A 56,291-nucleotide genomic window follows, 5' to 3' on the forward strand; every position below is an offset into this window, starting at 1 on the left:
AGTGATAATTCTCTCAAAGAGCTTTCCCATTACATTCAGTAAACAGATGGGTCTGAAGGGACCCCGATAGCGCTAGGTCTTTTCCTTTTTTTGGTATGAGTATAACCTTTGCTTCCTTCCAACACTTGGAAAGATTCTTTCCTCGATCAGCTTGTTGAACATGTCTAGTAGCTGTTCCGGCACTATTTCACACACTATTTTCAGGTTTTCTGCTGTCATACCATCGGGACCTGGTGCCCTACCTGCCTTCATGGATTCAACTGCGGTCTTCAGTTCCTCCATCTGGAGGGGTTCAAAGAACGTTCGAGGGCCACCTGTGCGTTTTATTGGTTTTCCCCCTAATGGGAACAGGTCGCGTAGTATTTGCCTTCTTCTCGAGGCCGAAAGTTTGTAGGGAAGGCTTCGAAACTTCATATGGTTTGTTGTGATTTTATACGCGTCGCCCCATATGTCCAAGTCAAGTTTCCTAAGGAGATCTTTCCATTTTTCTCTCTTCTCTCTGTTAATTATCTTTTTTAGTTCATTACCGAGTTTTCTCATTTCTTCACATTCTGAGTTCCTGTTTCCATGATTTCTTCTTCCCATTCTCGTATAGTTCCTGCGTGCTCTCAGATAATTTCCTCTAGCGACTTCCACATCTCTACTCCACCAGTATGGGTGCGTGGTTTGTTTTTCTTTTTCCGTCCTTTTGGACCGTTGCAAAGCTTGTAGCGCCTTTTTGTACATATCAGTACCACTGCCTGTTGAGCTGGCATTTATATTATCTGTAAGGTCCTTTATGAACCGTTCTTTATCGAAGATGGACACCCTTCCAGTGTCTCCTCTATTGTTGGCATCTTAGTGCTGACTCTGAAATATATGTGACCATGCAACGTATATGGATTTTCATGTTTTATATTCCAATCTGTTATCTTCTTCGCGAATGTATTCGGGACAAGGGTGACATCAATGTGCGTTTTTGACGATCCTCTCACGAAGGTTGGTTTTCCGTTGTTCATTGCTGTCCATGCTAATTGTGATAGCCATTCTTCCACATATTCGCCTCTTCTGTCTGCCGAGGGGCACCCCACATGGGGGATTTACTGTTAATATCTCCGACTATGATTTTTCCACCTTTTTGTATCGACGCATCTCCGAACACTGAGTCTATCTTTTCTTTGAAATTTTCCAGGGACACGTTCGGTGACACATATATTGCGTAAACGTGATAGCCAGGTAATACCAGGTGGATGAAATTTTTTCCCTCTTTACTTTCTCTAAAACCAGTTTTCTATTAGTTATTTTCACCGCTATATCTCTTGCATCGTTCACGAACCAGCCTTCCTTTGCGGTAATTTTTTTATTTGGTTCTGAAACTACTAGTATATCTATCTTTTCAGACATTGCTGCTGCCTGTGCCATATCATGAGCAGCTTTACACCTGCCTAGATTGGTCTGTAGTATGGTAGCCATTTGAGACAGGTAGTTTCCTTTGTCCTAACTCATCACTCGGACTTTCGGCCTCAAGATTTATCTCCTTATGTCCTTCCTTCTTTAAAGTGGTATAAATAAAAAAATAAATTAGTGTATAAATAAAACCATCAACTCTTTTATAAATAAAATTTCCCTTTGTATAGATAAAACAATAAATTATTTGTGCATAAATGAGGTAGATTTGTGTATATATAGCGCTCTTTAGTGTATTTTTCTTTGTGATTGCATCAGTTTCTTTCCTCCCCTTTGTGGGAGTCATTACTGCCTTGATTTTCTCTTGCAGTTTCTTGATTCCGTCCTATGGCCTGTTTCCAAACAGACCATACAATAGGGCTCTTCTATACAATCTCGGACCAGGTGTCCATCCTTTCCACAGTTCCTGCATTTAGTACTCCTATCTTCGCCCTTACATTCCTTTGCCATGTGTCCTATCTCCCAACATCTATTGCATTTATTGGTTATTTTCCTTTCTTTCACGTCTGCTATTGAGAATCCAATTTTAATTTTTCTTATTTCAATAAGCTTGGATATGATTTCTTCTTTTCCCACAATGGTGGCTGCTTGTCTGCCACCTCTCAGTGGTCTTAGGGCTTTAATTTCCACCCCGTCTTTATTTTGTGCTATGCCCAGCACTTCGTGTATCCTCTCCTCTATTTGATTTTCCCTTACATCAATATCAATTCCATATATATTTGCAGATATCCTTTGTCTGCCTCCCGTATACTTCTTCACCGTTGCGTCTTTCATGTTCTCTTTTATTCGCTTGTATATTTTGTCTGTCTCTTTGCTACCCTTTTTCATCTCGAGTAGTAGATGTCCGTCCCTAGTTTCCCTAACTCCATTTATTTCGCTTGTAATTTCATTATCATGTCCGATTTGTCCTTTCAGGTTGGTTACCATTTGAGCATATGTGAGGTGTTCGTTTCTTTCTATAACGACGGCTTCATTTTCATATTCTTTTTTTGTAATTTTATTTTTCGTTGCTGGTTTAGTTTCATGCAGTACTACTTCCCCGTCGAAATCGTAATATACGCACTCGAGTATTTTCCTTTTCGTTTCCGTTTCCATCTCGTTCATAACGGCTATATGAAGTGTATTTGTTTCTCCTGCGAGTATTTTATACTTGATTTTGTTTCCCAATTGGTACAGAGAAAAGCAGTCCTCCTCTCGTTCGGACAGTCCAGCAAAATGTATATTTTTTCTGTCTCTGATCACTTTACCGTTGATCTCGGCGTAACCTTCTGTTCTGTGGGAAATAATTTCCCCTTCCTTTATTTTACCCCCCTTCACGTATTCCAGCATCTGTCTGGAATTACCGATAAGTGGTTTCGTTATTTTTAAATCAACCATTTTATTATATGGGGCCAGAATGGCTATTTCCTCCTCTTTATTTTCGGTAATTCTGGTGTTATCCATTCTTACTCTATAGGCTTCTTCTGGCCAGGTCATTTTCAGTAACTCTTCCAACTCTGTTAGTGTCATATCTTCCTTCATCAGATTTCTTATTTCGGCCACGGATATGTCCTGTCTAATGTCCTCTTCCTCTGCTTGGCATCCAAAATCGCATCTTTCCATTGCCATCACAGCTCTATGTGTTTCCACAATTTCTTTGTCAACCGCATCCCTCATCATCATCAGCTCCTTCTTTGTCTCATCATTGACTCCCTCTGCAGAATTCACTATTTTGTTCAGTCCCTACTTAAACCTTCTCCAGCACCGTCATTACGCTCGCATATCTATTACTGTCCATGCTCACGTTCATAGGGCTATCAATTCTTTTTCTCTTCCCTGAGTTAGATGTAACAAGCCAGCTTATGAAATCTTCATCTTCTTCAGGAGAAAATGGGTCTCCTTGAGACTCTGGAGTTCCCAGGGGTCGAAGTGACTCTGGTTCAGTCGTTGGTAAAACTATCTTGCCATCCTCTGTTTGATTTTTCTTCACACCCTCTGGTGGTGTGCGCATCATCTTCCTTGATCTTACGAAAACATTTTCTACGCTATCATAAGTCTCGTCTCCCATTTCAGTCTTCCCCGCTACATCTCCCTTCTCGGGTTTCTTTCCAGTAACCATGGAAGCCGTCTCTCCCTGGAATAAAAGAGGGGCTACGCAGTAGCTGGATGACGGTTGAGGTTGGCCTGCGCGAACACCTTCCACAACCGGTACTGGGGTATCCCTCCCCTGCACCGTAGACGTTTTCTTCTTTTTCCTGTCCATATCCGAATATTAGTTTTCAGAGCAGTGCTACGCACACATCTCTGTCCTACGACGCGCTTTGTCGTTCCGTGATATCTGTCCCAGGTTTTCTGTTAGGGTTTTCCTTCCCTTAGCCACACCCTCTGTCATACCAGGCCCGGCAAAGCCGTATACTGGCAGGCAGAGAGTTCAGACATGGTTTTAAGAGTTTCCTTCTCTGTTGCAGATGCCGCCTGATCCAGGACATACGCATCTGCCACCTCCAGGATAAGCCGCTCGATCCGAGACAGACGCATCTCCTGTAGGAATTGCCATAGGGAAAAAGGAAGGGTAAGTATTTGAGGCCCCGGACTCGCTTTCCCAACGTACTAGCGGCCGGAACCTCCACAGGAATGTGTCAGGATTGGACAAGGTTGGATTAAGTATATGGGGTTTGGGGAACATGGGAATTTTAGGGTATGAGGAATGCGACAAAGGCTGGGATTGGCCGTGCCACATTTGGTCAGTCTTTGTTTTCACCGCTCTCCTTAAGCCTGTTCGACATGGGTGGCCCTGCTGGAACCGAGGTTCCGTCGACATAGCCTCAAGGATCCTTGCGGGTACTTAAGCCCTTCCACCACGACAAGGTGCTGACCTTCGGAAGAGAACCTAACCTAACCTTTTTTTTTTTTTTTTTTTTTTTTTTTTTGCCCTGAGGTAGGGGGAAAGCTAATGCCTTCTCCAGCGGCGGGCTAGAAGATGTTACGTTGCCGCTGGATTCGTGTGGGACTTTCACCTCACTAAAACCCCCTCCTCTTTCCCCGGGTATCATCGCACCTGGTAAGAGGCTATAGAAACCCGCTCTTTCAGGTGCGTAACCCGGTATGATTTGTCTTTCTCATCTTCCTCATCACTGATCATTTCAGGAACTTGTTTTCCCACATCATCAGACCCTTCTCATCTTTCCTCCTGCTGTCTGCGCCTATCTTCTTCTTCCTTTCTCCTCATAATACTTGTAATGTACTCGTACATAATATTCCACTTGTCCTTGTTTGCTGTCATTGTTTCTACGAGTTCCATCACGTCCGGAAGCCTCCCCATATCCAACTTCACTTTATGTCTTTCCGATTTAAATCTCAGGCACACGGCGTATACGTGTTCCGGACTGTCCGGGACCTGGCACAGTTCGCACAAATCGCTTTCAGTTTTCCCTATACGTTTCGTATAGGTACCGAATGAGCCGTGTCCAGTGAGGAATTGTGTGAAGAAATATCCGCTTTTTCTATGCCCGCATTCGATCCATCCACTAAGATTTTTAATAAGATCACGCGTCCAAACTGCCGTATTCGTACCCTCCTCCCATCTCTTCTGCCACATTCTCAAGGTTCTTTTCCGTGCCATATTCCTGTTTCCTGGCAATCTAGTGCCAATCTTAAATAAAAAACACGCTTCTGCGACCATCAGGTCGATTGGCGGAAAAGCGGCAATGACCTGAGCCGCCTCCGAAGACACCGTTCGGTAAGCTGACGCCACCCGTAGCAGTCCCCTCCTCTGTACGCTGATAAGTTGTGTCCTCTGTTTTTCCCTTTTCATTGCCTCCCTCCAAATAGGTGCTGCGTAAAGTAGCACAGAGTGCAGGATCGTGCACAAAACTCTTCTTTGCAAATAGTCAGGTCCACCGATATTTGGAAGTAATCGTCTCATTGATTCGACTTTATCGTTGGCTTTACTGACGATGTCTGTAATGTGCGCCGAGAATGTCATCCTTTGGTCGAAGGTCACACCAAGATACTTCACGGAAGGCGCCGGGCTAATGACCGCGTTTTTGAAATCGATCCTAAGATCGTCTCGTTTCCTAGGCCCTTTGAGGACAAGCATTTCTGTCTTGTGCACAGCAATTTCTAGATTTTTTGAGTCCATCCACTGCGAGACCGTAGACATGGTCCGTTTTGCCTTTTCCATCAGTTGCTGTCTGTCTGCCGCCTCTATCAGCAGAAGGAGGTCATCGGCGTAGGCAATGGCCTCGACTCCGGGGTCATATGGTAGCCTCAACACGTCATCGTAGACGACGTCCCAGAGCCTTGGCCCCTTGATGGAGCCCTGTGGCACCCCCATCGTACATCTCCACCTCACGGAGCCTACCCTCACCCACCTATCTCGGAAGTAGTCTTCTATCGTCTCCACTAGGTATTCCGAGCATCCAATCTCTTTCAGTTTATCAACAATGTGATGCCATCGGACTGTGTTGAATGCATTCTTGACATCTATTGTGACAGCGACCATCCACTTACTGTTTGTTTTCCTCACTATGTCCTGAACTCTAAGCATTGCAGTCAACGTAGATCGTTTCTTCACAAAGCCGTGTTGATTCGGTGAGATCGCTCTGTTTTCCATCAGTTCTATATCCAGTCTGTTAGTGATAATTCTCTCAAAGAGCTTTCCCATTACATTCAGTAAACAGATGGGTCTGAAGGACCCCGATAGCGCTAGGTCTTTTCCTTTTTTTGGTATGAGTATAACCTTTGCTTCCTTCCAACACTTGGGAAAGATTCTTTCCTCGATCAGCTTGTTGAACATGTCTAGTAGCTGTTCCGGCACTATTTCACACACTATTTTCAGGTTTTCTGCTGTCATACCATCGGGACCTGGTGCCCTACCTGCCTTCATGGATTCAACTGCGGTCTTCAGTTCCTCCATCTGGAGGGGTTCAAAGAACGTTCGAGGGCCACCTGTGCGTTTTATTGGTTTTCCCCCTAATGGGAACAGGTCGCGTAGTATTTGCCTTCTTCTCGAGGCCGAAAGTTTGTAGGGAAGGCTTCGAAACTTCATATGGTTTGTTGTGATTTTATACGCGTCGCCCCATATGTCCAAGTCAAGTTTCCTAAGGAGATCTTTCCATTTTTCTCTCTTCTCTCTGTTAATTATCTTTTTTAGTTCCTTACCGAGTTTTCTCATTTCTTCACATTCTGAGTTCCTGTTTCCATGATTTCTTCTTCCCATTCTCGTATAGTTCCTGCGTGCTCTCAGATAATTTCCTCTAGCGACTTCCACATCTCTACTCCACCAGTATGGGTGCGTGGTTTGTTTTTCTTTTTCCGTCCTTTTGGACCGTTGCAAAGCTTGTAGCGCCTTTTTGTACATATCAGTACCACTGCCTGTTGAGCTGGCATTTATATTATCTGTAAGGTCCTTTATGAACCGTTCTTTATCGAAGATGGACACCCTTCCAGTGTCTCCTCTATTTGTTGGCATCTTAGTGTTGACTCTGAAATATATGTGACCATGCAACGTATATGGATTTTCATGTTTTATATTCCAATCTGTTATCTTCTTCGCGAATGTATTCGGGACAAGGGTGACATCAATGTGCGTTTTTGACGATCCTCTCACGAAGGTTGGTTTTCCGTTGTTCATTGCTGTCCATGCTAATTGTGATAGCCATTCTTCCACATATTCGCCTCTTCTGTCTGCCGAGGGGGCACCCCACATGGGGGATTTACTGTTAATATCTCCGACTATGATTTTTCCACCTTTTTGTATCGACGCATCTCCGAACACTGAGTCTATCTTTTCTTTGAAATTTTCCAGGGACACGTTCGGTGACACATATATTGCGTAAACGTGATAGCCAGGTAATACCAGGTGGATGAAATTTTTTTCCCTCTTTACTTTCTCTAAAACCAGTTTTCTATTAGTTATTTTCACCGCTATATCTCTTGCATCGTTCACGAACCAGCCTTCCTTTGCGGTAATTTTTTTATTTGGTTCTGAAACTACTAGTATATCTATCTTTTCAGACATTGCTGCTGCCTGTGCCATATCATGAGCAGCTTTACACCTGCCTAGATTGGTCTGTAGTATGGTAGCCATTTTGAGACAGGTAGTTTCCTTTGTCCTAACTCATCACTCGGACTTTCGGCCTCAAGATTTATCTCCTTATGTCCTTCCTTCTTTAAAGTGGTATAAATAAAAAAATAAATTAGTGTATAAATAAAACCATCAAATCTTTTATAAATAAAATTTCCCTTTGTATAGATAAAACAATAAATTATTTGTGCATAAATGAGGTAGATTTGTGTATATATAGCGCTCTTTAGTGTATTTTTCTTTGTGATTGCATCAGTTTCTTTCCTCCCCTTTGTGGGAGTCATTACTGCCTTGATTTTCTCTTGCAGTTTCTTGATTCCGTCCTATGGCCTGTTTCCAAACAGACCATACAATAGGGCTCTTCTATACAATCTCGGACCAGGTGTCCATCCTTTCCACAGTTCCTGCATTTAGTACTCCTATCTTCGCCCTTACATTCCTTTGCCATGTGCCCTATCTCCCAACATCTATTGCATTTATTGGTTATTTTCCTTTCTTTCACGTCTGCTATTGAGAATCCAATTTTAATTTTTCTTGTTTCAATAAGCTTGGATATGATTTCTTCTTTTCCCACAATGGTGGCTGCTTGTCTGCCACCTCTCAGTGGTCTTAGGGCTTTAATTTCCACCCCGTCTTTATTTTGTGCTATGCCCAGCACTTCGTGTATCCTCTCCTCTATTTGATTTTCCCTTACATCAATATCAATTCCGTATATATTTGCAGATATTTTTTGTCTGCCTCCCGTATACTTCTTCACCGTTGCGTCTTTCATGTTCTCTTTTATTCGCTTGTATATTTTGTCTGTCTCTTTGCTACCCTTTTTCATCTCGAGTAGTAGATGTCCGTCCCTAGTTTCCCTAACTCCATTTATTTCGCTTGTAATTTCATTATCATGTCCGATTTGTCCTTTCAGGTTGGTTACCATTTGAGCATATGTGAGGTGTTCGTTTCTTTCTATAACGACGGCTTCATTTTCATATTCTTTTTTTGTAATTTTATTTTTCGTTGCTGGTTTAGTTTCATGCAGTACTACTTCCCCGTCGAAATCGTAATATACGCACTCGAGTATTTTCCTTTTCGTTTCCGTTTCCATCTCGTTCATAACGGCTATATGAAGTGTATTTGTTTCTCCTGCGAGTATTTTATACTTGATTTTGTTTCCCAATTGGTACAGAGAAAAGCAGTCCTCCTCTCGTTCGGACAGTCCAGCAAAATGTATATTTTTTCTGTCTCTGATTACTTTACCGTTGATCTCGGCGTAACCTTCTGTTCTGTGGGAAATAATTTCCCCTTCCTTTATTTTACCCCCCTTCACGTATTCCAGCATCTGTCTGGAATTACCGATAAGTGGTTTCGTTATTTTTAAATCAACCATTTTATTATATGGGGCCAGAATGGCTATTTCCTCCTCTTTATTTTCGGTAATTCTGGTGTTATCCATTCTTACTCTATAGGCTTCTTCTGGCCAGGTCATTTTCAGTAACTCTTCCAACTCTGTTAGTGTCATATCTTCCTTCATCAGATTTCTCATTTCGGCCACGGATATGTCCTGTCTAATGTCCTCTTCCTCTACTTGGCATCCAAAATCGCATCTTTCCATTGCCATCACAGCTCTATGTGTTTCCACAATTTCTTTGTCAATCGCGTCCCTCATCATCATCAGCTCCTTCTTTGTCTCATCATTGACTCCCTCTGCAGAATTCACTATTTTGTTCAGTCCCTCTTTGACCTTCTCCAGCACCGTCATTACGCTCGCATATCTATTACTGTCCATGCTCACGTTCATAGGGCTATCAATTCTTTTTCTCTTCCCTGAGTTAGATGTAACAAGCCAGCTTATGAAATCTTCATCTTCTTCAGGAGAAAATGGGTCTCCTTGAGACTCTGGAGTTCCCAGGGGTCGAAGTGACTCTGGTTCAGTCGTTGGTAAAACTATCTTGCCATCCTCTGTTTGATTTTTCTTCACACCCTCTGGTGGTGTGCGCATCATCTTCCTTGATCTTACGAAAACATTTTCTTCGCTATCATAAGTCTCGTCTCCCATTTCAGTCTTTCCCGCTACATCTCCCTTCTCGGGTTTCTTTCCAGTAACCATAGAAGCCGTCTCTCCCTGGAATAAAAGAGGGGCTACGCAGTAGCTGGATGACGGTTGAGGTTGGCCTGCGCGAACACCTTCCACAACCGGTACTGGGGTATCCCTCCCCTGCACCGTAGACGTTTTCTTCTTTTTCCTGTCCATATCCGAATATTAGTTTTCAGAGCAGTGCAAACGCACACATCCCTGGGTCCTGTTTCATGCCAAGGTCGGTAGCCGTGAGTTCCATCCATAGGGAAAAAGGAAAGGTAAGTATTTGAGGCCCCGGACTCGCTTTCCCAACGTACTAGCGGCCGGAACCTCCACAGGAATATGTGAGGAATGGACAAGGTTGGGGTAAGTATATGGGGTTTGGGGAACATGGGAATTTTAGGGTATGAGGAATGCGGCAAAGGCTGGGATTGGCCGTGCCACATTTGGTCAGTCTTTGTTTTCGCCGCTCTCCTTAAGCCTGTTCGACATGGGTGGCCCTGCTGGAACCGAGGTTCCGTCGACATAGCCTCAAGGATCCTTGCGGTTACTTAAGCCCTTCCACCACGACAAGGTGCTGACCTTCGGAAGAGAACCTAACCTAACCTTAATTGAACCAAAGTTAATTGCAATCACTCTAACCTAAGTAAAACTCAAGTACCCTAACCTAAGTTAAGCAGAACTAACCTAACCATAGTAGGTTAGTTTAAACCTAACATAGTTAGTTAGGGTAAACCCTAAGTAACTTAAAAAATCGACATTTTCATAAAATGTCGATTTTTTACCGAGGTTCCGTCGACATAGCCTCAAGGATCCTTGCGGTTACTTAAGCCCTTCCACCACGACAAGGTGCTGACCTTCGGAAGAGAACCTAACCTAACCTTAATTGAACCAAAGTTAATTGCAATCACTCTAACCTAAGTAAAACTCAAGTACCCTAACCTAAGTTAAGCAGAACTAACCTAACCATAGTAGGTTAGTTTAAACCTAACATAGTTAGTTAGGGTAAACCCTAAGTAACTTAAAAAATCGACATTTTCATAAAAATGAAATGTTATAAATCTTCAAATTTGGTGTCAAGTGAAAGGTCTAGAATTATCGATCTCAAATAAGTAAAAAGTTGTTCGATAAGACCAGCGGTTTTCGAGTTATAACGATTTTAAAATATGTAAATAAACCCAAAAATTGTCGAGTAGGATATCAAATGAAAGGTCTAAAATTATGGTTCTCAAAAAGGTAAAAAATTGTTGGGTAGGATGGACGGTTCTCGAGTTATTAACAATTCAAGAAATGTAAACAAACCGAAAAAGTATTGACTTTAGTATCAAATGAAAGGTCTGAAATTATCGATCTCAAATATGTCCAAATTTATTCTCTAGGATCAACACTTTTCGAGTTATTAAGAATTGAAAAATTCCAAAAAATAATTGTTGCATTTGGTATCAAACGAAGGGTCTAAAAAAATTATCGATCTCAAATATGTTACAATTTATTGGATAGCATCAACGGTTTCCGAGTTATTACGATTTTAAAAATTGTAAACAAACCCAAAAATTGTCGAGTAGGATATCAAATGAAAGGTCTTCAATTATCGAGCTCAAAAATGTCAACATTTGTTGGGTAGGATTGACTGTTCAGGAGTTATTAAGAATTTAAGAAATGTAAACAAACCGAAAAAAGTATTGACTTTAGTATCAAATGAAAGATCTGAAATTATCGTTCTCAAATATGTCAAAAATTGTTGGATAGCATCAACAGTTTCCGAGTTATTAAGAATTGAAAAGGACCCCGCACGTTTAGTACGGGAAATGGCTTTCCGTGAATTTGGCTGAATTTTTGATATGTTGTAGTTCTTGATGAACTGATCAGAAAAGTCCGTAGCCACAAAGCTCAAAAATGAACAGTTTTCGAGATATGGAGCTTTGAAAATGGATTTTTTGTAATTTTTGGGGTTTTTGCTCATCAATCGGGGAGCTCTCATTTATGGTTTTGATGGAATTTGGATGTTCGGCGGCCAGAACCCGACTGAGAAATGATCTACCTTGGTTATATTAGGCACCGCCATCGATAATTTTTTATACACTGCTCCACATTGGCTATGAAATGAGATACAAAATCCAAGATCTTCCATACATCTTTTCATGCCACACAGAATAATTCACATGACCGAGAAACGACATATTGTGAGATTTTTTTAAGAGAGACCATAATAACTGAATCCTCATATATCTGATGTCCAATAATATCAAATATGTTAGCCAAAATGTTCATAACCAGGCACCGCTAGCTGTAATGGGGGAAAATGGGAAAATCATAATCATATATCCTCAGGGATAACAATTGTGATCACTATTGATGTCATTTACATATGATAAGTGATTTGTTTCTCACAAATCTCGATAATCAGACAATGGGGTGCCAAGACATTTTCCTCAGAATGTCTCGAAATTGATGATAGCGTCTCACAGACAAACGAATCCGTGAAAATGTCTGCAGTTTTGATACAATACAGTACTATCTGGGTAGAATATAGAAGTCCAAGTGTTGGAAGCTAACTATGAATGGAACTTCCGATATTAACCCACGAATTCTTGAAAATAATTTTTTTTTTCTATGAACTTTCTAAACTTCACACATACGAATGAATATTATCTAATAATATGATCGTTGGCAAAATGAATGAGTATATCAATCAAAAACAATATAATAATGAGAATAACATTCATAATAATAATAACAATAATGATAATTTTGCCCTCGATTCGATTCATAATATTCTAAATGATTTCTTGCGATTGCTAATATAATTTCAAATTGTTTTTTGTTTATTATCATTATTGTTATTATTATTATGAAAGTCAGTCTCATTATTATATTGTTTTTGATTGATCTACTCATTCATTTAGCCAACGATCATATTATTAGATAGTATTCATTCGTATGTGTGAAGTTCAAAAAGTTCATAGTATCAAATGAAAGGTTTAAAATTATCGATCTAAAATATATCGAAAATTCTTGGGTAGGACCAACGGTTTTCAAGTTATTAACATTTTAAATAATGTAAACAAACCCAAAAAATTGACTAATTTGATATCAAACGAAAGGTCTTAAATTATGGATCTCAGTAATGTAACACATTTTTGACTAGCATCAACGGTTTCCGAGTTATAACGATTTTAATAAAAGTAAACAAACCCTTCATTTTCCATGTTTGGTATCAAATGAAAGGTACGGCCGAGAGGATCTCAAAAATGTCATAGAATATTCGGTAGGACCTACGGTTCTCCCGAAATAACGTTACTCAGTAACTATAAGACATCTTGAAGAATTATGTTAGCTCATTAGGTCAGTTCTCCTTAGGTTAGAGCAATTTCTGGCACTTTTACTAAACGTGTCATTATCTCTAACCCTGTCCCATACCTAAAGAATTTTTTTGTTGAAATGTAATCGATGAGCGAAGGGGAATCCAACGGTACCATCCGCACCTCCGCAGCACCTCCCGTTACGGAAATACGGCCATTATAAGATAGCCCCGATCACTTTTCCAAACCACGCTCACTTCCTCAAATTATAAATTACTCGGTTCTCATAAAGCATTATAGGTATATAAAATATTATTATTTGTAAGGGGTTCAGTATTTAACTTTTTATGACAGATCTATATTGTCGTTAAATATTATATTCAACATTTTAGAAAATTTCCCAAATTGGGGAAAAGGTGCTCCCGGACCTGTAGAGTACAATGATACAATCGGCACCTCTCTACGATCAGTAGTTCTCCAGATATAACGTAACTCAGTAACTATAGGAGATTTTGAAAAATTATGTGAGCTCATTAGGAGACTTCTCCTTAGGTTAGAGCGATTTCTGGCACTTTTACTAAACGTGTCAGTATCTCAACCCCCCTCCCATACCTAGAGAATTTTTTTGTTGAAATGTAATCGATGAGCGAAGGGGAATCCAACGGTACCATCCGCACCTCCGTAGCACCTCCCGTTACGGAGATACGGCCGTTATAACATAGCCTCGCCTACTTTTCCAAACCACTCCCACTTTCTCAATTTAAACGTCACTCGGATATCTTGAAATATTATAGGTATATACAATATATTAATTTATAAGGGGTTCAGTATTAAACTTCTAATGACAGATCAATATTCTCGTTATATATTACCCACCCAGGGCCCCTATTCCCCCCCGGTCCCGTAAAATTGTTGGCTGATTGAAAAAAAAAAGTATTCTCTACTAGAAATAGGTATATTCTTCTCGAATTTCCTATTTTCAGAGAAGCCACACCCACTTTTCATCAAACCACGCCTTCTTTTCCTTGAATTTTCATCAATTTTCACACTTCAGTTTTAATGACAGATCAATATTCTCGTTATATATTACCCACCCAGGGCCCCTATTCCCCCCCGGCCCCGTAAAATTGTTGGCTGATAGATGATACAATGAAATAGTAATGGAATTGTTGTGTAGGATCAACGGTTCTGGAGTTATTAACGTTTTAAGAAATGTAAACAAATCCAAAAAGTTATGAATTTGGTATCAAATGAAAGGTGTCATTTCAGGGACCTCAAAAATGTCTAAAATTGTTGAGTTGAACTAACGGTTTTCGAGTTATTACGATTTTAAAAAAATCAACGATTTTTCATGTTTGGTATCAAATGAAAGGTACGGTCGAGAGGATCTCAAAAATGTCGAAAATTGTTCTGTAGGAGGTACGGTTCTCGAAATATTCAACATTTTTCAAAATTTCAAAAATTGCTAAAAAGGTGCTCCCGGGCCTGGAGAGTACAAAAATACTATCGACACCTCTCTAGGATCAACGGTTCTCCATATATAACGTAACTCCGTAAATATGAGAGATCTTGAAGAATTATGTTAACAAGGTTAGGCGAGATCTCCTTAGGTTAGAGCGATTTCTGGAACTTTTTTTTCACATGTCATTATCTCCACCCCTGTCCAGTATTCAAGAGATGTAAAGACTGAAATGTAATCTAGGATCGACGATGAATCCAACGGTACCATCCGCACCTCCGTAGCACCCTCCGTTGAGGAGATACAGCCGTTATAAGATGGCCACGCCCACTTTTAAAAACCACACCCACTATAATTGGACACGCCCACTTAATTAGAAATCGTCCCAATACTATTCTTCCTCATCGAAAGAACACGGACCCTACCAGATCGACATAAAACTTTAAGAATCAATGGCGCACGACGCGAAATTTTGAAAATTCCGAAACATGTCGAGTTTGGTATCAAATGAAAGGTACGATCGAGGGGATGTCGAAAATGGCAAAAATCGTTCGCTAAGACCTACGGTTCTCGAAATTTTCGAAAATTTCAAAAATTACGAAAAAGTTGCTCCCGGTCCTGGAGAACTCGAAAATACAATCGGCACCTCTCTACGATCAGTAGTTCTCCAGATATAACGTAACTCAGTAAATATAAGAGATCTCGAAGAATTATGTTAACAAGGTTAGGCGAGATCTCCTTAGGTTAGAGCGATTTCTGGAACTTTTTTTTCACATGTCATTATCTCCACCCCTGTACCGTACTTCAGGGATTTTTTTCTCGGAATGTAATCTAGGATCGACGTGGAATCCAACGGTACCATCCGCACCTCTCGTCACGAAGATACGGCCATTACTATAGCCCCGCACACCTTTTTAAACCCCGCCCACTTCAATTGACCACGCTCTAATTTTCAAAATCTAACCTAATATTCGAAATTTAATGTTCAAAATCTAACCTAATTTTCAAAATCTAACCTAATTTTCAAAATCTAACCTAATTTTCAAAATCTAACCTAATTTTCACAATCTAACCTAATTTTCAAAAATAATCCAAACTAATTTTCAAAATCCAATATAATTTTTCAAAATCTAACCCAATTCTCAAAATCTAATTTTCAAATAATTTTCGACAAGTTCAATATTTTTTTAACTGATTCAAAGAATTAGATGTAATTCTTCTCGATGAAATTTATATTTTACTTTATAATGAATGCTACATCCAATTTTCAATTAATTCTGTATTCAATTTTCAATTCTATATTTAATTTTCAATTATTTCTATATTTCGTTTACCTAATCTATATTTGGTTTTCTAATAATTCTATATTTAGTTTTCTGATGATTCCATATTTAGTTTTCTAATAATTCTATATTTAGTTTCCTAATAATTCTATATTTAGTTTCCTAATAATTCTATATTTCATTTTTCAATAATTCTATATTTCGTTTTCCAATAATTCTATATTTCGTTTTCTAATAATTACATATTTAGTTTTCTAAAAATTCTTTATTTGGTTTTCTAATAATTCTATATTTCGTTCCTAATAATTCTATATTTTGTTTTCTAATAATTCTATATTTCGTTTTCTAATAATTTAATATTTCGTTCAGTTTTTCAATAATTCTATATTTAGTTTTCTAATGATTCTATATTTAGTTTTCCAATTATTCTATTTTGTTTTCTTATAGTTCTATATTTAGTTTTCTTATAGTTTTATATTTAGTTTTCTAATAGTTTTATATTTAGTTTTCTTATAGTTCTATATTTAGTTTTCTTATAGTTCTATATTTAGTTTTCTTATAGTTCTATATTTCGTTTTCTAATAATTCCATATTTAGTTTTCTAATGATTCTATATTTAGTTTTTCAATAATTCTATATTTAGTTTTTCAATAATTCTATATTTAGTTTTTCAATAATTCTATATTTAGTTTTTCAATAATTCTATATTTAGTTTTTCAATAATTCTATATTTAGTTTTCTTATTATTCCATATTTAGTTTTCTTATTATTCTATATTTAGTTTTTTTATTATTCTATATTTAGTTTTCAAATAATTCTATATTTAGTTTTCAAATAATTCTATATTTAGTTTTCAAATAATTCTATATTTAGTTTTCAAATAATTCTATATTTAGTTTTCAAATAATTCTATATTTAGTTTTCTAATAATTCTATATTTCGTTTTCTAATAATTCCATATTTAGTTTTCCAATTCTATGTTCAGTTTTCTGAAAATTCTTCATTTGGTTTTCTAATAATTTTATATTTCTTTTTTTAATAATTCTCTATTTAGTTTTCTAATAATTCTATATTTCCTTTTCTGATAATTGTAAATTTCATTTTCTAATAATTGTAAATTTCATTTTTTAATAATTGTAAATTTCATTTTCCAATAATTTGATATTTCATTTTCAATTAATTGTTAATTCAATTTCCATTTAATAATTGATTTTTATTTTCGATTCTTTCTCAATCTATTTTGTTTCAATTTTTCTTGTGTTAGATTAAAATTCTATACCAATTTTAAATCGATATATTTATTGAGGTCGGGTAAATAAAACAAAACCTAAGACAGGAAGATTGCAAAGGATCGAAAAGTGTAGTGATAAGGAGTCGACAACGTTGAAAGACGTTCCAAATCGACTCTTATAGGTTAGGTTATAGGTTGGGAACATTTCTTTATTTTATTATATTTTACGTATAATGCAATTTGAAATATTATGTCGGTATACAAACTTGAAGTATTGTTCAGAAAACAGAGATTTCATCTGAAAGTCTTTTCACATAATAACAAAAAAAGCAATATTAGTTTCCTACCTACGGCAATTTTACAAGTGTGATTTGAGTTTATTTAACAACTTCTATATTCCATCGAATCAAATAGGCACTATAAATTGTAAGAAATATTCTTGGATATCTTAAGATATTTTTTTATTAACATATTTTTGTATTTTATGTTTTAGAATAAAAATTTGTGGACTACTCTTTTAATTTGGGGTATGTGACAATACTTTCAGTTTCATACAAATGTCTGTTATTTTTCTAATATTCGAAAATCAAAGTTTCTCTTATTGTAATAAAGACTTGAAAGAAACCATTCATAACCTTCAACTTTCTTTCAAGATGATAAAATAAGCAAGTTCTTATGAAGGTGGTTTATTCCCAAGGAACTACCAATAATTGATCTCTCATAGCAGTTCAGAATCTGTTTAAAACTGTGACAACATAATTTTTCAATCCACAGCTCACTGAGCTAGTTTCCAAGTTGTCGACAACATTGAAATTTGAATAGAACAAAAAAGTGAGTGAACTAAATGTTAAAACTGATAACATCTATATTTCTGATTTCTGTGGTTTGGTGAGATAGCAAAATAATAAGTCATCCTGATACTGATCTTGGAAGAAAGAAAAATATGTGCCACCAGTGAGTAGAACCATACTAGTAAATTCAATTGCATGTACTTTGAAATGAACTACATCTACTTGCAGTAACTTCCAGCAGCTAGATTCAGACTGCGGACGAGAATGGGTACAAGGAAAATAAAATTTGTTTCTGTTGCTTGCATAACAATCATCGGATCAGATATTGTAGAAAGAAAAAAGTTGCAACAAAGATGGTTGTAATAAATTCCATTGAGACTTACTAAATCAGAATATTCCCGGCAGCACCAATTTCTGACACAGAAAAAATGAGATATGCAAAAAAAAGAGAAAAGAAAGTTTTATTGCGCATAGATCCTATAATTTTTAAAAACCTTAAAAACGAAGTTCCCACATCTGCTTTATTATGAAAGGTCCATTATAAACATATAAAAATATAAAGAGTTAACCTAATTTTTGGGAACTACAGGTTCAACTGATCCTCTGTTAATGAAGAGAATGATTCACACCACTATCAAAGGACAAAATGATAATCATGAATTTCTTGTGACAGCAAAGGTAATTATGGAACAATATTATATGGATCACTATTTAGACAGTGATCGTTCTGTGGATTGGGTATTAGATTTGATAACTAGTTTCCAAGAGGTTCACAAGAGAGATGGTTTCCATATAATATATGGGACCATAAAAAAAGAAGATTGTTATTGAGCAAAGTCCATCCAAGGAAATTGAGGAAATTTTAGAAGAGAAAGCAACAACTACTAAAGAAAAATGTTGATAATCAATTGATAGTCAATTTGTTACCCTCTTGGGTTTCTTTGCCACTATGCTATCAGAGCAAGATTTTTTTTAAGACATTTGGAAAATGAGTTTTGAATTAAAGGATGAATTAGAACTTTTAGTAAATGAAGAATGACTCAAATGGTTGCAAGACTTGAGAAATACTAACAGTGAGAAAATTCCTGTTCCAGAGCCTACTAATTCAACTAATAAAAAATTGCTACACTCTGTTTCTATTTGATAAATTATTTCACCTGTATGAATGTGACCTTTAATTTCTTCGGATTCTTCGCAGTAATGTAGGAAAGCTTTCCACAATTTTTCGCAGCCATTTCCATCTCACATTTTGCTATTGTATCCTTTTCTTCATTGTGAATTATTCCAAGCTTGACTATAATTTTCACATATTTACCTGAAGACAAAAGTTGAATCAATTATTTGCTATGTACCCTCATATGAATAAATAGTATCTTGAGATATAAGTATAGATAAGTTTCTATATTTCGAATAAATCACACAAATACCCTTAATTTAAATGAATTAGGGTTTTATGTAATATTGACTACCCTCAATGTGTTGCGTCAATGGCCATATTTTGAGTATTCTTGCCAAACTTAATCATGACACAAATCATGAGTGAGATGTCATATTTTATTTAATCTAGTTTTAAACTATCGACATTTGTATCGATTTATAAGTCTCGAATTCGGGGACTTATAATTAGGGGCTATCTTCGGAGATGATATCCAAATTCAAACAAACATGTATCGATGTAGTTTTAATAACTGTAACGGAAGAAGTATTTACAATATTGAACAATTAATTACTATAACAAAAACTACAAACCTGAATCGATACAAATGTCGATATTTTGAAACTATATTAAATAAAATATGACATCTCACTCATGACTTGTGTTATGATTATGTTTGGCAAGAATACTCAAACTTACATTCATTATTTTCCTTGAAAATTAATTCATACTTGAGATTGCCTCAGAAGAACTTGTCTAAGAAAAATCACCAAATGGAGACATTCCAACAATCCTTCTAATCAACTCCTATACCAGACTACAGAAGTAGAGCCAATTTCTCTACCACTATGAATGGTAGAGACTATGCAGAATAGTTTTTTTCATGATGTTTTCAATTCTGTTCCTGTGGAAATAACATGCAGTGGAAATATTGAAAAAATGAGACATGACCTCAAGGAATTTCTTGAACTTAATTAATTTCTTTATATATGGGGAATTAATGTCTTTTTTTACAAGACTGATTTGAATTATATTTAAGAAATATTGTTGTTTATGAGAGATATCATGTAAATGTAGGCTGTGATACCAGCTTTTTGCTGTTTAAGAGTCAGGAATAAATATATAAAATAACATCATTCATCAAACAAAAATTAGCAAATTAGTATTGTAATATGAAAATGTCCACAACTAGCTGATTGATATTATCAATAAAGTAAGCTTCTGTTTCACTCTCTAAATAGACAGAGAACAATTGTGAAATGACTAACAAAAAAATATTTGGTTTTTCATAGTAAGGACTTTTATTATTTTGTATCATGTAGAAGGTTTCATCAGATATACATTGGTCTCTATAAAACTAAATTCAACTATATTTCATTCTGTTCTTGAAACAACCTCTTTACAATTCAAGAACAAATTTATGTCTAATCTGAAATCTGTGAAAAATGAAATCTACTACTTGATACAAAATAATACAAGTCTTTACTATGGAAACACCTCAAATAATTAGAAATGATAAGAGTGAAAAAAGAAGTTTGTTGAAAAATTTTGTTGTGAATGTAATTACCAGATATCACACCCTACTTTAAATTTGGATATAAAATTGTTAACTGTAATGGCTTTTTGCTCAAGGGAAATCAAACATGTATTCCTTCCATAATGAGATCAGAGGTTGTGAGTTAACTAGGTAGTGATGACTTAGAGTTATAGAGGTAATTTTTGAGTGTCTTCGCTTATAAAAGTAAAAATGGTAAAACATATCCGTAAAATCATTTCCAGTTATGCATGGATATTTTTCAGCTCAAACAGGTTTTTCCAAGGGGATTGAAAATAATTCCAGTTATCGAGGATTTCGAGTTAACGAGAGTCCACTGTATATGTAAACAAATAGTGAATAGAGTTCTTTATTGTAGAATTTTCCCCAAGTATTGAGTTTCCAATAAAAAAGAAATTATACCATCCAGCAATCCAATGGAATATGTCAAGGAATCTTAGATATTCTTCCTCATTACGATAGTAGATTGAAACCTTCAGTAGTTGTTTATAAAAATTATAATACACCAATGATAAGGTCTAGTCAAAAACAAAAATGTTAAGGGTTGTCCATTAATCATGTGATCTTTTTTTAGCATTTTTTAACCCCCCCTCCCCCATTGGTGATACGTAGTGAGGTTTAAGACCACCCCCCCTCCCCCTTCTCAACATCACGTGTATTTTTAGTACTTACAACGAATCTTAAAATTTTCTGAATATTATCTTAATTTAAATACAGGTATAAACTATAATCTTTCTTCTGAAATTAATTCTGAATATATTTAATGTAGTCAAGGTCACTACACGCCGCGCCGTGCCGCTTAATATTTGTTTAAAAATCGCGCGTTTGACGAAAAAATAACTACACGTGATATCTTACTACACCCCCCCTCCCCCTTGTGATATTTTCGTGATTTTTATCAAACCCCTCCCCCCCCCCTTTCAAGCCTCACGTGATTAATGGACAGCCCCTTATATGATGAAAAAAGTTCCTGGCTTATAGCAATACCTTCAGATAGTCGGGTGAGAATTCAGAAAAAGAGAGGGGATCGTTCATATTTATAACATTGAAACGAAATATGGTTCACATCTATTGAGAAATCTATAGATTCATCGAAATTCTACCAGACGAGGATGGGAATTCAGACTTATATAACACTTATATTGAATAGAGTTTCAATACTCACCAAATGATCAGAAAATGAATATTTGTGCAGTAGCCTTCTTTTGATCTGATTGCATCCAGACTTATCTTCTGTATAGTGCAAGACCATCGTATGTTTTTTTTGTTTTTATAATATCCCATATCAGATTCCTATGACAATTACTACACCAGATGGTAACATCCAACGAAAATCAGATCCATAAAGTTCATGGTTACCTGAGGAAAAATATATAATTAAAACCAGTTGCGAGTTCGGTTGACGTAAGTAAAGACATGATGGAACATGTCCAGTTAGGTTAAAGTGAATGGTTCTACAACTACAAAAATTTGATCTCAAACTTTTTACAAACTGACAAGGGCCTGTTTATCTTGTGCTGTATGTCATAATGTTGATGAGTATAATTTAAAAATGAATAAGATGTATGTGTAATAACAATTGTGAAATTACTGTCGAAAAATACTTATTAAAAGAAAAAGATGCTGACCTTAAATTGTTGAAAAATTTTGTTGCGAAGAACTGTTATTGCATGAAATTCCAAAAAAAACAAACAAAACTGACTTTGAAATTATTACTTAATAATGATGAAAAGAGAATTGAATTAGTTTTACTGATGGATACAAATACATAGTTAGAAAATGGTTTTTACCAACCCAGTTGATGGAATCAGAGATTATTATGATAGACAACTAAAACCATTAGTAGTTGAATCTAAAAATTATAATACACAAATGAAAAGGTATAGACAAAAACGTTATTATGATGAAAAAGTCACTTGTTGAAAACAGTACCTGCAGATAGTCAAGTACGATTTCTAGAAAAAATTTTAAGATCTTAATTCAGAGATCAAAAGATCATGTAAAATTATAACGAAAGATGGTTCAACTCAATCAATTAAGATATCATTGTTTCATAGAAATTCTACCAGATCAGAATGGAAATTCAGACATAATGTAACACTAAGGGTCAGTTGCACCATTTGCCTAAACATTGATTACTCTATGATTTCTCAAGAGAAATCAGAAATTAATCAATGTTTAAATTTTAATCAATGTTTAGGCAAATGGTGCAACAGGCCCTAACATTGAATAAAGAGTTTTAGTACTCACCACATGGGTGTAAAGTAAATAATTGTTGGTATTTAACAGCTACCTCCCCAGGTTCGACCAGACTTATTCTTTGTATATTCCAAGACCTATCTAGATGTTTTTTTTGTATTATCCCACCACATTCCTTCCTCCAATTATAACACCCGATAATAACATCCATTGAAGTATGTTCAGTTACCTAAGGAAAAATATGTAAAGAAAACCACATTTTATTAGGGTTTCCTTTAGTTTTCTAGTTACCTGGAATGTCAATAACTGACATTTCAGAATTGTCAAAAAGATAATCTGTTTTATTTCATAATTGTGATAGAGGCTTTAAATGTAGTTTCCCTCATTTATTGCAGGTTTGTTTTTATATTGTTGATGTAATTGTTGCTAATAAAAACCCTCATTTATTGCAGAGAAACACAATTAAGTCGATATCCAAATAAATAGGACTTATTATAAAACTACATTTAAAGCCTCTATCACAATTATGAAATAAAACAGATTATCTTTTTGACAATTCTGAAATGTCAGTTATTGACATTCCAGGTAACTAGAAAACTAAAGGAAACCCTAATAAAATGTGGTTTTCTTTACAAATATATAATTAAATTCTACTCAAATTATGCAAGAATAGGTAGAGCCTTTTCATGCTTTTCTTCAGATAATGCAACTACATCTCATGAAAATTATATGAGGAAAGTAGATCAATTTGAACAGAACATCGACTTAAATCATAATTCACTGGATATAGAAATGTCAGTCTCCTTGAGTTTAAATAAATGCGTAGGGTTAAGAACAAATGGTAAATTTGGTCGTAGCTTCCGAAAGGCTAACAGCCATAACGATCCAGATTCAATAATAACGAATAAATATCTGGAGACCCCAGAAATGTAAAAAGATATATGAGTAATGTTATTTACAATGATGACATTAGTGGTTTATCTTATAGCGTATTCGACTGGCTGCACCAGTGCGAATTAATTCGAGCTGATTATGTCATTTAGCACTACAAAAATTCGAATTAATTCGCATTGGAGCAACCAGTCGAATACGCTATAAATCCTTTTAAAATTTGACATGAGCATTCAATTATTCATAAACTTAGAAACCAAAATCAAGACTAGTCCGACATTAGAAAATGGACGCCATTATATTATGTCACATGATATGAATTCCCCAATAAAATTGTTTCAAGACAGGGTTGTCTTGTTGCTTTATTAAAAACGCCCTAGATTAATAAAAAACTGCTTATAATAATCATAATTGAATGATCCGATCCAACTTTGGAGTTGATTTTATTTCCAATACAGTAATGAAATCAAAATCAACTCAGAAGTTGGAAAGGATCTTATAATTATTGTCCGTATTGTATTATGAATTATTACAACCTATTACGCAGCACTTACTACGCGAATTTCACGCAAAAAATGGTACGTCAAATTTATAAATCCATATTTACAATATTTAAAATGAATTCTGAAAATACAGACGGACCAGTCACTGCATGAAATTCGCGAACTAAATACTGTGTATAACAAAACAGAATACTATCAAATTCATTTCGTACATACCTTCCATAATATCGTTTCTGATGGTCAACAATAGACTTTTCCACTATTTGCTCTCCATTTTCATATTTAAAACAAGTATAATCTACAAAACCATGGTACATAACTAGTCACGCCGACGCCATTGTTATGTCAACGTCACATGAAATGAATTCCCCCAATGAAATCGTTCCAAGACATAGTGACCACATGACATTGTAGCTTTGTTGAAAATCCCCTAGATGTTACCAAATATTCCCCTAAAATCGATATTTCTCATAAACATGTTTTTATTAGAAACACGCTGATTAAAATTGTAATTAAATTCAACTCTTGAGTTGATTTTGATTTCAATACAGTTATTGAAAACAAAATCAACTCAGAAGTTGAAAAGGATCATAAAATTATTGTCTCTATTGTAATATGAATTGTTGCAACTCACTACTCAGCATATAATTCGCGAATTTCGTACAGTAAATCGTACGTCAATATTGTAAATCAGTATTCACAATATTGTAAATGAATTATAAAAGTACGGACGTACCATTTACAACATGAAACTCGCGAACTAAATGCTGTGTAGTTCATTTCATATTATAATACAGAATAACCTATAAAATTTTTATGTACATACCTTCCACTATCGTTTCCACTGGTCATCAATAGTCTTCTTCGCTATTTGCTCTCTATTTTTATAGGAAAACTAAACCACACAACACAAAATAGAAAATAGACCTAATATGCTATGATGGAAATAGTCACGCCGACGCCATTTTTGTATCTATGTCTTCTTGTCAGTTGTCATATCCCAATATCCCCCAATGAAATCGTTCCTTTTAATAAGACAGTGTTGCTTATAGTCTAAGATCCCGATATAAAACGACCTTCGCCGAGATGCTTATTTGATAAAACGTATTTTATATTCAATTTAACATGTCAACAAATATATCACATATGGGTTGCCTAACAAATTTTAGTCCAGAGTAGGTTTAATAAATAATTAAAAAAAAATTGTTTTAAAACATTTCACCGGTTTGATTAGATAAATTCAAATTACAATCGAAAGTATGAAGCCCATAGAATGTGCAAACGTTAGGTTGCCTATTTTTTCCGGTCACAACTCTCGGGTAGCCAGTTATAAACAGGTAAATCTATACTAGCATTTCGCAACGGTCTGATTATTGAATCAAAATCAATAAAATTAAAGATTATTTTATTATGAACACGGTGATATCGGGTTTCCTGCGAATAATCAGTCCCGAATCCCGGTTGTCGAATTTCAAAAAGTTAAATATTGCAGTTAAGTTGGAAAATGTAGATAATGAAACCCATACACCGAAAGGTATCAAATGGGATACAGATTATATATATATATATATATAAATATTGCAGCGAGTGAATGTGTGTGACTGAGAGGTCCCAATCAATCATCTCATGCGATAGAAGAGGACACAGCATAGCAGCTGTTTGAAGTCCGTCCAGTGAAAGAAAGAGAGTGCGCATGCTATTTGTTCTTGGAAATGAAAAGGATAGCGATAGACTCGAATATGCGTGCATCATTGTGGAGTAGATAATTATTAAAATAGAGGAATAGTTATTTAATTTTTTTTTAATCAATTAATTTTTTATGTGACACTAAAGTATATATACATCTTTACTAAAAAAGAAGGTAATAGTCATACATATACATATAATACTAATCTTGCAAATTTTATCTTTATTATTAGACGACAAAATAAAAAACAATTAAAAAAATACTTTTGTTTATTATAAAAAATTATAAATACAAAATTTTTTTTAAATTATTGAGGTTCCGAGTCATCGGACATATAACTATGATCTCCAACTTCTGAATCTTCTTCGTCATCATCACTCTCCGTTTCAGTTCTTTCGACAATGTCTTCTATCTCTATCTTTAAAGGTGTATAATCCCCAATGCAGGCAACCCGATACCACCCTGTTCATAATAAAATAATCTTTAATTTTATTGATTTTGATTCAATAATCAGACCGTTACAAAATGCTAGTATAGATTTACCTGTTTATACCTGGCTACCCGAGAGTTGTGACCGGAAAAAAAATAGGCAACCTAACGTTTGCACATTCTATGGGCTTCATACTTTCGATTGGTATAGAATTTATCTAATAATCAAACCGGTGAAATGTAAAAAAAAAAAGTTTTTTTAATTATTTATTAAACCTACTCTGGACTAAAATTTGTTAGGCAACCCATATGTGATATATTTATTGACATGTTAAATTAAATATAAAATACGTTTTATCCAATAAGCATCTCGGTGAAGGTCGTTTTATATCGGGATCCTATACTATTAATTGAATATTCACATTTAATTCCATAAGTTTATACAAAAATAAATATATGGTAAAAAAATCGCCTAAGCTGTAACTAGCTTTTAAGTTACCTTGATGCTACCATATATTTCACTCAAATCGACATTTCTCAAAAACATGTATTTCTTATTAGAAACATGATAATGATAATTATTATTACACGGACTACAATCAGGGGGTCCACTTTAAAAATTCCAGAACTTCAAGGCGAGATTCCACGTGTGATTTTCAACAAAAAATATCATATAACACATGGTCGAAATATTGACGGTAATTCTTCAATTCAACATTTTATGTTTTTACGAAATATCTCAAATTAAAAAAAAAAATCAATCACACTCCAGTTATCCTTGTAGCCTCATCAAATTTGATTACATATCTCAAAAGAGAATAGAATTGGCTATAACACAAGAATTTTTTGTGACAGAAAAATCCCTACTGCGGTCGTTGTAAGCAGATAAACATGACTATTCTCAGGTGAACAATATCAATCATATATTTCCAATAGATTTATTATTAAATAAGACATCCTGTATATGATCCATTTCAAGTTTTGAGTTAATTTTGTTTTCAATAACTGATTCACAATGATGAAAATTAATTCTGAAGGTACAGACTAGGTAGGTACCATTTGCTGCATGAAAGTCCCGAATTAAGAGCTGTGTAGTTGGTTGCAACAATTCATATTACAAATGTATCCATATACATTAGTTACAAGATGCATAGAAAACCTGGCGAGTCTAATTATACCGGTAAAACTTTCAGACAAAACGGTAGATTTTTCAGGTTTATATCTACTTGATTTCGAGAGATCGCGTCTCTTTCGCATGGCGAATACAGCGTTTATATTTGACATTTCTCGCCATTCTCGACTCTCGTGACCTAATATTGAATAGTTCAGAAAAATTGCTAATCAGCAATTCTCGAAAGCGGAATCGACACTTAACTAAAAATACGTCCTTGGTAGTTGGTGAAATGCAGTCAACGATTTAAGTTACACTTAGTCTAAGCCATATGATTTAAGGGTAAACTGTGGAATCGGCCCTTAGTTTAAGATGTCTAAAAACCAGGTGTATGGACTGATTAGCTTTTGTTTTGCCAATTTTGAGAATATTACTTAAGCTTCGTTATGTCAACTGTAGGTAGCGCTATCAACAAATTAAGATTCTTGTTATTTATGAGTTTTGTGCCATTATGTACCTACAATATATATGTATATCTATCATTATAGTTATGATCTATGGAAGCAATTCTTGTGATTGAAAAACCAATAAACTCTCTCTCTATTTCAAATATTTGAATTCATTCCAGTAAACGTTTCGTTGTTTTGTTTCACGACTTTGCACGATCATACTCGGTTACACATTGCTTTTGATTGGTCAGTATCGGGTTTTAATTAATGTATCCAATCAAAATTAACGGAAAAAGATCGAAATGACAAGTATGACATTGCGGCGCCGCCACGAACTAAAACTAATATTTTCAATTTGGTCGAAGTCATAGGATACGCTAAAACCTTAGAATATCGATATTAATATTATTATATAATAATAATATTAATGTTCTAAGGCTAAAACGGACCAAATATTTGGACCCGAAGCTCATGAGTTACAGGTACTCCCAAAGATCCTAAATGAAAAGTAACTGTCATGCGCGAGAATTCCCTTCAAATACGATGTTGATGTTCGAAACAACAACAAAATTTACATTTTCTGTTGTTTCCCATTTTAATTGCAGAGTGGAATGAAACAGATAGGTATATATGTAGAATTTTCCAAAATTCGTCTTTAATTGAGCTTTCTTTGTAGATAAAATTTGATATTATATCAATTATCAACAGCTACAAAAATATACAAAATCTTCTGCAGACCAATTTTTGAATATAAACATACTATACAGAACTGAACTAGTGCCAATAAGGGAAAGACTGCAAAAATTTCCAAAGAAAGTCTTCTAAAGGCTACACAACGTAGAACTAAAGTGACCATTGATGCGAATATGATAGAAGTTGTTTATTATCATTATATTTATTTGTAGATTGATCAATTAATGTGATTTCATGATATGAAAGAGAATTTTGTATGATGAGATTGAATTGAAAGTGCCCTTTTGTTACTATGAATAAGTATTCAAATTAAAGCTTCTTAATTATTTTATGCGAATTAAGAAATTTATTGTTGGTAATAATGGATAGAACTTCAAGAAATTACATTAAAACATCTAGAAAGGGATTTTTAAAAGTTCTACTAGCTTGTTCCATATTAGGATTAGTTCGACATTTCATCTTGATAATAATTTCAAAATTTAAATCAATGTTAATGTGAAGGATCAGGGCAAGAAAAAGATTATTTCAGATTGTAGCATCCCTTATATTATTATAGATAGATTATTCAGAAACCTCTCATGAATCTCAAAAAAGATTTCTCTTGGGTTTTCAATACAGAACAGGGTAATATCATTCAGTGATTATGGTAAAGTAAACACTCGGGACAATAATAAGTATGATTAATAAAAAAAATGGAAGACCAATTTTGTCACTTGTATCATAATAAATATGAATTTAATATTCCTATTTTTTTTTTAATAAGAAATCCAAATTGTTAATTTTTAGGTTTTCTTGCACTCTATAATAATATACTGAATAGTTTAACGATATTACTGGGCAGATGCTCCATTACTAAAAATGCTAATGAGGTAATTTTATTTTCAGATTAGGATATAATGGAAATGTAATAAAGTCTGTATCAAATTTTTTACAGCATAGAGAATTTTGGCTGTTCAATACAGTTAAGAATACACTTTCATTGAGTTATTCTCAATCTACATTATTCAGACTTTGATATAATTATGGGAAATGAAATCGTATAATCAATACAGGAAGTAGTTTATTGTAAGAAAACTTACAGTTGTTCAAAATTATATTATATTATTATATATAATATATTAATTATAATTGATTTCATTAATTTATGTGAAGGATATTTATCATATTTTATTTTGATATTGACTGGTTCTTCTATCCACATTTGAACATTGTACGTCTCATATGTGTAACATGCTGGTTCAGTTAGAATTTATTACCTCGATTTTTTGTCAATCTCATTTCAATGTTCTAAATTATTTGCTATGAAGTTCTGGTAGTCTCTGCTAAAATTGAAAAAAGAATATGAATTTCTTCTTCTTCTTATATCCTTTACTATGTGCTAGGACTCAGCCATTCGCACATCGAACAAATAACCTTCTCATAAAAGTCATTTTCATAGAAAATGCATACTATTCATTTTTTTTTCTTGGGAAATAGATTTGCTTCTCAATTTTCACTTATTAGATGTTAGTTCTTCTTGGCATTGACCTTATAGTTGCAAATAATATCCTCTTTCCTTATGGATTGAGAGTCTTCAATTGTTTTACACATTTCAGCAAATCCTAAAACAGTTGAAATAATGAATTATTCAAAAACTTGAATTGAGCTTCCTTTAACTTACATTTTCTGTGTCATTGCTTATAGATGTGAAATTTTGTGAACTAGAAATGGTTTAATCTATAAAATGTCCCACATCTTCATTATTGTTAACTTGTTGATGGCTCATTAATTTCTAAATTGTTGTTGTCATCTGAAACAGAGTTGATTCTTTGTCCGAACATAGTAACAGCATGTAAATGCTTGCACAATATAACTTTGATGCTATTAGAGGAACACTCCCATTTATATTTGTGCAAGCATATTCAACATTGACTACAATATCCTAATTGACAATCTGGATCACATGATGATATAAATTGTGTATTATAATATTTATCATCATATACAGACCTCCTCTATTAAGTCTTTTATTGTTTCTGCTTTTTTATGAGATTCTACAGAAATTTTTTGTTGATAGGTCTTTCATTTCTCATAATTTTCATCCACATCTTCTCATCAACTATTTCTTCCAACAAATCTGATAGCTTTTCAACTCTAAAACGATGAATACTCGTAAATTGATAATTGCAAGAATAGAATTATGTATAATACCTTATTTTCTTTTCCTTCTATTTTATTAGATTTCAGATATTTATTCAAGCTCTCTATCGCATTATTTGTATGAATACCTGCTCCTATTCTTCAACAATAGGCCACATCATTATTCTCTGTTGGTTTTGAAAGTAATGACTTAAAAATATCCATGATTAGTTTCGTTAGAAACAATCTGCCAAATTCTGCTTACTTTTTCAGATAATTTAGGAATTTGGTTAAAATTTGTTCTTCCGATAGACCTAATAACCATTATATTAGGTCTATGGTTCTTCCTCATCAACCAATATATTTGTTTTGTATGAATTAAGCAATACAAATTGCTCTTTAACACTTTTTCACTTGAAAAATTCGAATATACCATAGACCTAATATCTTGACTCAAATAGAGACCTAATATCCATGAATATTAGGTCTATGTCTATGATAGAGGCAAATGTATTGTCAGTGTCACTGTGTCTATTCATGACAATTGACAAGTGTCAAGTAATGATTTTAGTTGCGGATTTTACAGAGCTCGGGAGTCGGGAACTCGAGGATGTACGACGCAACCGATTCACGAAGATACCCGAATCATCGATCGGGTCCAAATATTTGGTCCGTTTTAGCCTTAGAACATTAATAATGGTCGGCAACTAATAAATGGGATTTCCATGATTAATTTTTGACCTTTACCTGCTAATTTCATTCAATCGTACAGTCATTATCAACCAACAATATTATAAATTATGTACTGTATTTCTGTTTGTTCCATGTAGTGTGTCCATTGAAATATTAGATAGAAGTCAAATAATATAGAGTGAAATCAATTTTTGCTCTTTTTACTAGTAGAATTAAAGGCCGCTTACATTTCAAACTTTCCTGCGGTAATTTCAAATTTTGATGCACGAGTGTAATTCGGGGGAATATTTCCCGAATAAACTGTTACATTAGTTGTCAAACTGATTTAGAATTGAATGAGGCGAATCAAGATAAGCGCTACGCCACCTGGTGACAATCAGAGTAACTATAAATGTTGCCATGGTTTGCTATGGCTCTTACCTGAGAGGTAGTCAGTCCTTTTTATTCCTCTGAGGTTCTAGTATTTTGCTTTGTTTTTGTGTGATATTCTACAAATATTTATATATTTTTTAAATCATTTCAATAGTTCCGAGTAGTTCAAATCGCTATTGTTCAGTTCCTTAGTGTTCTTCCTGGGAAAAAAAAGGTCAAATATCAAGTTCCATGCTTTCCCTCAAACTGGTAATATATATCGTGTTTGGATGGAAGGGAAATTGGGGAGTAAAGTGCTGATGGATCGACAAAAAGCTACCAGCTTGGCAACTGAAACTAAAAATCGATAAACCAGTGACAAGAAATATGAAAGTATGTTCCCTGCATTTTATCGATGATGATTAGTTTATCGAGGTAAGCACTGACAGCACGTGGAATTTTAGATTATATTTATGGGGATAATAATAATAATAATCGTTTACAGATTCCAGTTCTACACAGAAAGAATGTTTGAAAAAGACTGCTGTACCTTCCAGAAATCTTTCTGTTGGATCCACTACCACAAAGGAAGAACCTGAATGTTCTAGTAGTAGATCTGAAAGATTGAATCAAAGAAATATCAACAAAGAAAAACTTATTGCTGAAGAATGCTCTAGTAAAGAAATCGAACCTGCTCTACAATCTACTTCCCAAGATGAAATCGAAGCTGCACAAGGTCTATTACAGCTTCTTCAGGATCAGCCTGATTATAATGGGCCTAAAACTTTGAAGGATTTCGAAGTGCAAGTGAATACTCCTGAAGTATCTTCTTTGTGTGATATGATAACAACAGATAGTGCTCTGAACAGTTTTTTTTACTGGTCTCAATAATATGAAACTATAAGATACAATAGTAAAAGCAGTACAATCTATTTACTGTGATCAAAGATCAGATCATTTAACGATCAAGCAGTGTATTGTTTTAGTTTTAACAAAATTGAAATGTGATCTTTCATATGTGACATTATCTGTTTTATTTGGCATTTCACAAGAATTGTGCCAAAGATACATTGTCTTCAAATCTAAGGTACCTTTACACTATATTGGAAAAATTCCTCAGAAATATTTGGACATGTATTCTGAAATTCTATATATTTTTTTTCAGGGCACACTGATGATACTTCTCTATCACATTTTAATTATTTTAAAATAGTCGTATAATATGCCGAATATATTTTCAAAATAAATACATTTCATAAGTGAAATATTTTCAATTGAATTCTCATTATTTTTTGATGATTCATTAGTCAAGCAATAATTTAATTCGATAAATAGGTATCGATATGAGTAGTTTTAAGTAACCTAGTTATTTAAATTTATTTTTAGAAACATTTTATGTAAATTGAGTTATCTCTTAATAAATAAAAAAAATGGATATGCGACTTTCTGTAGTATTCCTAAAAATATTCAATACATTAGCATTTGTAATATTTTGTTGGGACTGTATAATTGAAGGGTAATGTGAAATGATCAATTCTGATAAGTAAAAAAACCTTTCAACTAAAGTTTATTAGTCATGCAAATAACATGTAACATTTTTATTATGTGACCAGCATTTAAAACTTCTTCACCTTCATAAAGACTTCTAGAAGTGTTTGTACCTTTAAGATACCCCAAGTATTCTACTCAGTCTTGCCATTTGGACCTAAAAAAGGTACTATTAGAATCCTGTAGTATAATAATGTTGATTGAACCGTTCACATATTATATGCACACGATTGTTATTCGTCATTTTTCGAAGTCTTCCATCCTTGCATAACTTTCAATATCACTAGACTGAACTGAAACAAATGATGATATCTACCGCCTTTACCTAAAATTAAAATAAAATATACACAGTAACACACTTGTTCACTATAGAAGTCTAAAAAGTTTTTATATTTATTGTAAAATCAAATTTTAATAACGCAAATACACACACAACTAATACAACCAAACACTCCAATGGCAACATTTATAGTTCTACGTTTGCTCACCTTGTCGCTGCAATCTTAATCTCAGATGCCTTCGAACTATGTGAGATGCATAGAAACTATGCATCTATGAACAGAACAATTATCGCAGTGCAGTTTCGCTTCCTACAATGCAATTATCGCTGTAATTTTCGATAATTGTTCTCCATATACATAGAATTTTTGACAGGAGGGAAATATTCACTACAAGTATCGCAATCATTATCGAAGTTAATTTTTATAACTGCAATCTTCATTGTGGAAAATCATGGACACTTCTAAGATAATTTGAATGCACATAAGTGCCTTTATAGAATTAGTTATCAGCTATATGTACAGGTAAGCTATTAGCTGAATTGAACTTAAATTATTATATATTATATTACCTTAATTCGTTTTTAGTCTACCAATTCGTAATATGGGAGGAGCTGTACCAAACTACTGGGGTTTTATCGATGTAACTATCAGAGAAATTTGTTGATGAAGTATCATCACTATGTAAAATATCAGTCTACTTTATGTACCTGTTTGAATGGAAGTCAATCAAGTATTTCTTTTTATGTGAAACCACCAGTATTGGAAGATTATTTTGTTTAACAGAATTATGTTATGTATTTTTGTACTTTTTCCTACAATAATTTTGAAAAAAAGTGTACTTAACGTATAATTTTATAATAACATTACTGATAATTAATTTGGTTCTGCATTGTGATTTGCTTTTTTTATGTTGATCCAATATATAAAAAAGTACTTAGGTATAACAAGTTCATTATTTTTCTTTCAAAACAATCCCATTGGTGTGTCCATATTACAGAATGAATTATTTATATTCAATATAAAAAAAATAATATTCAGTATGCAGTAGCATTCTATAACAATACTACATTATACATATAGGTAAATTCTTATTTCTAATAAAATTCAGGATTTATCAGTATTATTTTTAATTCTTTTAGTAGGTTCAAATTAAATGTTTCGTTGAGAATCGTATAAGTTCTTGAAAAATTCGTTATTGAGAGCACATTTTTTTTCTCAAATGAAATGGTTCCCCCAGATGCCCAAAATCAAGAAATAAAATGCAAATTTCTCAAAAAGTTTACTTCATTACTTGGTTTACCTAAACAGCTACAAATATTTATAGGTTAGTTCTTGCTGAATAACGACGGCAAATATTCGGCATAAACAGATATCATTCAAAATAAAAGATCCTTAAATAAAAGTTGGTCGCCTGTATTTAAATAAAGTAAGGGAGGCCTGTATTTTAGATTTAGACAATCCTTAATATCTGACTCAATGCGCATGCGTACATGTCAAAATAAGAGATCCTGTAATAAAAGATCGCTTATTTGTGTGTTGCAATAACTCTCTAATATCCTATATTCTAAGGTTTTAGCGTATCCTGAATGTCATTCCATTCAAAAATTGACAAGTGCATTCACCATGTTTTTAGACATCTCAATTGTAAGTAAGGGCAAGATGTCTAAAAACATGGTGAATGCACTTGTCAATTTTTGAATGGAATGACATTCGACCAAATTGAAAACAAAGATTAATTAATCTTTGATTGAAAATATTAGTTTCAGTTCGTGGCGGCGCCGCAATGTCATACTTATACTTGTCATTTCGATCTTTTCCGTTGATTTTGATTGGATACATTAATTAAAACCCGATACTGACCAATCAAAAGTGATGTGTAACCGAGTATGATCGTGCAAAGTCGTGAAACAAAACACGAAACGTTTACTACTGGAATGAATTCAAATATTTGAAATAGAGAGAGAGTTTATTGGTATTTCAATTACAAGAATTGCTTCCATAGATCATAACTATAATGAAAGATATGCATATATAGGTCCATAATGGCACAAAACTCATAAATAATAAATAACAAGAATCTTAATTTGTTGATAGCGCTACCTATAGTTGACATAACGAAGCTTAACTAATATTCTCAAAATTGGCAAAACAGAAGCTAATCAGTCCATACACCTGGTTTTTAGACATATTAGCAAATGCTGATGGTTATAAATTAAAATACAAAATAATTAAAACAAGGAATAATGAAGATTTAGCCAACTGAGGTGGTCGTGGTCCATAGATAAACTAGTTCTCTTAGTTTGTCTATGAGGTGGTCTAAAGCCGGAACAAAATGACAGAATTCCCGAATGCACGTTGCCACATCGACAATTTATCTGAATTGTCGGAAAAATTTTGATCTTCTCCTTCGTTCATTGAAGTTGCTGACCGAAGCAATGAATGGTATTGTATTATTATAAAAAATAAATGAAAACACGTCAGAGATACAATAATAATAGGCGAAAGAATCATAATAGGCGAAAGAATCATAATAGGCGAAATACCGTCAATCTTTGGGCTTTCTTCACAGAAGTTGATGTAAATTATGCTACTTGTAATTTAAGCAAGTTGAAATTATCTTTCACAACCACCTCTTCAAATTTGAGGAAACATTTGAAAAATCGACATCTTTCTTTTACGTTCCTAACTGAAGCTGAAACAAGGAAAACAGTTGAAAATGTATGAAAAATGGATGCGTTTTCATAAAAACTGCATGAGCCCTCCACCTTCGGTGTCGAGCTCTTTCTCCAAAAATGAAAATGACCGAACGCAGTTTTTCAAAGAAAACACGCTGGAATGCGAAATTATCCGGTCATTTTGATGCACGAGTGTAATTCGGGGGAATATTTCCCGAATAAACTGTTAACTTGTCAAAGTGACATAGATTCCATAGGCCATAGATTCGAACTATGTAAGATTCATAGAAACTATGCATCTATGAACAGAATAATTATCGCAGTACTATTTCGCTTCATACAATGCAATTATCGCTGTAATTTTCGATATTTGCATTCCATTTACATAGAATTTTTGACAGGAGGGAAATATTCACTGAAAATACGCTCTATTAGTGATGACGTCAGACACCGCCATTTTAGTTCTCCTGTCAGTGTTCGGAATCCAAACAAACAAATTGTCATTCAAATCAGTACGTTGTCGTTGAAGAAATTGGCTTATTTTGATAAATAAATTATTTGAGCAACGATTTTACTATTAATTGATAGACAGAAGGCACGAGATGAATGCCAGTAAGTTCGAACTTGAAGTTCAACTAATAAACACGGCTTTATACAAAATCTGGGGAATGATACAGGATTCAAACTTACTGGTATTAACCTTGTTTCTTCTGTCTATCAATTAATATTGAAATCGTTCCTCAAATACTCTTATTTATGAAAATCAGCCAATTCCTTCAACGACACCGTACCTATTTGAATGACAATTTATTTGTTTGGATTCCGAACACTGACAGGAGAACCAAAAATGGCGGTGTGTGACGTCACACTAATAGAGTGTATAAAGATGGGGTGCCATTTAAAAATAAAAAGTTAGAGGTAGCTACCGCAGGGCTGTCAAATGGAGGAACCTTTTTCATAAAATTAAACATCATTGGGAAGGTACTTTGATGTTATTCAAAGCAATTGTTCTATTATCTTGTCAGATAAGTTAGATATTGCCTGTATACGATAACTTGGGACATCCGGTATACATATTTTGGTAATTGAATAATTAGATCAAATATATTTTTCATGTTTCAAATAGATCTAGGTTATTGAAATATATGCAATGGAGTTAATCATCAACATAAAGAATGATGGATGCAAGAACTTAGTTTCTATACCTATTACAAGTTTACGCATACCTAAGTATTTTCTGAATAGGAGTTAAACTTTTTTATGACCTTGATATTGACTGGAATAATGTTTTTGGGGATAATCATTTTGATTGAGTGCCTTTATTCTGAACGCATCAGAGTAAGTATAACTCGTCCGATGAACTAAATAATATTTTCTCTCAAAATAGCTAAGATGGAATAAATACTTAAATTTTAGAGGTATATATATACAGGGTGTTTCATCATAAACTGGACAAACATATATATTCGTGTAGAGGACATCGGGAGAATCATTTTTGCCTTATACAATATATCCCGTTTTCTACGCATAAGCGAGATACAGGGTGTTAAACGTCAATTTTGAGCAAGATTCTTATGGGTGTGGTCAGTTTTGTATAACACTCAAAGAAACGGTTTTTGGTCAAAACTCAGTATTTTTGGGTCCTCTATTCAGAAAAGTTGATGAAATCCGAAAAAAGAATTACAAAATGGCGGAAAACCTGCAACGTTCCTAATTTTTTTTCCGGTGGTCAAATTGAATTTTAGTTTCTGAATGAACACAATTTTCTAAGAATTTCTGTCCAAAAATTTTTTCAAAAATCGAACACAATTTTTTTTTTACATGTCTACAGCGATAAAAAAATTTCACCCGAAATGGATGAAATTTTGTACAATTGTACTCCTTCAATTATCAATCACGAATATGAAAACAGAATTGCAAAATATCAAACGGTTTCGTTACTACAGCCATTCAAATGTTTCGTTCAAACCTCCAAAAAAAAAATAGAATGGCTTCTTAGAGTCAAAATTATTAAATTATTGCTATTTCCAAAAATTCCGGATGCTAAAATGTATTTATACAAAAAAAATTCGGTGAAACTTAGTTGGGAGTCGAACCCTCGATTCCAACGTAAGTATTAATGAAGAAATTAAGACAGTTCTAAGGATATTAATATTCGTTGCTAAGCAACGGAAGTTCGTAGCTCATAGAATTCTACTGGTTTTTGAATTTCACTAAATATAATTTCGCAAGTATCGTGACACGGATTTGTTTGGAAACGAAAATGAAATATTCTCTTTTGGAAAAAAATGATATTGTGCAGGCTTATTATGAAGCGAATTGCTCAGGCAGAAAAGCAAGGGAAATTTACTCCCGCAGATTTCCAAGCAGAAATTTGCCAAACTTCAAAACTTTTTATGAGACAGTACGCAAATTACGTGAAGAAGGAAGTTTGAACCGGAAAAAGAAGGAAACAATAAGAACAAACGATGATCGCATCCTTAATTTAGTAGGAGATAACCCAATGATTTCAACAAGAACTCTTTCGAACCACCCTTCAATGAATAAAAGTAAAACTACTGTTTGGAGAGTACTCAAAAGGAACAGCTTCCATTCCTTCCATTTCCAACTCTGCCAAACTTTAGAAGACGGTGATTTTCATAGAAGAAAAGAATTCTGTCAGTTTATTTTGAGAAGAGTACGTGGAAATAGAGATTTTCTCCATCGAATTTTATTTACGGATGAAGCTACTTTTCATAGAGATGGTTTCTTCAACAGAAAAAATAATATTTTATGGCATAGAGAAAATCCGCATGCCACGGTATCAAAAAATAGCCAGAAGAGGTTTTCAGTTAATGTTTGGGCGGGAATAAAAGATAAATTCATTATCGGACCATACATTCTTCCTCGAACATTGACTGGAAACGGCTATTATCACTTCCTGACGGAGATTCTGCCAGATCTTGAAGATATTCCGCTGAGTCAGATTCAGGGCATTTGGTACCAGCATGATGGTTGCCCTGCGCACACAACTCGAGATGTAAGAGGGTATCTAGATGAAGAATACCCACGCCGATGGATTGGCCGATTAGGACCTATCGCATGGCCTCCTCGTTCGCCGGATCTCACACCACTTGATTATTATTTCTGGGGACATCTCAAAAGTCTTGTTTATGATAAGAGAGCTCCATTAAACTCAAAGGAAGAACTTATTCAACGAATTGAATCAGCTGCCGAGGAGATCCGGCAAAACCCCGAAATGATACGTTCAGCGGTCGATAGTGTGAAAAGGGCGAGAATGTGTATTCTTAAAAATGGAAACATCTTCGAAAACGATTTGTAAATTGATTTTTCCACTAATCTGTTTTTTTTGTGTTTATAAAATGTAGAATTATTAGTAAAAAATTCAGGTTTATTCCTTGAATAATTCGTTTAATAATAAGCATGAACCATGACATTTTTTCCAAAAGAGAATATTTCATTTTCGTTTCCAAACAAATTCGTGTCACGATACTTGCGAAATTATATTTAGTGAAACTCGCTCTGCTCGCCGAAGGGGCTCCGCCCCTTGGACCCCGTCACTATGCCGGTAGATCCTTCACTGGGTATCCCTCTAGAAAATGAAAGATTTTTTTCGGAAACCTTGTATCGTTAGCTGATTTTAGACGATTCACTCGGTATCCTATGCTGATTCTAGGGTAGAATTCTATATGACTTCTTTCCTAGAACACACCATTTCGCCCTTGCTCACATGAAAATATTTGATTTCTATTTTCAATTACTGTCTGCTAAAATTATTGCGTTAGTTCTCATAGTTTTCAAAATATTAAGAAAAAACCGTAAAAAAGAGAGAATTTCCATAGTCACTATCACGTGAATTATTTTCACTGTGAATATCCTATGCGTATACTCAATTCACTTTCACAAACTAGAATGATGTTGGAATATCGTGCATATCTTGAATTTGAAAAATATCATCACAGGGTGTTTCAAATATTGTGCCAAAAATTGTGAACAAAATTTGATCATAACTTTCGATTTTCAAATCAGAACCCTATTTTTTTGTGATTTCGTTGAATTCTACGGTAAAAATAAGGGTAGTGTTCAAACATGATTATGCTCTCAAATTCAATAATTCAAGAGTTATTCCAGATTTTATGAATTTATGTTATACGTAGGGTCAATTTCATTCAATCTGTTTCTAGAGTGCGTTTCAAATATTCAATTATTTCAAAGTGCAGGTGTACTCATTATTGAATCTAGTAGATTATAATTTGATGATATGAATCCCCGTTATTCAAATAATGAAATTCTGGATCTATTCCATATCCACGGTGAATGCAACAGAATTGTTTCGAGAACTTGTCGAGCATTCAATCAGAAATATCCTCATTTATCACCAATTGACGAGAAGACAATTCGGAAGGATGTTTCAAACTTTCTGTTACTCCCTTTTCATCACCACGCTGATTTTTTCCTGAATTCATAAAATGTATTCTACCGCTTTTTCATATCAATAGAATTGGCACACAGGAGTCCTGCATGATTTTATTTCATTTGGTAGGTAGAGGTTTTTTTCTTCTAGGTAGGTACTCCATCCAGTATAATGGATATTCATGAAGTATGCAACATCCTTTCAAGAAGATGAGGAAATTTCTGATTTAAAATTTGATGAGTTCTACCAATAATTCTAATGCATTCATCGTGAATATGGAATAAGATATTTATAATACAAGTGCAGAACTTATTGATATTCTTCCAAGAGTTCAAAATGACCGAGTGGTAGAATGAGCCTTCTGTACGAGTTTTAAACATTATGTTCCCGAATTCACTGCCTTTTTTTGAAATTGACGGAAATTTCCATAAATATCTATTAGTGATTTTTGCATTGAAAAATGTTGGTTGGTAGAACAGTTTTCTGTATCACAAATTTGACAAATAATAGATAAATCCGTTCCCGTCTATTTTGTTCCACAAAATGTGCCGGAAAGAACTGATTTGCCACATAATTAGAGAAAAGTATATCCAGAATTTTGTCATTTGAATATCGGAAATTCAATTCGTGAAATCAAATTAGTGAAGCTTTGATAATGAAAATACCTGTCACATGTAAAGTAATTAGATATTTAAATTTCTATGGTCATAGAGTATTATTGCTAGTCTGTCTGGAAACAGATCGAATAAAATTGACCCTACGTATAACATAAATTCATAAAATCTCAAATAACTCTTGAATTATTGAATTTGAGAACATAATCACGTTTGGACACTACCCTTATTTTTTACCGTAGAATCCAGCGAAATCACAAAAAAAATAGGGTTCTGATTTGAAAATCGAAAGTTATGATTAAATTTTGTTCACAATTTTTGGTACCCTGTGATGATATTTCTCAAATTCAAGATATGCACGATGTTCCAACATCATTTTAGTTTGAGAAAGTGAATTGAAATAGGCATAGGATATTCACAGTAAAAATAATTCAGGTAATTGTGACTAAGGAAATTCTCTCTTTTTCACGGTTTTTCCTTGATATTTTGAAAACTATGAGGACTAACACAATAATTTTAGCAGAGAGTAATTGAGAATGGAAATCTCGATAATATCTGAGACATAAAATGAAAAAAAGTTTGTTTTGAAAAAAATTTTTTTAATTCTTATATAACCGGAAGCGCCTGAACTTCGAAAATATTTTAGCTGAACAATGTCATATTCCGAAATATTAGATTTAGGCGTACAACTTTGCTCCTGCCGTTGTGCAATAGCTGGCTGTAACGGTAAGTGATAGTCGAAATAAATATATCGTAGATGTCATACAATAAGTTTAGTTATTTGTGAACATAACGCCATCGACATGTTAGTCGATTTGTGTCTGCATCATAAAGTTATTCACGATTATCCATGTCAGCTTACGAGTCAAATTCTCGTCATTTGAGGGAGGTTTTAATTTTCTACTGAAATATGAATAAATCTGCGGCTGAGGCTCATCGAATGCTCTCAAATACCTATGGTGAGGCCGCTATTAGTGAAAGAACGTGCCGAGAGTGGTTTCAACGCTTCAAGAATGGTGATTTTGATGTCGAAGACCAGCATCGCGGTGGAAGAGAGAAGGTTTTTGAAGATGCAGAATTGGAGGCAATACTTGATCAAGACTCATTTCAAACGCAACAATAATTGACAGGATCATTAGGACTACAAGCCATTTCAAAACGCCTGAAAGTTATAGGAATGATTCAGAAACAAGAAAAGTGGGTGCCGTACGAGTTGAAGCCGGGAGGTGTTTGAACGGAGTTTGTTTGTGTGTGAACAGCTGCTTTCGAGGCAAAGACGGAAGAAATTTCTGCATCGGATTGGGACTGGAGACGAAAAACGGGTGCATTACGATAATCCCAAGCACATAAAATCATGTGGATATCCCGGCCATGCTTCCACGTCGACGGCTAGACCGAATATTCTCGGTTCTAAGGTCATGCTCAGTATTTGGTGGGGCCAGCTCGGTGTAGTGTATTATGAGTTGTTAAAACCGACTGAAACGATCACAGGCGATCGTTATCGAACGCAATCAATGCGTTTGTGTCGAGCATTGAGAGACAAACCGCCGCAATACGACGAGAGAGTAGATGAATGGATTTTACTGCATGACAATGCTCGACTCCATGTTGCGAAAGTCAAGATATACTTGAAAAAGTTGAAATGGGAATTCCTACCCCACCTGACGTATTCTCCAGACGTTGCTCCCTCGGATTATCACTTGTTTCGATCAATAGCACACAGCCTGGCTGACCAGCACTTCCTATCTTATGAAGAATTAAAAACTTGGATCGATTCGTGGATCGCTTCAAAAGATGACCAGTTTTTTCAATTCGTACGCTGCCCGAAAGATGTGAGAAAGTATAGTGACCAGCGATGGGCAATATTTCGAATCATAAATGTATAACCAGTGTTTTACAATAAAGCCTCAAATTTCGGTAAAAAAATGTGTACGCTTATGTATTTGTTATATTATAATATATTTATTTACTTATCACGGTTTTAGCCATTCAGGTAGAAATTAAAAAAAAAATAGTAAATCTATTGTTTCATATGAAAAAAAAAGAAGACAATTGGCAAGTATAACACAAAATCTAATTTGGTCTGTGAACCCCTTGAAAACCTTGTAATCACAGCGTCCTCGTCATCATCAATGTCCCTGTATATGTTCAGGAGGACTAAACTGAATCCGATGTCAATATCGAAAAAACCAGAATAACACCATATGAACTACCATTTATTCATTTCGAAAATAAACTTGCCGAATTTTCTGCTCGAATAGCTGTGCGAAAATTATGAGTTTCCATACAGTTTTATAATACGTCATAATCTCAAACAATCTATTAATATGAATTTCCACCAAGTAAAAAACCGATCCCATCAAGAAGATCTGGCATACAGGCAACCGTTGCAGATTATTTCGCATCTGACCAGCGTTGCCGTTCGTACGATAATTATCGTTTTGTACGATAATTTGCTGATCGGTACTATGTACGATACCGCATGTACGATAATAGCGTTTTGTACGATAATTTCAGTGTACCTATCATTTGAGTTGAAATTTCCATAGATACTAAAAATATAATGAAACTGAGTATGGCCAGATTTAGTAGAAATTTTCTTTTTCAGTAGATTTTTCGCATTTTCATGAAGTTTTTAGTAGGAAGAAATCATTTGGTAGATTTCAGTAGTTTTAAAAAATCTAACCGAAACGGTTGGGAATGTCTAGACTTTAGAATGTTCCGATGAATCAATTCATAGTTCATTGGGGTTCTACGTTCTACGTGGATCTAGAAGAACGAACCTACTTAAACATAATAAAATCATAAAACTTCTTTTCTGGCTGTCGGTTGAAAATAAATACAAAGAATCATGGAATATCCGAAGGGTAGGTGCCTCATTAAAAACAGATGGTGTTCAAACTTCAGTTGAAAATATACCATTATCTCATATTTGGTATTCTATTAAGTGAAAAAAAATTGTTGTAACAGGTATTTCATTGACATATTTGAGTGGCTGAATATTTCAGATTTGAATATATTCATTTCACACAACAAAATCGTTTTTTTGATGACCCTTATTTTATAGAGAATTTTTACGAAGATATTTCTTCGTATTTCCAATCAATTCAAGTATTTAGATTCATATTATTTTATAATATGTGGATATGGGAGCAAATGTTGAATTGTTGAAAGCACATAACAAAGACCATCAAAAATATACTGCTATTTCAATTGAAAAGGGCGTATCTGCAAAAAAGCACACTAGAGATATTTAATTGAATTAATATGAAAAAGAAATACATGACAATGCATGTTAAATAAATTCATTAATTTTAATTCAGAAAGACTATTGATGTCAAATATAATTATCAAAATAAATTTGTTACTTATAATAATAATAATAATAATAAGTTTATTCACCAAAAAAATGTTTTACATAGATAACAAAAGAATAGTTGAGATGTAAATAAACATTGAAATCGTACTTACAACCTTCAACCCTAAATATATGTATAGGTATCATTAAATAATAGGATCCTTGAATTATTTCCGAAAAACGTATTTCTCATTAGTATTTCAGATTCAATTTCGAAACGTATCTAGTACCTCGAACACCCATATTCAAAGAATTTTGTATTTGGGTATTTTTTATTCGGTTCCTTTACATCTTTGTCGACGATTGCATGTTTTTTGCAATATTCTAAGTTATTTGGGAAAAGAACTTGTATGAAAATGAGTAATTTTTGAAAAAAAAAAAAAACAAAAATAACAGAAACAATTTTCACGATGTTATAAGTAAAATTCGATCCATTCTTTCATGATTTCCTTAAAAAATTTCTTGTTTTATTTTCGAATCTGTACGCATCTCTACTATCTATCCTTTTCATGAAGTAAAATTTAACCATAAGAGACATTAGAATAAGGTGTATTCTGAATAAAGTGAAAATACCGACAATCTGTGAATAGGAAAATACAGGTTCTCTGATCTTGTCTGATAATTAATTAATTATTCATTAACCGTTTTGTCTAAATAAAAAATATATTACTTAATCGATACATTGCTTGTTTTTCCATCCTTTTCCACAAATTGTCATATTCTCGCAAAAATTTCCTTTATTTCGAATGTGTACGATAAAAATCAGTGGGATACGATAATATGTCGATAAAATACGATGATTTTAAACACGCGGTACGATATTTTAGGCTTGTCGACCTGGCAACGCTGCATCTGACAGACTTTACGTATTAAACATGATGGCCGCCGCCATATATAAACAATCGATAAAACCATCGATTTTGACGAAAAAAAGGCATTTTTATTTCAGGGAAAGCTTGAAATGTGATTAATTAATCATTTCTAACGAGAATCAGTTAATAAAATACAAGAAAACTAGCTATTAATGTGGATAACCTCACCTTCATCAGGCCAATTTCACAATTAAAAAAAAAAACTAGCTGGATCAAGGAATTTATGAAAGGGGATTCGTGATCTAAGATCCAAAATAAGTAAGTCTGCATAATTTCATCACTTTTGAATCATTATTAAAATTAATTCTATATAGTAAACATTGTTTTTCTTTTCAGAAGATGGATTATTTTCGTTTGGATGAATAATTATACAGGATGTTTATTTGTCGAATATCAATTAGAAGTATCTAGAGATGTTGGACCAATTCAAGTCTGAAAATTGAGATTAAAGCTTCAAATTATTAACTAATTTGTAAAGAAATACACAATATTTGATCAACAATTATATAGGGTGTATATATATTTGAAGTAGTAATTAGACATTTTGAAATCTGAAATTCTCATTTCTCTAGAAATGGCAATTCCTTTCTTCTTTGAAAAATTTGGGAAAAATGCATAATCAAAATGTGAGAGTTATTATCAGTCAATAGAAATACTACCTGAAAAAGAAACTGCATTCAATGTTTATTTTCAGTTTTGACAAATATTGAATTTACATAATCATTCGATAAGATCTATGAAAAGACCTACAGTGAAATTTTGTTTTAGGAATATTCAGTATAGCTATAATAAACTAAAAAGGGGCAGAATGAATAGATCTACCTTTCAAAAACCCATGGCTAATGTTGCCTTACAAGCAATCGTAATAATATCAGTAACATCTTTGAGAAATCAGGTTATAAGAAGTCCCTCATTTCCGAGGTTCATCAATACTTTTTTCAGTTGAGCAACAAATTATTCTTCTATTTCATAATTTATTAAGAAATACAAGGAAGGACACCTTTTGAAATCTAAAAATTTGGTTAATAGTAGGTTATTTTCCATAATTTATAATATTGAAAGACCAATTGGACATTCCTGAAGAACTAAGGCGTTTTTAGAATCTGAAAATTGTATCGATGAATTTTGCATACTTTTCTGTTCCATATTTCTTGAAGGTATATGGACAAAAATGATTTTTGTGGGTTCTGGTGAATGATCAAAGGGATACAGGTAACAATTTCATTAATACCAGTCGAGATGTAGTTATCATAGATAAGAGATGATATAGAAATTTCACTAGATAATTCTGATTCAGTGGAGGACAGCTGAATTAAAGCTTAATCGTGATGGTTCATTACGTTATAGAGCAAGCTTGTAGCTCTGGGTTTTACTCAGAAGTAAATTGAACAGGGCAATATATATAGTAAATGAAATTTTGACAGATATTAGTTAAAAAAGATCAACAATTGAGCATTGTATTTACATAAAATCAAAAAATAACTTGCTAACTGTTGTTGCATTGTACGTGGATGACTTTTTTGTTTTAACAAATGTTAATTCTGAATGAATATATCTGATAGAAAATTTAAGTGATAATTTCATCATAAAGAATTCAGGGAAAGCTAAAAATGTTTAGGGATGAATATCACTAGAAATTATGAAAAAGGTAGTATAGTAATTGTTTATATTCTTCAAGTATGTTAATTCAGCATGTCTAATTGTAAACATATGAAAACTCCTTTGAAAACTTAATTGAAATTTGATTCGACAAAAGAGAGTTGTAATGATGAACCATATAAGAAATTAATAGGTTTATTAACGTCTTTAGCAGTATTAACTAATCCTGATGAAGCATACTCTGTTAATCTCTTGAGTCAATTTAATAATTATCTCATTATTGAACACTGAAAAAGTGCAAAATTCATTTCAAGATGCAAGTATAAAGTATTTTATACCTACATTGAATTGCTGGAAAATTTATACCAATTTCGAAAGTAACTGCCATGTCAAAATTCTTCATATACTGAATGATCCTTCAAATTTTATTTCTGTTGTAACATTTTGACTAGTAATTCAAGTGAAAAATTTGAACTGATTTTATATATGTATATAGTATAGCTATAAATGAACAACCTGAAAAGAGACAGAATGAATAGACTTGCCTTTCGAATACCCATGGCTTATGTTACCTCATAAGCAAATTTAATATCTAGGTAGAACCTTTTTGAGAAATCAGGTTATAAGTTTGAGAGTCTCTTAATTTCCAAGGTTTCAGTTGAACGACAAATAATATTATGATAATATAACAGGGTATATATGGTTGAAATTATTCGTATGAAAGATTTCACAACAATTTGATTTCTTCATTATAAATTCAACAGCACTGCACTCAGATTCTTCAAAAACTGATAGGTCACTTATATTTTTGCACTCTTCAGTCGTAAAAGTGTATATTTTAGATATTTCAAAAACACATGGAAATTTTTGAATGTCATCTGACTAACTTGGCTCTTTTTCCAGTAATAAAGCCAATTGTGAATTATCTATAAGGAGTTTTTCTATCTGTTTAATACATGATCAGATGAAGCTTCTGTTCTCTTTTGTAGTTCCATCTTCTGTCGCAATAGATTCAAATTCTCACGAAAGAGAATGTAGTTTTATAGTTTGTGGAAAATAAACGAAAAATTCCTGAAAAAAAGTAACATTCATATCCAATTGAATGATACAAACATTTAAAACAAACCTGAATTGAGGAAAATGCATTCGATGATATCAATGTTCATTTCCAAATTTTGACAAATATCTATCGAATTTTCGATTCGCCGAAGACTTTGCATTTTATCTGTCGGCATTTATTTAAATATTGAATAACGATTTTGGAAACTGCAAACTTTTTCAAGAACTTTCATATATCGAAATGGAATATTTATTATTAACATGACACTGACAGCCAAATTGTCCACAGATACCACAGAAATATGGGACCTGAAATGTCAAAATGATCCGAAACACCCCGTATACTCGAAAACCGCGGGGAGAATCGAAGGTTTGGGATTTTTCCCGGGATCTCCAGACGATTTTGAGGGGGGTCTTATTCTTGTCATTTTTGCTCTAGATGGTCCCGTTTGGGCTGTGATTTTACGTTTAAAGTTTGACGTAAATGTGCAAGCGGTTTTATATATACTTAGATTCAAAAACCAGTAGAATTCTATGAGCTACGAACTTCCGTTGCTTAGCAACGAATATTAATATCCTTAGAACTGTCTTAATTTCTTCATCAATACTTACGTTGGAATCGAGGGTTCGACTCCCAACTAAGTTTCACCGAATTTTTTTTGTATAAATACATTTTAGCATCCGGAATTTTTGGAAATAGCAATAATTTAATAATTTTGACTCTAAGAAGCCATTCTATTTTTTTTTGAGGTTTGAACGAAACATTTGAATGGCTGTAGTAACGAAACCGTTTGATATTTTGCAATTCTGTTTTCATATTCGTGATTGATAATTGAAGGAGTACAATTGTACAAAATTTCATCCATTTCGGGTGAAATTTTTTTATCGCTGTAGACATGTAAAAAAAAAATTGTGTTCGATTTTTGAAAAAATTTTTGGACAGAAATTCTTAGAAAATTGTGTTCATTCAGAAACTAAAATTCAATTCGACCACCGGAAAAAAAAATTAGGAACGTTGCAGGTTTTCCGCCATTTTGTAATTCTTTTTTCGGATTTCATCAACTTTTCTGAATAGAGGACCCAAAAATACTGAGTTTTGACCAAAAACCGTTTCTTTGAGTGTTATACAAAACTGACCACACCCATAAGAATCTTGCTCAAAATTGACGTTTAGCACCCTGTATCTCGCTTATGCGTCGAAAACGGGATATATTGTATAAGGCAAAAATGATTCTCCCGATGTCCTCTACACGAATATATATGTTTGTCCAGTTTATGATGAAACACCCTGTATATATATATATATATATATACACATAAATATAATCATTATTATCAACGTATGACATAGTTTAGGTATATTTCATTTCACAATTTCCTGGTTTGATTCAGATACCTACCTACTTATTGGTGTAATCAATCCGTTTCTGATTTTTTTTTCAGAAAATTGATATACAAGATGTGGTAATATAAGTGGAAAAAATACATTCCTTTTTTATGGTCCAGCATTTAAAATTGGGTTTGGCATCAGAAGTCGTGACTACTTATTTCAAATGTCAATATATTCATCGCAAAAACAAATCTACGATTAGACTACAATTTATTATGCACAATATATTTTATATCTTTATATTTATCACTCAAATGATATCAAAAATTCTCAAATAAATGACAAAATATTTCCGTGTCTACAGTATCGAGATTAGATTATGCGTGTACCTATATTAAGAATAACAAATTCAAGCTCTTCCGAATTTCGTGTTGATGAATTTGTTATCAACACGAAATTTGGCTAGCAGCTTGAAATTCTTAATATAGGTATCTACACACAAAATTCAATCCCTATACTGTTGACACGAAAATATTGTGTATTCTTATTCAATATAATTATTGATTAATTTTTTAAGGAATGATTATGTGATAAGCTTGAAATTTTGCGTGAGGCTTTCAACTGTTATTAAACATCAATCTCAATTCCGTCGGTTCAGTGGTCACGGAAATTTATATATTTTTTGGATATTTTTTTATCAATTAATATATATGATATGCAAAAATTATTAATTTTACTTGTTTTGTTTTTAGGCTCGAAATTTATTAAGTGAAGTGTTAATATCAAGTTTTCAAATCTATAAGGACTAAATAGGTACGTTCAATCAAATAGACAATAGATATTAAAGGTGGTATTTCAATAATTCCCATTTTTCCGAAATAGGCTTTCAGACAGATCATTACTTCAGTGATGGGTAGAATATTTTCCACATTAATAGATACGAAATATTGAGTACCCACTTACAATCATTTTGACACTGAAGGTGGATTTAATCTCATTATTTATTTGAACCAGAATTCATTCACTTCTATCCTGGAAATGTCTTCAAATGGAGATATCCTAGGGATTTACAAACGACTTGTTAAATTGAGAGGTAAATTCATTTTTCAATCTCTTTTTTAATAGAGGAAGGAAATATTTGGTTCATTATTTGAATCAAGTCATTAGAACCAGAAAAAAATCTGTACCTATTACTCAACATAAAAATGAAAATTTTGCTGTCCATTTCGAAGAATGAATTATCTTGAAGTGACACATTAAAAACTAAAAAGTTCAGGTGGGATCATATTTTTGTTTTACAGGCAATTTGAAACGAATGTTTTTCGAAACATCAATTTAGAATAATTCATCTCAATTTTTTTATATCCAATAGTAATTTACTTCGCTGCCGAGTTGAACGAAAATTTTATTCTACTGTTGTTTTTAATGATATAGTATGTATGTAGAAAATTGTATTTGCAAATTATTACAATTCCCACAATCTTTTCATTTTGTAAGTAGTGATACATTAAAACGAAATTTGAAAGGAATCGTTGGAATTATTGGTTACTATGGAAATGTAGGTACCTATATGTCCATAATAATTTAGTTATGATAACTGAGATGTCTAGAAACCTGGTGAATGGACTGATTAGATTTTGTTTTGCCAATTTTGATAATACAAGTTAAGTTTCGTTATGTCAACTGTAGGTAGCGCTATTAACAATTGATGATAGATTCTTTTTATTTATTCTTTATGAGTTTTGTGACAATGTATCTCTCATTATGGTTGAGACCTGTGTAAGCAGTTTTTGAAATTGTAACAACACCAATAAACTCTCTCTATATTTCAAATATTTGAATTCATTCTAGTAAACGTTTTGTGTTTTGTTTCACGACTTTGCACGATCATACTCGATTACACATCACTTTTGATTGGCCAGGATCGGGTTTTAATTAATGTATGACATTGCGGCGACGCCACGAAATAAAACTAATATTCTCAATTTGGTCGAATGTCATTGCATTCAAAAATTGACGAGTGCATACACCATGTTTTTAGACATCTTAATGACAACTTATGAAATATCTGTATTTTTTGGAAAAATATCAGATATATTTTTTTATGGGCAGTGATAGCGACTTAGAAGTACTTACTCATCCAAAAAAAATATTGATTCTTACAAAATATCGAATGTTTTATTCCCATTGAGAATAATCATTTTGCTGCCTAGGCAGGAAAAGTAATACTTTGCTGATTGATATGAGTCTGCAAAATTAATATTTGCTTGCGTAGGTAATATTAGATTCAAGATACATTCTACATGAAATCAACTGTCGTAATTGCATTGATATTTTTTTTCAAACCAATAGAGTGATTTTGCTGATTGATTCAAACCAAACGAAATATTTAGTACTCAAAATCCATCTTGAACGTCTTCTCTTTCCAAAAAACATATTGGTCAATATTTTCTTGTTTGTTTGTCTGGGTTTTAGCAAAGGACTTGTCAGTTTTTCACCTGACGTTAAATGACCAGCGTTAAATTACAATCTACCTAGGAACCTCTGAGGATTCTTACTATAGTAGTACCACCTTATAAGGAATGTAACAGGTCAATTGAAAAGTATCCGGTCTACCATAGTAAAACTTATTTTTTTGGTAAAATTCGATTTTATTATTCAATAATATAGTTTCCTTCGAGGGTGATACAGCGATTAGAGCGATCTTCCAACTTTTCGATACCATTTTTGTAGTACGATTTGTCTTTCGCTCCAAAATAGGCCTCAGTTTCAGCGATTACTTCTTCATTGGCGCTAAATTTCTTTCCAGCGAGCCTACTTTTGAGGTATGAGAACAGGAAAAAGTTGCTGTGGGCAAAATTTGGCGAATATTCGGTGGATGCAGATGCAATTCGAAGCCCAATTCATGCAATTTTTCCATTGTTTTCATTGATTTGTGACATGGCGCATTGTCTTGATGCAACAGCACCTTTTTTTCTTCAACTGGAGCCGTTAAACGATCCAATAACGCTTTATAATAATTGCTGTTGATGGTCTGGTGGTTTTGGAGGTAATCAATAAATATTATACAATGCGCATCCCTTAATACTGATACCATAACCTTGCCAGCTGACTGTTGTGTTTGTCCTCGGTTAGGATTCGGTTCATCGTGTGCAGTCCACTTCCACTGTGTTCTTCTTCTTCAGTGCTCATTTCACCACGTTAAAACTTAGCATACTAATCAATGATGGTTGATTTGATGGGTGCAGACCCCGGAAACTCTTCATCAAGCCAATATTTTGCTTCAACTGTATGTTTTCCCTTCAAAAATTAATATTTTATCAGCACACGAAATTCTTTTTTTCCATCTTCTTTCAAATAACAAAAGTAGCTACACTCACAACGCAATATCTCACAAAATAATGGTCGGACTGTTATCAAATTTTGACACGTATCGTTTGAAAGTTGGTACAAACTAAAAATCATATGGATTTAATACTAGTACCGCCATCTGTGCATCAGACCGGGGACTCTTCAATTGGCCTATACTATGGTAGTAAGCTAATCCTCGACGGAAAAATGGACTAAACCAAGACCAAAAAGCCCGGACTTACCTAATTCTGTCTTGAAACCCCTCAGAACAATATAAATATATTTTCAGTTATTTGATTGCTTTTACTTACAGAAACCAAGAAGATCGCTAATGATAGATTGCGACTTTTAATTCGTTTAACTTTTGATGTAATGAACTTCCCACCAGTCAAACTATGTATTTTTTATGTTTTTTGCCAATATGGATTCGCAACTTCTTTGACAATATACCATTTATTGGATAAGTTTGACCAGCAAACTCTAATGAAGCATGGATCCTTTTGTGGCATTCAAATATTTGTGAGTATCTATCGAAAGCGTTCTCCAATAAGAGGTTTTTATAAGAATTGCCAGTGGATCTACATCTTATATGTAGCACCCGACATCCCGGGGATGTCAACCTCTAATTGAAAAAGCTTTCATTACAATCTTCACAAATTCCACTTCAATGTTCAATTACTTTCAGGTCTTGATACTTTTCTAGGTTCTTATCAACTTGGGATCCATTGTTTTTATGGCCGACGCTTTTTACGAATATCTGCAGAACTACAAAAAGGGTTTGATCCCTCTAGAGTTGTTGAATGAAAATACACTCAAACAAATAGTGCTTTTGGGAAACATAACGAAGTTGATATGTACCGTTAATATGGTTCTTGCCACTGCTGCAGCTCTTGGATTCATAGCAGCGCCAGAGTATTTCAATGAAAAAACCTACTTATCGGTATGGATCCAGGAACAGTTTCCGAATTATTCAAATTTTATGCTTCCAGTGGTTCATTGGACGAGTTTACCAGTTGCTCTTGTGATGGCGGGCTCTTCTGTTGCTTGGGCTTATGCTGGCATGAATGCCATATTTCAAATACAAATACTCAAAGAAATGATAAACACAGTTCCGAAAACGACATTACCACAAAAATTGAGGAGGGATTCTCAACTGTACCAAGCTATTGTAAGGCAAAAACTGATAATATGTGTAATGGCTCATGGTATCATGGTCAGGTGGGTACTATCAGATATTTGAAAAGTAAATGTGAATGGACGATACTTCTCCCTGTATGTATGTTAGATTTTAAATTATAGGGTTACGACCATTCTTTTGTTTATATTTAGACTTAATCAATACAAGTTCGTTCAATCGAATAAGGTATATTTATTTAGGCGTAGAGAATATATCAAAAATTAACAAAACTACATTGTTCAATAGTCCTAATTCTGTAATATGAACTTCAAAATCAGTTTCTATCGTCTTCCAATTTCGTATTCATTCTTTTTATTTATATTAGACAATGGATAGAAATTTTGGATTCGCTTCTTCGTTGGTCTAAAGATTGGTAGACTGATCGGTACCTAAGATAAACCCAGTGGTTCTGGAATCCCTCGAAATCTATTTTAAATCATAACTAGTTCGAAACATATGTTTGGTATAAGTTGGAGATATTATCTTTGAAGTTTTTCAATTCAATAATTTTTTGTAGATTCCAAAATATTGCTTGTGAACTACTTGAACCCCCGTTAATGATGTTTTCTATGGGTAGTGTGATATTAGGAGGATCGTTGATGCTGGAATATCTAAGTGTATGTATGCAAACGTACTTATGCAAAATAATAGGAGTAGATTAATAAAATCTCCATAGTTTGAAAGATGACGAAAAATCTTTCAATAAAATGTTAACAGCAATTTTGATGTTGTTGGAAACAATGAGAAAGATTCTTATTTTCTTATTTATTGGGCAAATTCGAAACGTTAGATAAGGAAATATTCTGATCTTTATGATTTTATGTTTTAGAATCAAGAACAAAATTTGGGAGATCAGTATGCAATGTACATTGGAATATTATGTTTCGCCCTTGCTGGAATGATTTCAGCAGTACTATATCTCATAATTGGACAAGCTGTCAAAGATGAGGTTTGTGTATTTTTGGATTGATAGTTTTTACTTTAAGTCCTGCAATAATTTCTCAAGTTTTATTCAAGTAATAGATAGGTCGACATGAGGAATTGATTTACAGGTGTTTGACTAGTGAATTCGAAATTGTTATTTTTTTTCTTTTTAGTCGGAAGGTTGTAACTACCTACTGAGACAACTGCCATGGTACGATATGAACCAAGAAAATAGAAAAATTTTTTCTATTTTTCTGCTTAAGACAGAGAAACCTATTGCTCTTGCCAATAGCCTCGTTCAAGTAGATTATTTTCTTCTCATGAGAGTGAGTTTTTGAGTTTCCATTAATAATTTTCAGGTATAACAAAAAAAATATTATCAATCATTATTGATCTGTATTATATTCAAAGAAATTAATTTATAAAAAAATTATTGTGAAATGATAAACTGTTCTTTATCCTGTTTTATATTTTTTGCAGATTTGTAAAGCGTTATATTCACTGGCTGCAGTTTTGGCACAGTTCGTAGCATCTAATAGGATTGCAGAAAAGTAATAAAGCAATTCGATCACAAATTTATAATACATCTGAATCAGATCCTTCCTCCCTTTTATACAGAGTGAATTTTAAGTAGATATTTATTGAAAAATAGTGAATATTTTTTATGTGATATACCCTAAATGACATAATTTCCGAGTATAAAGCTTAATTTGCATTGTCTTTGCAGAAGTTTAACTAATATAGTTAGATTAGAAGGGTATGATAACAATGCGATTGAGGAGTTCCACATACCTACTTAAAACTCATTCTGTAGATCTTGCACGATTCTAGATGATTGATGTACCTACCTATAAGTATAAATCAAATACATAAATCTCTATCTGTTCCATGTTCAATTATATTATTGTTCCTTTGTTTGTAATTTTTTTTTGACTCTATTTTTCATTCACCTATTGTATTAGTGAAATACATCACAATCACTTCTTATTTTTTTCTATGTCTGACCTAGTATACATATAGGGCGTTCCACCCTCGGTTCCACCTTTCACCACAATATAATTAGGCGCCCTTCAGACCTACATTCTCAAATTTTTGGAAATACACAGGATGTTCCAAAAAAGTGTTAATTACCAAATCAGTTTTTTCTTATGGAACACCCTGTTTTTCTATAATTTGCTAAATTGCTGCTATATTAACTTCGAAATAAATTAATTATTTGAATGAGATTTTGAAAGCGATTACTAGAAGAACGGAGGTAAGTACTGACTTTTCGATAATTATTCAGAACTCTAATGGGTGTTCAGAATGAGACTCATTCAAACGTTAATATCGTGTTTATTTCAAATGTCCTATAATTCTGTTCAAAACTTTTGTTTTACAATTTGGGTTATTACCATTTCTATCTATACGTACCTAGATCAAAAAAGTTATAAATGAGTCCTAAAAACTTCAGTATTGAGAAACAATCAAGGAAAGTAGGTACATCTGAAAGATGAAATTGACACTTATTTGAAATAGCCCTGTTCGTAGTAGATTACCCCATTTCTTCAAACTTTATGTTGGAACTCGATTTATATTCCGGCCTTGAACCGATATTTCACAGCAACCGA

At 33.6% G+C, this 56,291-nt stretch overlaps 2 protein-coding genes and 3 long non-coding RNA genes across 9 annotated transcripts in view; 2 read left to right on the forward strand and 3 right to left on the reverse strand.

Annotated features, from left to right (window-relative positions):
* The window catches only part of LOC123680183, a 1,010-nt gene extending 284 nt beyond the window's left edge, over positions 1-726 (reverse strand). The window contains exon 1 of the mRNA XM_045617961.1: positions 107-726. Within this exon, the coding sequence (XP_045473917.1) occupies positions 107-726 (620 nt within the window). The remainder of the gene's footprint in view (positions 1-106) is intronic.
* Positions 727-16,901: 16,175 nt separating this feature from the next.
* Positions 16,902-25,007, reverse strand: LOC123680286. The gene is made up of 5 exons (XR_006747497.1): positions 24,775-25,007; positions 24,165-24,400; positions 22,606-22,783; positions 21,521-21,714; positions 16,902-18,959 (listed from the first exon to the last, which is right to left on the reverse strand). It is a non-coding gene; the product is annotated as an uncharacterized LOC123680286 (long non-coding RNA).
* On the forward strand, positions 22,794-23,060 carry LOC123680287. Its single transcript, XR_006747498.1, has 2 exons — positions 22,794-22,949; positions 23,007-23,060. It is a non-coding gene; the product is annotated as an uncharacterized LOC123680287 (long non-coding RNA).
* Positions 25,008-29,360: 4,353 nt separating the features above from the next.
* On the reverse strand, positions 29,361-30,943 carry LOC123680718. 3 transcript variants are annotated; one of them, XR_006747560.1, is made up of 5 exons: positions 30,701-30,943; positions 30,508-30,645; positions 29,978-30,450; positions 29,767-29,918; positions 29,361-29,639 (listed from the first exon to the last, which is right to left on the reverse strand). It is a non-coding gene; the product is annotated as an uncharacterized LOC123680718 (long non-coding RNA). The 3 variants fall into 3 exon arrangements; XR_006747559.1 differs by having other exon boundaries at positions 29,978-30,106; positions 30,307-30,450; positions 30,508-30,940; XR_006747558.1 differs by having other exon boundaries at positions 30,508-30,943.
* An 18,324-nt stretch (positions 30,944-49,267) lies between these two features.
* LOC123680091 lies at positions 49,268-55,668 on the forward strand. 3 transcript variants are annotated; one of them, XM_045617775.1, is made up of 8 exons: positions 49,268-50,042; positions 50,112-50,322; positions 52,894-53,099; positions 53,284-53,798; positions 54,275-54,374; positions 54,587-54,706; positions 54,855-55,040; positions 55,162-55,668. In XM_045617775.1, exons 2-7 carry the CDS (start codon positions 50,268-50,270, stop codon positions 55,017-55,019), a joined length of 1,161 nt encoding a protein of 386 aa, XP_045473731.1. In that variant the 5' UTR covers positions 49,268-50,042; positions 50,112-50,267; the 3' UTR covers positions 55,020-55,040; positions 55,162-55,668. The 3 variants fall into 3 exon arrangements, with proteins under 3 accessions (XP_045473731.1, XP_045473729.1, XP_045473732.1); XM_045617773.1 differs by having other exon boundaries at positions 49,270-50,042; positions 54,855-55,007; XM_045617776.1 differs by lacking the exon at positions 50,112-50,322 and having other exon boundaries at positions 49,271-50,042; positions 54,855-55,007.
* Positions 55,669-56,291: the final 623 nt, after the last annotated feature.

The sequence above is a fragment of the Harmonia axyridis genome, chromosome 5, assembly GCF_914767665.1.
Source record: "Harmonia axyridis chromosome 5, icHarAxyr1.1, whole genome shotgun sequence".
NCBI lineage: Eukaryota > Metazoa > Arthropoda > Insecta > Coleoptera > Coccinellidae > Harmonia > Harmonia axyridis.

Excerpts from the sequence above, each read along its gene's own strand:
- LOC123680091 (XM_045617773.1), top strand. The coding sequence starts at position 50,268 with ATGTCTTCAAATGGAGATATCCTAGGGATTTACAAACGACTTGTTAAA. Across the intron at positions 53,100-53,283 it reads TTTGTGGCATTCAAATATTT|GTTCTTATCAACTTGGGATC; the intron begins GTGAGTATCTAT and ends ATACTTTTCTAG. Across the intron at positions 55,008-55,161 it reads ATTATTTTCTTCTCATGAGA|ATTTGTAAAGCGTTATATTC; the intron begins GTGAGTTTTTGA and ends TATTTTTTGCAG.